Here is a 72,089-nt window from a genome sequence, read left to right as displayed (position 1 = left end):
CACACTAGAAAGAAATTCTTGCTTTAATGTTGCAGCTCTGGGGGTTAGAAAGGACTCTAATAGTTTTTTTTTGAAATATGGACAAAAAGGCGTCCTACAATGAATAAAGCTGAAGTGCAGACCTGCCTTAGTATACGGTAGAGTAAGGGATTTAAAGGCTTAGGGAGAAAGGAATGCTAGAGTGGATTATCACTTAAGACTTGCTCATTTACCCTAGGAGAGTCCATAGGACATACCTTTCACAATTGCTGTGGGAAATAAATTTGAGTGTAGGCTCAGCATCCTTGAAGAACTCTGTGATCATTCTTCTCTGTATATCAGAAAATACAAGGGGAAACTGCTGCCCCTGAACTGTAAAACCTAAATGCAATTGGATATTTGGATCCCTAGTTTGCATGGGCCAAGTGGCAGCACTTAATCACCAAAGGTAAAGTGGGCATAGTTGCTGTAATAGACAGCAAATTCAAAACAGGAATCAGAGTAGTCTGAACCTCAGAGACCTGTGGCATTGGATAGCTGATCATGGTATTCCTAGAAATATAATAGATAGAAAGACTACTAAATTCTTCTGGATCTAAGCAGAAGGGTTCTGGGTCACATGAACAAAACTCTATTTCGAATCATAAAAAGGGATTCATAACAGCAACGCAAAAAATTCTGACTTGAGCTAGATTACAGACTAGAACCACTTGAATGAAGAAGAGGCTGGATCCCCTAAAGAAAAGATGCCAGTACACTGCCAAAAATTTATACCATTAATCTTTGTCCCAGCCATCCCCAAAGGTATCTGCAGGACAGCCTATTATCAGGGTGGTGGTGCGCATTAGTCAGTGTTCCCCAGAGAAGCAGAACTGATAGGATAGACACACACACACACACACACACACACACACACACACACACACGCGCGTATGCACACACACACACACACACACACAGGTACTTTAAAATGTTTGCAGAAAAATTCATATGGAAAACAAAAGACCCTCAAATAGCCAAAGCAATCCTGAGCAAAAAAATAAATAAGTAAATAAAGCTGGAGGCATAACACTTCATGACTTCAAATTATACTACAAAGCTATAGCAACGAATAAAAATATAAAAACAGACTCACAAACCAATGGAACAGAGCACAGAACACAAAAATCATCCTACATACTATCCCCCAACTGATCTTTGACAAAGGCACCAAGAACACACATCGGGGAAAAGACTGTCTCTTCAGTAAATGGTGCTGGGAAACTGGACATCCACACGTAGAAGAATGAAACTAGACCTGTATTTCTTGCCATATACCAAAAGCAACTCAAAATAGATTAAAGAGTTAAGTATAAGACCTGAAACTATAAAACTCCTAAAACAAAACATAGAGGAAACACTTTAGGAAGTAGGACTGGGCAAAGACTTTATGAATACAATCCCAAAAGTATAGTCAACAAAAAGAAAAATAAACAAATTGGATTATATTAAACTAAAAAGCTTCTGCACAGCAAAAGAAACAATTGACAGAGTGAAAAGATAACCTATTGAATGGGATTAAATATTTGCAAAAATTCATCTGATGAAGGGTTAGTATCCTGAATATACAAGGAACTCAAATAACTTAACAGTAAGAAACCAAATAACCTGATTAAAAAATGGGCAAAGGAGCTGAATAGGCATTTCACAAAGGTAGACATACAAATCGCCAACAGACACATGAAAAAATACTCAGCATCACTCAGCATCAGAGAAATGCAGATCAAAACCACATTGAGATATCATTTCACCCCAGATAGACTGGCTATTATCAAAAAGACAGAGAGTAACAAATGCTGGTAAGGATGCGGAGAAAGGGAAACCATCCTGCACTGCTGTTGGGACTGCAAATTAGTGCAGCCATTTTGGAAAATGGTATAAAGTTTCCTCAAACAACTACAGATAGAACTGCCATATGATTCAGCAATCCCACTGCTGGATATATACCCATGGGAATAGAAATCATCATGTCGAAGGGACACCTGCACTCCCATGTTTATCACAGCTCTATTTATACTATCCAAGAGTTGGAACCAACCTAAATGTCCATCTTTGGATGACTACATAAGGAAAATGCGGTGTATTTACACAATGGAATACTTCTCTGCCATTTAAAAAATGAAATCCTGCCATTCACAGCAACATGGATGAACTTAGAGAAAATTATGTTAAGTGAAATAAGCCAGGCACAGAAAGAAAAATACTGCATGTCCTCACTCATAAGTGGGAACTAAAAAAGAAAGAAAGAGAGAAAGGAAGGAAGGGAGGGAGGGAGGGGGGAAGGAAGGAAGGAAGGAAGGAAGGAAAGAAAGAAAGAAAGAAAGAAAGAAAGAAAGAAAGAAAGAAAGAAAGAAAGAAAGAAAGAAAGAAAGAAAGAAAGAAAGAAAGAAAGAAAGAAAGAAAGAAAGAAGGAGAAAGAGAAAGAGAAGGAAAGAAGGAAAGAAACAACAATCACAGTAATATGTTGAACTTTCAAAAAAAGAGAACAGAACTGAAATTACCAGAGGTGGGAAAGGGGGAGGGGGGACAGGGTAAGAGAGGAATTGATAATGGGCCACAAAAATCAATTACATTGTATAATGTTGAATATACTAATTACCCTGATTTGAACATCACGTATTGCACACAGGTATTGATATTCAATGGTGTACTCCACAGATATGTACAATCAACTATGTTCCAATAAAAATAATTTTAAAAGATAATGCAAATCTTTCCATGAACTTTTTGAAGACCTCTCATATATATACACACACACATACACACACATACAGACAGAGAGAGAAAGAGAGAGACAGATTTATTTTAAGGAATTGGCTCATACAATTCTGAACGCTGGCAAACCCCAAATCTGCAGGGAAGGCCAGGAGGATGGAAACCCAGGAAAAGTTGATTTTGCAGGTCAAGTTCAAAGACAGTCTAGTCTGGGGGCAAATTTTCCAATTCCTAGGAGGATGTCAGTCTTTTATCTTTTAAGGCTTTCAGCTGGTTAGATAAGGCGCACTCCCATTATAGAGGATAAACTCCGCGGGTTCGGATCCTATATAGGAATGGCCGGTGCACTCACTGGCTGAGTGCCGGTCACGAAAAACACACACACACACAAAAAAAATTGAGGATAAACTGCTTTACTCGTAGTCAATAGATTTAAATGTTAATCAAACTGAAAAATACAGCAACATATGTATTAGTGTTTTACCAAATACCTGGGTACCATGGCGTAGCCAAACTGACACACAAAATTAAACATCACAAGTCCACCCATTGTCAACTTGGCACCCATGCAAATCTGCTAAAACCATATTTAATTTCCAAATAAAGACAATAGCAAGTTCATACATATATCTAGTATGATAAAATTGTCCCGTATAGAATCAAAAACACTAACTCTTGCCCCAGAAGATGATACAAAGTCCTTAGGAGATGTTCATTCTCCTTGATATTGTGTACTTAAAATGCTGTGATGTAAAGTCAACAATACTTACATACAAAGTGATTATAAAGACAATATATTTATATTCTATGATAAGAGAATATGGGAAGAAAACAAAGATATATATATTCACATTCATAACATAATAAGGAAGAAATACTCATGACAATTACAGTCATCACTTCTGTAACTGGTCATGTGGTCATAGTGGGTATACAGCTACCTTCTTCCACTACCTGTTACATATTCCCTTTGTACTCAGCAGGCACTTTAAATGGTCGTGTTTCCTTACCTGAATGGGTGACACAAAACATCATGACTGAAGGACCTGGGCCACTAGTAGTACTGCTTGAATTGGGTCGTTGTAGTTTTCTATTGACTTTAATGACAGGGCATGGTAATACTCAGAGACACTCCAAGGTATCCTCTGAATTACAGACATACTCTCCTTTACCTTCATTGTGAAGTAGCAGTCCAATTTACTCTTGGTAATCAGAATCAATCACACCAGACAGCACAGCAACTTTCTTCTTTGCCTGTTGATTCATAGGCATGAGGAGCCCAAAGTTGCCAAATGTTAACCTTAACTTTTAGTTGTATAGAATCACTGTTGTGTCTCCTGGTGGAATCATTCCTGCTTTCGGAACTAATACCTCTAGGCCTGCAGAGCACAACGTCACAGGGATAGGAAGCACAAATTGGGCTAGTAGGTCACTAGTGGTAATATTGGTACCACGCATATTTCCATCCCTTGATTACTGTCCTATGCATCATAGTTATGGGAGAAACAACAACTCATACTGGAAGCTGATACGGGGCACAAACAGCCTCTGGGAGAACCTTGCCCCCACCCTACAAGATATTGCCACCTCGCAGGCATTATAACTGAGTCTTCAAAAGGCCATTTGCCATCCCATCAAGCCAGCTGCTTCAGAAGATAAGCAACATGGTAAAATCATTGAATTTCATAAGCATGGCTCCATTGCCACACTTCATTTGCTATAAGGTGAGTTTGTTAATTAGAAGCAATGCTCTGTTGAATACCATTATGGTGGATGAGACATTCTGTAATCCATAGACGGTAGTTTTAGCAGGAGTACTGCATGCAAGAAAGGCAAATCTGTATCCAGAGTAAGTGTCTATTTCAGTAAGAACAAAATGCTGCCCCTACCATGATGGAAGCAGTCTAATATAATCAACCTGCAACTGGCTGATCACCATGGGGAAGGGTGTCATATCAGGGATTTAATGATGGTCTCTGTTGTTGGCAGAGTTGACACTTACTAGTGGCTGGAGCCAGGTTGGATTGGTGAGGGAAATTCTATATTGCAGAGTCCATGCATAAACTCTATAAATGCCCTTTGTTAACGAGCCTACTGATAAATGATGTGGGCGGATGGATAAAAAGGTTAACTGGATTCTACAAAATTGGTCATCCTATCTATTTGATTGTTAAAGTCCTCTTCTGTTGAGAACTTCCGGTAGTGAGCATTTACATAGGACACAAATACCATCATGTTTTTCACCCATTTAGAGAGAAGTCTATTCACATACCTCTTACTCAGACCTTCTTGTCACCAATTTTCCAATCATGTTACTTCCATATCTCTGACCGTCTAGCCAATCCTTTTATAAACTGATGTATGGCTTCATATCTGCCCATCTCTCCTTAAAACAAAATGAACGACTAGATGCACTTATCCAACTTCTACCCACTGAGAGAATTTCCATTCACCATTGTCTTTCAGGGATATCCCAGAACAGGGCTATAGTGCTGCAGCTGTCTGCTTCTGGGTAGAGCCCGAATATCACACAGAGCCATCTTTAATAGAAGCCAGAATTTCCTCTGTCATCTGACTGTAGGAAATGCCCTATGAGGCCATAGGTGCAGGCTGAAAAAAGAAGGTAGTGATGCAGGAGCAGGACCATGAGCATTTGGGCTACTTGTTCATGGAACTTACATCTATTTTAGGATCTGCTCTAGCTGGATCTCATATATACCACTTCCATTTCATAACAGAGGGCTGCTGTACATGCTCAAATTTATGGCTTGGTGGATGTCTTAGTCTGTTTTGTGCTGCTATAAAAATTACCTTCAGCTGGGCAATTTATAATAAACAGAAATTTGTTTCTCACAGTTCTGAAAGCTGGGAAGTCCAAAATCTAGCATCTTGCAAGGGTCTTCTTGCTGTGTCATACCATGGAGAAAGGCAGAAGGGCAAGAGAGACCAAGAAGAGAGAAAGGGGCTAATTTTGCCCTTTCCTAATGGCACAAATTCCAGCCATGAGGGTGGAGCCCTCATAGCCTAATCACCTCTTAATGGTGCCACCTCTTAATACTGTTACAATGGCAATTACATTTTAACATGAGTTTTGGAAGGAGAAAAACATTCAAATAATAGCAGTTGGTCAGACAAAATCTAGTTCATGATGGGCAGCTCAGGTTGCATAGTAACTTGGTGGTTCATGGTCAACATTCAGTCCTTCTGTAAAGCCCAGTAGCAAGTCAAAAGCTATTTCTCTAAAAGAGAGTACTTATCCACAGAGGAGGGCAGGGCTTTAATCTGAAACCATAATGAGCTGAGCTGTGATTTATCTAAAGGGGACTGCCAAATCCCCCAAAACTTCTGGATTTGCCACTGACATTTCCAGACCATTGGATCTGCTGGATCATAAGGCCCAAGTGGCAAAGCAGCTTGCACAGCACCTTGACCTATTGAATAGCCTTCTTTTGTCCTCAGCTTCACTCAAATTAGCAGCTTTCTTGGGTAACATGGTAAAGGGGCCAAAGCAGTACATCAAAATGAGAAATAAGCTGCCTCCAAAATCCAAAGAGGCCCACTAGGCATTCTACCTCTTTTTGGTTATAGGAGGAGCCAGATACAACAATTCATCTTTTATCTTTGAAGGAATATCTCAACATACTTCCCACCACTGACCCTGTAGAAATTTCACTGAAGTAGAAGGCCACAGAATTTTTGTCAGATTACTCTCCACCCTCTGACACACAAATGTCTTAGCAATAAGTCCAGAGTAGTTGCTACTTCTTGTTCACTAGGTACAATCAGCATAGTGTTATCAATGTGATGGATCAGTATGATGTCTTATGGGGGGAAAGGCAAAAATGATCACCATGAACTAAATTCTGACATAGGGCTGAAGAGTTGATATACACCTGACACAGATCAGTGAAGGTGTATTTCTGGCCTTGCCAACTGAAAGCAAACTGCTACTGGTAGTCTTTACTAATAGGTATGATGAAAAAAAAACATTTTCTACCTCAATAATTGCATACCAGGTGCCAGAGAATGCACTAATTTGCTAAAGCAATGCATGTATGTCTCATACAGTAGCCACAAATGGAGTCACCACCTGGTTAAGTTTATGATATCCACCGTCATTCTCTAAGATTCATTTCTCTTCTGCTCAGGCTAAATAGACAATTTGAATAGAAATGTAGTGGGAATCACCACCCCTGAATCTTTTAAATCGTTGATTGTGGCATTAATCTCTGCAGTCCCTCTAGGAATATGGCACTGCTTTTGATTTATTAATTACCTAAGGTAGAAGTAGTTTTCTGGCTTCCACTTGGCCTTTCCCACCATAATAGCTCTCACTCCACAGTAATAGAACCAGTGCATGGATTCTGCCAGTTTCTGAGGATCTCTCTTCCAATTATTCATTCCAGAACTGGGGTGATAATCATAGGATGACTTTAGGGACCTCCTGGATGCATTGTGAGATGAACTGAGCTAAATCTCCATTGATCACCTGACCTCCATAAGCCTCTCTGGAAAACTATAGTGATGTTTTAAGTCTTGTGCAGTGTCAGTTCAGAGCTAATATCCAGTAATTCCTGAAAGGATGAATATTTCTATTTCACATTCACCCTGGTAAAAGGCTACAGTTCCCTTTGGGCAAGGCTGGGTGGGAGAGTGATTGATAATACAAATTTTTGGCAAAGTAGCAGGGTCCTTCCTAAAGGTTACCTGGCTTCCCTTTCATTCAGGGAGTTCTGGGTATGCAAACTGGCTCAGGTCTGGGAATTTATTTAAGGGCTGTAAGTCTCTGATTTTATAATTCAAGTTGTGCTTTTGTTCACTTGACCTAGAACTCTTCTGCCTATACAGGTCCAATAAGAAATTGGTAGGCTTCCTATCTATATCCCTTCTGGAAATATCATGATTAACTAGCCTATGTTCTAAGTCTCTGTGAGTCAGACTATTCTGATTTCTGCTTTGACTTTGCTACGAAGGTAACCACACCCACCTGACCTTTGGTGATTGGTGCTTCCTCTCGGCCTCTGCAACCCAGGGATCGGATTACCCCAAATACACTTAAGTTTCTCAATTCAGTGGCAGAAGTTCCCCTGTGATTTCTGACCTATAGAGAAGAGCAATCACAAGGAAGATCTTCAGGGATGCTGGAGCTCCCCTTAGAAATTTGATTTCTTATAGTAGTGGTGAAAAGCATGTCCTCTGGATCCTGCCTGTGTGTGTGAGCAGATCTTAAATGAAAAAGCCATTCTGATATTCCTTTCTTCCTAAGTCATTGAATCCCTTCCTGTATAGTATGCCAAAACAAGTCTGCATTTCAGCTTAATTTAGTGTGGCCACCTATTTGTCTACGTTGCTCCCAATCAACCAAACAAACTATAAAAGTCCTTTGTAACCCCCAACCTGCTACATTAAATCCAGAATCTCTGTTTAGTGGTCCCTGAGGAGTCTGGTTTCTGGTCAAGAAATCTATTTATGATTTTCCATGCCTAACCATAGACAATTACAAAGGCTTTGTGTGGCAGATCTCACAGGGCAAGCTGCCCTCCCCACATTAGACTTGGGGCATACCTGATCAATTCCAGTCTCTGAAGGGAGTTGCAGTCAACGTCTCAGGCCTCTTGGCAGGTCATGCTCTTCTTATATTTATATCCCTAGCCTTGCACCTTTTTCCTTGGGTGTCTTTATCAGAGGCCTTGGCAGAGCTGCTCTTCAGCTAATGCTGTGGAGACTTTCTTATCAGGTAGAGGAGGGAAAACATTAAAGATATTTTTCTCCACTTTGACTCAGTACCCAGTACTTTTCCACCGCCAGCCCTCCCCCTTTTCCCTCCTCCCTGTTGGCATTTTTTTCCAGGACTCCCTCAGCAGTGAGATGACCTCCACATCTGTGTTGATCCACCTGACCTTCAACCAGTGCACTGTTCAGTGAAAGTTGTCAGAATTAAAATGGAGTCATGTGTATCAAATTCTAACAATAATAGTAATAATAGTAACAGTAATAGTAATAGTAATAATAAATCCAGGAGGCTTAGAAGGGAGGGCACTTATGCATGCATTCCTATGATAAGAATCATTACAAAGACTCATACGCACATATGCCTATAACAAAAACTTTTGCCACGGCCTCTTCTAACTGTAACTTGCTACATTTGTCACATTTGCCTGACACTGTCTCCACTACTGAACTGGCATAAATACCTTTGATAAGCCCCTGTAACCAATGTTCTCTTTGTTTCAAAATAAATTCCGTGTATTTTCCTTTTTTGCCTTTAAAACGCTTTGTCTTCCTTTACCTCCCTGAATATGCATATTTGGCTATGCCATGCATATTCTCATTGCAAAGTTCTATTCTCAGATAAACTCGACTCGATATATATGGCCTTAGTTTTTTTTGTTTGTTTGTTTGGTTTTTTTTAGGTCAACATTTTCATGGGGGAAAACAAAACAGGGGTCAGTGTTTTCTGTGGTTTTAGACTCTTGTTTATACCATGACAGTAATTGATTAAAATCTTAAACTTTCATTTTTGGCTTGCTATTTTAATTGCCTAGTTAGACACATGGAAGCTCAGCTCTCTCTTTCTACCTACTTAGCTGAGCTTCTGACAAACTGGCACCATGAACAAGATAGACAATTAAGCACAAAGCCATTCTAGAAGAGCTAAAAGTCTGAAAATCCCACAGGGTACTTTTGGGAGGTACTAACAGAGTCCACGGGACTTTATAAAGGGGTGCTAGCTGATTGTTTGCAAGAGTCTCAGAGCCCTGCAGGAATCTTCATCAATGGGTCTTGAAAGTGCTAGCAGATCCCATGGGGTTCTTTTCCAGCCACTTTAATGGGTCTGGAGGAGTGCTAACAGAAGCTATGGGTCATTCTTGGAGGATGCTGGTAGATTGTTCATATAATCTTTTCAGATCTGAAGAGAACTTTCGTCTTTCTTTTAGCCCCCTTCTCTCCATCTGAATTTGCCCAGTGGGTCAGATTAGAGATCCAACAGAAAGGTTCAGGAAAAGACAGAGAAGTAGTTCCCTAGCCAATGCTCATGGTTCTCCAACAATGAGACCAGAGACTATTGGTGGGTGACATTGATAAACACCTTGGTGCAGCAAGTTGTTGGAACTTAAAAAATGTAGAACTCCTTTGGTTTGTTTTGTCCAGAGGTCCAGAAAAGACCTGAGAGACTTTAGTTAGACCAACTCTGAAGGTAATCTTGCTAAAGCTAGTGAAGGAGAGTGGTACAGTATGGGACACATTTCTACAAACCTCCTTCTTCAGAGTTCCCTGACAGGACCTCCTGCCAGGATAACTAAACACAAGCAGCAGCAGCAGCAGTAGCCACAGCCTTCTGAGAATGTCTCCTCTAGGAAAGCCTGGACTCCACTGAAACTGGTCTGTCCTGTGAAGCCCCTGGGGAGCCTCAACCAAAAATGTCTATTCCCGCTGGCTGCTCCACAAGGCTCTTCACTCCCTCTCCAGCCCCAGAAAACTTGTGAGCAAATCCTGACAGGTGGCCCTTGTGACAGACAAGTGTTCTTTTCCCTCTGCTCCTCCCTGTGAGCCCGAGGATGGATCAAAGGGCCCTATAGGCTTTTGGACAAACCTCTCAACTTTTTGGAAACAACTGGGAGTTAATTTGATGCTCCTCAGTCCACAGCAGAGACTTTAGGTCCTATGCCAAAGTTAGAATTCCATGAAAATATATAAGAAAATTTGACTTCTTGAGCCTTTTAAGATTCTGACGCAAAGGTGATTGAAATCTCTGCAATATCCAACACGGAGATAAAAAGAAAAACAAAAACAAAAAATGTTCTCTGCTTTTGAGTCAGAGGCCACCACCACCTGGACCTTTGCTCAAGCCTAACTACGGGTTGGTCACTTCAGGTCCCTACAAACCTCCATAATTATGGTCCGCATTACAAAATTTATGATTGAGACTGATGTATTGTTTATGTATATGTTTATTAGCCTTTGCCCCCGATCCCTGATGGGAAGTGATGCAGTTATGGCCATTATAAAGACCAAAAACCTACCCAACTCGTGGATTATAGCTAATAGGGTGGCAATTTGACCAGGCCACTTGAGAGCTTTGGGCTGACATAAAATACCCTGCTGTAGGAATAAGACATTTGAATAAAAATCAGTTCTGCTTCTAATAAGCCTTTTTGTTACCCAAGTGGATGCTCACCAGAGAGGCTTCTATGCTGACAAGAAAGAAGATAACTGATAAGCAGACTGCATTTGACAGCTACCCATGAGGAACAAACTATCTTCCATCCCAGAGCAAACGGATGTGCAACCAATCATCTCTTGGATCCACGAAAAGAATTCAGATACCATCCTAAACCGGGCCCACACATATGAACTTCCACTAGGTTCAGAATTCGCTGAAATAGCATGAAAAGTTATTCTGCCTGCCAGACCCCGACCAAAGCTAAAAACATTGCTAAAGGATAGATTCCTGACCCAACAGGATATTCTTGGCGGGTAGATCACACTGGGCCTTTCATCCACACAGAAGGTTTGGCTGGATCCTGACTGCAGCTGATACATTCTTGGGTTTGGCCTAGCCAGCCCCATGCATTTCACTGGACCAAGCCACACTATCCAAGCCCTACAAGACAATATTTATTTCCTGTTGAAGTTTCCTGAGCACACTGCTTCTGCTAACAGCCCTGGAATTGTGATGTAAGCTACATATCAGTGGGTCCCATCATGGGGCATACTGTACAGCTCCATATCACCACCAAGTAGCAGGGATGGTTGAGCATCTTAATGGACAATTAAAGGACAGGTGTAAGCTGCTGATGAGAGGTGAAAGAATAACCTCTAGCCTGGATTACAAATCTCAAGAGATCATCCTGGGGTTCCAATGCAGCAATTCCAGAAAAGGGCACTTTGCATTTGCACGGTGTGTTTGACCAGACTGTCTGCTCCTTTCTTTCAACTGTATACACTTCTTTTATAGTTACTGACACCTTGGTCTCTATGGAGAATCCTGCAAGGGCTTTCCATCTCATTTGACCCCTTTCCAAAGCAAAGACTCAAATAAAAGGGAGATTAAGATGAATACTAGACAACAAGGGGAGGGAGATTATATAAGCCCATTGTGAAATCTTTTGAAATTTCAGGATTTTGCTCAAATTTTTTTGCAACTGGCCAGTACAGGGATCTGAACCCTTGACTTTGGTGTTACAACATCACGCTCTAACCAATTGAGCTCACAGCCAGCCCCCTAACTAATTCTTACACATAATTTGTATTTCTGGTTAAGTTACATAAAAATGTTTTTCTGTAAATATGCTGTTGTCCCTCTTGCATACAATCTTTCTGAACAAGATGTCTATAGGTAAAAATAATGAGTGGTTTAAAAATATAAAATTTTAATTACTATATGGGACACACTGATAAAAACAACAAAGTAAAACCCTGACACCTGGGGAAGCATGGGAGAGGTGGGAGGACACTAATAATATTTCATTTTAGTGATTATTTTAGAATCTTATATGAATTTTATATAACCTTTATGAAATTGCTTTATATCTGCTCCTGCAACCTTCTCCTTCTTCTAAACAAACAAACACAAACAAACAAACAGCTCCCTGTGGTGCCTCTCCACACTGCTATGAGTACTTTGGGTTCATGCACCTGACAGTGCTAACTATAAGACAGCAGAAGATGGCCTTGGCTCCTGCAATTTTCACGTGAAACTCCTCCACATGTTCACAATCAGGAAGCCAATAGACTGCTGTCATGGCTGAATAAAATTGTTTAAAACTGACTGCCTCAGGTGGTCCCTCTGAAACCAACAACAAAACTATTCAGGCTGGACTGGGAACCCCAGAGAAGGAGGCCCATGAGGAAAAGCCACATTGGGATCCCTGTTAACCTGGCTGCCTGATTAACATGTGTCCAGTTTGAAGTAACCAAATATTGCAAACATTTGTTTCCAAAGGCACCACATGTACCCTATGTGGTTGTACTTCTTATATATATACCCTGACTACCATGATATTGCCTCAGCCCTGGCAGACAGTCAAGTGAGCTTCCATTTACTGGCCAAAGTTGTGCTGTGCCTAAATTGATGCCTCAGGCCAGGTAACAGAAAGATTCATACAGAAACTGAAGGAAAAACATCCTGTTTCTCCAGAGTTGACCCTAATGGGCTATGAGACATCTTTTCCTGGTTTAGTAACTACTGGAACTCATGGTTATTTTCAAATCTCCAGGCAGACCTGATCATCCTGCTCGCAGTACTCTTGATCATGGCCTTGTTTCCCTCTTGCCTCAGATTAATTACCTGATTATTGTCACATCACTTCAAAGTCTGACCTGTTCAGATCCATAATGGAGTAGCCTGTGCTTTTTTCTTAGATACTAAAAAATCAAGGGTTGAGCTGAAGATTCTTGCTCTTAAGTGTGATTTTTCAGGCCTCATAGGTAATTACAAAGGCTTTACCCGATGGGCCTCACAGGGCAAGCTGCCTTCCCCACACCAGACTTGGGGCACAGCCAGTACATCGCAGTCTCTGAAGAGAGTTGTGGTCAATGTCTCAGGTCCCCTTGGCTGGCCATGTTCTTCACATATTTACATTCCAAGCCCTGGCACCTTTATTCCTAGGTCTCTTTATCTGAGGCTTTGGGCTTCAGGTATCTCTGTGGAGGTCTCCGTATGAAGGGAGGAAGAGGAAATCCTTATGACACATTTTCCCACTCTGAGTCAGTACTCATTACATTTCTACTCCTATGCTCCCCTCTCTTCTCCCTCCCTCTGCCCCAGAGTCCAAAAAATACCAGGGCCTTTTGTTCAGGTCTCCCTCAATAGTGAGACAAACTCTGCATCTACACTGAACTTCTTGACCCTCAACAAGCATGCCGTTCTGTGGGGTAAGTTGGAAGAGGGGAGTCAGTGTTTCCTCTGGTCTTAGACTTCTGCTTATACAATTGCAATAAGTGATCAAACACTTAAATCTGCCATTTTTGGCTTGTGGCTTAAATCAATTATCCAGACACCTGACAACTCAGTTCTTTCTCTCTCTACCAGCTCAGCTGAGCTCCTGAAAGTCCTAAATCAATAAATTCATCCTGAATCAACTCTATGTTCTTTCCACCATTATCTCACACTTTAATATCCATTCATACACTTTTTACTCTGATTTTTACTTGTGTAAATTGGAAAAATCATGTAATTCTTTTGGAGTATGGTATACTTCCTCACATTTAGGGTCCTGATGGGTTTTGAGTCTAGTTACAGATATAGAAGCAAAGAGTTGCCATTACAGTTTCCTCAAGCAAAGAAGGGTTACTCTCCTTGGGTAGGGATTGAAGAGGCTGCTTTTCTTAGCAAAAAAAAAAAAAAAAAAAGACTCATCAGAATGTAGGGTCTCAATGTCCCCAGCTTCATCACGGTCTTCCCACACATCCCAATTCCAACTTTCAGGATGCCATTCCTTGCCAATCAGTGCTCTCACTTTAACAGTAGAATTCTGTGAGGCTGAAGGTTCAATTTTCATTGTAATTTAGCCACTCAAAAAAGATGGGATTCTTGGTATGGTTTTCAGCAATCTCAGCTCTGTGGCTATAAAAGATAAGAATCTTTTTCAGGACAGACATAGAGGATTTCAAGTCATTCATGCTGTGCTTGGTTATTGAACTGGGGATTAAAATCCCTGAGCTCAACTTTTTTCACCTCACTTTGTCCAGCTTAATTAGAAGCAAACCACCAAAGTCATTATCTTAGACTGCTTTCTGTTGCTAAAATCGAATCACACGAACTGGGTATTTTTTAAAAAATAAAGGTTTATTTAGCTTACAGTTCTGGAGACTGGGAAGACCAAGAGCATGACACCAGCATCTTGTTGGCTTCTGATAGGGCCTTGTGCTGCCTCATAAATGGAAGAGGGCATCACAAGGTGAGAGGTGAGCATGAGAGAGAGCCAAACTGGCTTTTATAACAGACTCACTCTTGTGATGACTAACCCACTTGCTTGATAACCTATTAATATATTAATTTATTCATGAGGGCAGACCACTGATGACTCAATCACCTCTTAAAGGCCCTCCCTCTTAAAAATGTTATACTGGGGATTAAGTTTCAACATGAGTGTTAGAGGGGACAAACATTCAAACCATGTCAGTCATTATGCTTGTTAGCTGGTCAGAAATGTTCAAAGTTATCATATACTTAGTCACTGAGAATCTTGCTTTTCATAAGTATTTGATCAGGCATATCCAATGGTGATATTTTCCATGTGTCCATTGCTACATCACACCATGGACTACTAGTGTTCCCTTTACTCTTAGAAATAATTTGTGCCTTTAACTGTAATTACATTTAGATTTAGAACCAATTATCATAAATAATTGATAGTAGAACAAATTTTTAAAAATCCAGAACTATTATGGAAAACTCATCCTACAGATTCTGTTCCTCCAGAATCTCTCTCAGTACGAAAAATCTGTATTAGTCAGGGTAATCCAGAGATACAAAACCAATAGAATGTGTGTGTGTGTGTGTGTGTGTGTGTGTGTGTGTGTGTGTGTGTGAGGGGGAGAAATTGATTTATTTTAAGGAATTGGCTCATGTGATTTTGGAGGCCGATAAGTTCAAAACTGCAGGGTAGGCTGGCCAGCTGGAGAGCCAGGGATGAGCTAATGTTGCAGTAGGAATACAAAAAGAATTCAGGCAGAATTCTCACTTCCTTGGGGGATGTCACTCTTTTTTGTCGTAAGGACTTCAACTGGCTGGATAAGATCCATGCACATTACGAAGGGTTATCTATTTAATCAAAGTCTACTGTTTTAAATGTTAATCTCATCTAAAACATACCTTCACAGCAATATATAGAATGTTGTTTGCCCAAATATCTGGATACTGTTGCCTAGCCAAGTTGACACACAAAATTAAACATACTGTGTATTAATTTGTTGTAGCTGCCATTACAAAGTGACACAGAATAGGTCATTTAAGCAACATAAATGGATTTCTTCACCGTTTTAGAACTTAGTTCAAGGTCAATATGTCAGATGGTGGCAGGGTTTTTTTTTTTTTTTTTTTTTTCTGAGAGCTCTCTTCTATGTTTGGAGATGGCTGTTTTAACTCTCTGTTTCACATGGTGTTTCCTCTGTGTCTGTCTGTGTCCTAAACTCCTCTTATAAAAACACCAATCATTTTGAATTAGGGCTCACCCTAATAAAATTATTTAACCTCAACCACCTCTTTAAAGACCTTATCTTTATATACAGTCACATTCTGATGTACTAGGGGTTAGCACTTCAATGTATAGATCTGGGGTGAGCACAATTCAGTCCACTGGGGAAAGGAAGTAGTCAGACCGTTCAGGAATTCCTAGACACAGGATCTGGACTGACACTAATTCCAGGAGACTCAAAACATCACTGTGGTCCAGCAGCTAGTGTAAGGGCTTATGGAAGTCGGGTGATCAATGGAGTTTTAGCTAAGGTACATTTCACAATGGGACAGCTGGGTCCCTAAACCCAACCCGTGATAATTTCCTCTGATCCCATGTTCCAGATTGCATAATTGGAATAGGCACACTCAGCAACTAGCAGAGTCCCCATATTGATTCCCTGACATGTGGAGTGAGGTCTATTATGGAGGAAACAGCTAAGTGGAAGCCGCTAGAACTGCTTCTACCTGAAAAATAGTAATTCAAGAGTAATAATGCATTCCTGGAGAGATTACAGACAAACACCACCATCAAGCACTTGAAGGTTGAAAAGGTGGTGAGTTCCACCACGCTGCCATTTAACACACCTATTTGGCTCTGCTGAAAACAGATGGATCTTGGAAAACGACAGTGAATTATCATAAGCCTAACTAGGTGTTAACTCAAATTGCAGCTAACTTTACCACAGATTTTATTACTTGAGCAAATTAACACAATGTCTGGTACCTGGTTTGCAGCTATTGAAAAGGAAAATGCTTTTTTCTTTACACCTACTAGTAAAATTACCAGAAGCAGTTTGTTTTTATTTGGCAAGCCTTGAGACATACCTTTTCACACCTACCTCAGGAATATATCAACTCTTCAGTCCTACCTCATAATTTAGTCCACAGCTATTATTTTTGCATTTCTCATCCATATGATACCATGCTGGTTCACTACATTGATGACATTATGTTAATGGATCTTGTGAGAAAGAAGTAGAAACTACTCTAGACTTATTGGTAAGACATTTGTGTTGGAGGGTCAGAACTGAATCCAACAAAAATTCCAGGGCCTACTACTCCAGTGAAATTTCTAGGGATCTAATGGTGTGGGACATGTTAAGATACCTCTTTTAAGGTGAAGGATAAGTTGTTGTACCTCATTGCTGATACAATATTAAAAAAAAAAAAAAAGGCACAATACCTAGTAAGCATCTTTGGATATTGGAGGCATCACAATCCTCACTTGCCTGTACTACTTTGGCCTATTTATCATATAACCCAAAAAGCTGCTAGTTTTGAGTGGGGCCCAGACCAAGTTAGGGCTGTACAACAGGAACAGGCTAACTTGCAAACTGCTCTGTCACTTGGAACATATGTTTTGGCAGATCCAATGATGCTTGAAGTATCAGTAGCACATAAGGAAACTTTAGTTTGGCTTTTAACAGTCCTTTATATGTGAATCATAGTGAGGGCCCTTAGGATTTTGGAGTAAAACCCTGCCGTTCTCTGGGGATAACCAGTCTCCTTTTAAGCAACAGCTTTTGACTTGCTACCAAGCCTTGAAAGGGACTGAAAGCCTATTTATGAGATACCAATTACCACGCAATCTGAGATGCCCATCATGAACTTGGTGTTGTCTAACACACCAACCTCTGAAGTTGGATATACACAGAAGCTCTCCATCATCCAAAGGACATGTTATAAATGATATCAGGCTGGAGAAGGCCCTCAAGGCATATATCAGTTACATGTTGAAGTTAGAAGTTGCCCAAATGCCTTCATCCCTACACTTGATATACTACCTTCTCTCTCCCAGCCTGCACCTATGTTCTAATGTGGAATTTTACATAATCAGTTGATTGAGGAAGAGAAAAGTTGGACCTAGTTTACAGATGGTTCTGTGCAATATTCAGGCACAAATGGAAGTGGACAGCTGCAACACGACAGCCCCTTTCTGGGACATCCCTGAATGACCGTATTGAAATAAATTCTGCCAGTAGGTACAATTTCAAGCAGTGCTCCTGGTTGTTCATTTTGCTTGGGAGCAGAAATGGCCAGATATGAGATTATATACCAATCCATGGGGTGTAGCCAATGAGTTGGATGGATGGTCATGGATTTGAAAGGAACATGTTTGCAAAATTGGTCAAGCAAACATGAAAAAGAAGTACATGGATAGATAGACTTCTCTGAATGAATGAAAAACATGAAAATATTTGTTTCATGTGAATGCTTACCTAAGTGTGACCTCAGCAGAGGAAGATTTTAATAATCAAATAGACAATATGATCCATTCTGTGGATACGAGTCAGTCTCTTTTCCTAACTTCTCCTGTTGCTGCCCAATGAGGTAATTAAAAAGTTGCCATAGTGACAGTTATAGAGGTTATACATAGGCTCAGCAACATAGACTTCCACTTGCCAAAGCAAAACTGGCTATAGACACTACTGAGTGTCAAATCTGGCAGCAATAGAAACCAACACAGAGCCCCTGATATAACACCATTCTCCGTGGTGATCTTTCAGCTATCTGGTGGCAGGTTGAATATCTTTGACTGCTTCTTTCATGAGAGAGGCAGCATTTCTTTTCTCACTGGAATGGATACTTACTCTGAATACAGATTTGCCTTCCCTGCACACAGTGCTTCTGCTAGAACTGTCACCTGCAGCCTTACAGAATGTTTTACCAAACATCATGATATTCCACACAGCATTGCCTCTGATCAAATATCTCACATCACAGAAAGTGAAGTGTTATAACGGTTCCATGCTTATTGTAATTCACTGGACTTACCATGTTCCCTACATCCTATAGCAATTGGCTTGGTAGAATGGTGGAATGACCCTTTGAAGACTCAGTTACAGCATCAGCTAAGTGTCAACACCTTACATGGTTGGGGCAAGATACTCCAAAAGGCTGTATTTGCCCTGAATCAGCACCCAGTTTATGTTGCTGCTTTCCCTTAGCCATAATTCATAGGCCATATATCACAAGGTGGAAATAGAAGTGGTACCACTCACTATTATCCTTAGTGACCCACCAGCCAAATTTTTGCTTCCTGTATCCATGATCTTATGCTGTTGCTGGCCTAGAGGTCTTAGTTCCAAAGGGAGTCATGATTACACCAATAGACAAAACAATAATTACATTGAACTGGAAATTAAAGCTGACACCCAGACACTTCAGGCTCCTCATGACTCTGAATCAACAGGCAAAGAAGGGAGTTACTCCACTGATTGGGGTGTTTGATCCTGATTACCAAGGGAAAATTGGACTTCCACTCCACAATGGAGGTAAAGAACAGTATGTCTGTAATTCAGAGGAAGCCTTACAGTGTTTCTTACTATTACCATGCCTTATCATTAAAGTCAGTGGAAAACTATAACAACCTGATTCAGGCAGGACTACTAATGGCCCAGATTCTTCAGGCATAAAGTTTTGGGTGACCCATTTAGGTAAAGAATCACAACTACTTAAGGTGCTTGATAACAATAAATGGGATATGAAATGGGTAGTAAAATAAGGTGGTTTTAAATACCAGCTATGACCACACCACCCATTAAAGAAATGATGACTGTAATTTTCATGAGTATTTCTTTCTTATTTTGTTATAAATACATTTGTGTGTATGTATTTTGTTCTTCTCTGTCTTATCCCCTTATGATACATCATAAAATGTATCAACTTTACATCATAGTCTTTAACTATTGTTAACTTTAGAGCATAATGTTTTTGTTACAGGATATCAAGGAAAAACATAAACATCACCCAAGAACTTTACATCATCTTCTGGGGAAATGGTTAGTGTGTGTGTTTTTGGTTGTATATAGGATAGTTATATCTTGTTAGACAGATTCATAACCTTGTTATTGTCTTTATTTGGAAACTAACTATGGTTTTACTAGATGTATATGGGTGCCAGCTGAAAAGGGGTGGACTTATGATGGTTAATTTTATGTGCCAACTTGGCTAGGTCACAAAACCCAGGTATTTGTTCAAACACCAGTCTGGATGTTGGTGTGAAGGTATTTTTTAGTTGTGATTAACATTTGAATCAGTTGACTTTGAGCAAACAAACTACCCTCCATAATGTGGGTGAGTCTCCTGCAATCCGTTGAAGACCTTAAGTGAAAAAAGTCTGATATCCACCTAGGAAGTGGGAAATTTACCTCCAGACTGCTTGTGAACTTGAGCTCCAATATCAACTATTTCTTGTGTCTCTATCCTCCTGATCTCCCCCGCAGATTTTGAATTTGTCAGTCTCCACATTACCTAAATCTCTTTGTCTCTCTCTCTCTCTGTCTTCTGGTTATCTAGATAGATATATAGACATCATATTGGTTTTGTTTCTCTACAGAACCCTGACCAATGCAGTTTGAAATTCCAGAGAGAAGGAGGCAAAGAAACTGAGAAATCTGTATTTTTTTGCAAGATCTTTCTCTATGAAATACACTGGACTGTCACCAAAATTTGGATATAGGCCTAAGAAGTGTTTATTGAAGTTTATACCTGCAGGAGGGGAACAACAACCTGAAAGAAAGGACAAGAAACTAATAGTGGAATATTCTCCCTTGTCTGTACCACAGAACAAAAGGTGGAGGAACAGGCAAAACAACAGCAACAACAACTGTTACCCTTAGGTCATTTGTAAAAATGAATTACATCTGGGGGAAGGGAAAAGAAAGAAAAAATCCTTCTCCTTGGAGACAGGAAGTTTATGCCCTTAGCTATAACTACAGATGGGGCCACACCCCAAGACCAATGTTGCAAACCTAAGACTGAGACTTATCAAGACTAACAACTAACTCACCCTCTACCAATTCCCACTTTCAAGCTAACAAATTTCAAATAGTGAGTAATGGAAGAATAATGTTGTGAGAAGGACAGAAGAGCAAAGTGAGCATGCAAAGAGATCCTCTGCTCAACTCCCATGCTAAACACAAAATATCTCTAAAGGAACTTGAAGTCTTTGGTATACCGAGGGATTACCATGGCAACAGAAAATCTCAAACTTAACCTTGCTTCTAACCAGATTAACTAAAACTCCATACTGAAGGCATAATAGAAGGAAAGGTAGGTCCAATTCTAGGCATAAAAACTATAGTCATGCACCAGATAAGAACATTTTGGTCAACAACAGACCATATATACAACATTGGTTAGAGCAATAGGCTATAATATATGGCCTAAGTGTGTAGTAGGCTATACCAAGTTTGCATAAGTACACTATGATTTTGACATAATGATAAAATTGCCTAATGATGTATTTCTTAGAATGTATCCCCATCATTAAGTGATGCATGACTTTATTTACCTGTGTTTACTGTATTATACAAGATTTAATCTCTCGACAAAAATTATGAGACACAAAAATAGATGACAGAAAACACACTCAGAAGATTCAAAGAAATTATCAGAATCAGACTCATATAAAGGAAATGTTAGAACACTCTAATAGGACATTTCAAATAATTACGATTAATATGTTAAAAGTTCTAATAAAATAGGTTGATAACACGCAAGATGAGATGGTTAACTTCAGCTGAGAGAAAAGAAGGTATAAGAAAGAATCATTTGTAAATACTAGAAATAAAATACACAGTAACAGAAACAAAATATGTCTTTGACATGTTCCTCAGTAAACATAACACAATCAAGAACATAATCAGTAAATTTAAAAACATCAATAAAAATTACCACAACTGATTCACAAAGGGAAAAAAAAAGAGTGAACAACTAAACAGAACTGTGAAAAGCTGTAAGAAAGTATCAAACATTCTAACTTACATGTAATTGTAACATCAGGAGAAGGGAAAGAGAATGAGGTAGAAGAAATAATTGAAAAAATAATGGCAAAAATTTTCCAAAATTATTTCAGACATCAAACAGATAAAAGAATCTCAGAGAATACCAGAAAAGATAAATACAAAACTCTCCCTCTCTCTTTCTCTGTCTCACTTATACACATGCACAAACAGACACGCACACATCATATTCAAACTTCTGAAAATAAAAGACAGAAAAACTCTTAAAGATATCCAGAGAAAAAAGAAACACTTTTACAAGCTAGATGGCAATTGATCTTGTACTGATCAGTATTTAAAGTGGTAAAAGAAAGGGAAAACTATCAAGCAATAATTCTATACCTATTGAAAATATCTTTCAAAAATAAAGGTAAAATAATAATTTTGCAAACTAAAAACAAAGCAAAAGAAAAACAAAAGCAAAAAAGCTGAGTACATTCAATGCAGTAAAGCCACTTTGCATGAAATGTTAAAGGAAGTTCTTCAGGCACAAGCAATAGAATCTCAAATTGAACTTGAATCTACACAAAGAAATAAAGAAAACTTCAAATAGAATAACTAAAAGTAAAACTTAATTCATTTTGGTCTTATTTCTAATTGCTCTGAAAGATAAATGTTTGAGGTAAAAACAGTAGCAATACCTTGTGTTGTTTATATGTAAGAAGAAAAGTTATGACAGCAATAGCACAAATTATGGGAATGAGTAACTTAAGTTACTAATAATATACATGACATGGTAGAATATTACTTGAAAGTAAGATCTGATTAATTAAAAATGTATTTTGTAGACTGAATGGTAACCACTAAAATAATATTTAAAAGATGTATAAAAAATAAGTCAATAGAGGAACTACAATGACATCACAAAAATGCTCATTAACACAAGAGAAGGTTAGAAAATAAAGAAAAGGATAAAAAGAACAGATAAAACAACTGTAAAACAGCACAATGTTAGATTTTAATACAACCATGGCAATAATCACTTTAAATTTGAATGGTCTAACCATACCAGTTATGAAAGTTTATCAGATTAGGGGAAAAACAAACAAACAAACAAAAACAACAAGACCCAACAATATGCTGGCTAAAAGAAGCCCATTTTAAATAGAAATGATGGAGAGATTAAAGTTAAAAAAAATAAAACAGAACAATATACCATTCAAACACTAACCTAAAGAAAGGTGGAGTAGCTATATTAATATGAGGAATAGTATTAAGGCTAAAGAGCACCTCAAAGAATGATAATTAATTAAACGGAAATTGAACCTTAATGTTTATGCACGTAACATAAAAGCTTCAAAATATATGAGACAAAAATAGATGGAACTTAAAGAAGAAATAGACAAATCCACAATAATATTTGGAGACTTCTACACACTTCTCTCAACAACTGATAGAACATGTAGACAGAAATCAATATGTATGTAAAAGACCTGAACAACATTATCAAAAAAATGGACCTAACTGGCATTTATAAAACACTACCCAACAAGATCAGAACACAATTTATTTTCAAGTGAGCATGGAACATGTACCAAGAAAAATAATATTTTAGTGATAAAAGAAATCTCTAGCTGGCCCCTGGCTCAGTTTGGAGAGTGTGGTGCTGATAACACCAAAGCCACGGGTTCGGATCCCTATATAGGGATGGCTGGTTAGCTCACTTGGGGGAGCATGGTGCTGACATCACCAAGTCAAGGGTTAAGATCCCCTTGCCAGTCATCTTAAAAGAAAAAAAGAAATCTCTATACATTTAAAAGAATAAAAAACCATAAAAGTAGACTCTCACATTGAAGTGGAATCTAACTAGATTTCAATAAGATATTTGTAAAATCCCCAAGTACTTGGAAATTTAAAAAGCATACTTCTACATATACCATTGGAGGTATAAAAGGGAATGTTAAAAAAAAAGATTTTGTATTGAATGAAAACAAAATGAAATGAAAAAAAAGTCACAGGATGCTTAGAGGAAAATTTATAGTGTTCAGTGACTATATTTTTAAAAGGAAGCCTCAAATCCATAACAATCTAAACTACAAAAAGAAGAGCAAATTAAACCCAGAGTACAGAGAAAGAAGAAAATAAGAGCAGGAATCACTGAAATTGAAAACATATAAAGAGTAGAGAAAATCAATGAAACCCTAAGCTGCTTCTTTGAAACACATACCCAATTAAGACTTATTATAAAATGACGTTAACTAACACAGTGTGGTTTTGGTGAAAGTGCAGATACACACATTAATGCTACAGAATAAAGAGCTTAAAAATAGACACACACACAGAGTCAGCTAATTTTTGACAATGTAACACGACAATTCAAATGACAAAGAATAGTCTTTTAAACAAATGGTGTTGAAACGTTGAAAGACTATATTCAAAAAGAAGAACCTTGCCCTATACCTCACAAGTTATACAAAAAAAAAAAGGAGATCAGAGACCTAAATGCAAAATATAAAGCTATTAACTTTCTAGAAGAAGAAATAGAAAAAAAATCTCTGAGACTTTGCATTAGGCTTTGTGTTTTATATACAAACATCAAAAGCATGATCTATAAAGTAAAATAAGCTATAAATTGGTCTTCATTGAAATTTTTATAGTACCATTGCTCTGTGAAATACACTATTCACAAATGAAATAGAAACCACAAGCTGGGGAAAAAAATATTTGCAAATCACATTTGACTTATGTAAAGAATAACTAAAGAACACACAAATCAAAAGTGAAAAGACAAAGAAAAAAGACAATAGTGAAATACAAGAGACAATTCTAAAAAGAGCAAGAGAAAAATGTCAAGTCACTTATAAGGAAATTCTCATCAAACTAACAGGAGACTTCTCAGCAGAAACCCTACCAGCCAAAAGAGAATGGGATGATTATATTTAAAGTACTAAAAGAAAAAAACTGCAATCCAAGAATGCAAATCCAATGAGGCTATCCTTCAGACATGAAAGATAAATAATGTTTTTCCCTGATAAACAAAAACTATGGGAATTCATTGCCACATGACCAGCCCTACAAGTAACCCTCAAGAAATCCAAAATAATAATAATAATGACAATAATGACCACCATGAATACATGAGGAAGAACAAACCCCACTGGTAGAAGACATAGGCAAAGAGAAAGAGAAAAAAATCTATACAGTACTCCCTTAAAAAAACAACAAACTCTGAAGTCAAACAACAACAGGGAATGAAAGAACAAAAGATGTTTTAAAACAACCACACAAAATTTGCAATTAAATGACAAGAATTAGACAATGTCTTTCAATACCAATGTTAATGGATTGAACTCCCCACTCAAGACATTGAGTGTCTGGATGGATTAGAAACCTAGACTGAACTATATGCTGCCTACAGGAAACCCATCTCACCTGTAAAGACTCACACAGACTAATAGTAAAGGATGGAAAAAGATAAACCACACAAATGGAAACAAAAAAAAAACATGAGCAGGAGTAGCTATTCTCTCTCTCTCTCCTTTTTTTTTACTTCTCAATATACATTGTAGTTGATTTTCATGCCCCTTTACCCATTCATCTCCATCCCCTCCTCTTCTCCCCACATTATATCTGTTCACTTGACTTAAATAGTTCAAGGAATTTTTGTGGTTATCCTGTCTTCTTACCCACTCACCCTTGATTAGTTTGTGTATTTATTTATGTATTTATTTTTAGCTCCCACAAATAAGTGAGAATATGTGCTATTTCTCTTTCTGTGCCTGACTTGTTTCTCTTAATATAATTTTCTCTAAGTCCACCCATGTTGTTGTGGATGGTAGTATTTCATTCTTTTTTAGGAGTAGCTATTCTTATATCAGATAAAATAGACTTTAAACCAAATCTATAAAAAGAGACAAAGAAGGTCTTTATATAATGAAAAAAGGGATCTATGCAGCAGGAAGACATAGCAATAATAAATATATATGCTCCCAACATTGATGCACCCAGATATATAAAGCAAACATTATTACACCAAAAGTGAGAGATAGATATCAATACAGTAATAGTTGGGGACCTGAATATTGCCCTCTCAACACTGGACGATCATTTAGGCAAAAAATCAACAGAGAAACACAGGATTTAAACTACTTTTTAGACCAATTGGAAGTTGTGGAGATATATATATATATATATATAAAACATTTCACTCAACAATTAGAGAACAAACATTCTTCTCATCAGCACATGGAACACTCTCCAAACAGACGACCTATTAGGTCACAAATCAAGAATCAATAAATTTAAAAAAATTGAAATCCTTTCATGCATCTTTCCAGACCACAATGGATTAAAACTAGAAATCAATAACAAATAAAACTTTGGAAACCATACAAATACATGGAAATTAAATAACATGTTCCTGAATGACATATGGGTTAAAGAAGAAATCAAACTGGAATTCAGAAAACTTCTCGAAACTAATGATAATAATGACATATCAGACCAAAACCTATGGGATATTGCAAAAGCAGTACTAAGAGGAAAGTGCATTTCAATAAATGCTCACATCAAAATAATATAAGAACTTCAAATAAACAACCTACATTACACCTCAACAAACTAGAAAAACAAGAACAATCCAATCCTTAACTTAGTAGATTGGAATAAATAGTTAAAATCAGAGGATAACTAAATGAAGTAGAGAACAAAAATATGATACAAAAGATTAATGAAACAAAAAGTTGTTTTTCTGAGATCAACAAAATAGACAAACCATTAACCAGACTAACTTAAAAATGGAGAAGACCCAAATAACAAAAATCAGAAACAAAAAAGGAGATATCAGAACTGATACCTTAGAAATACAAAGAATCGTTAGAGATTACATTAAAAATTATGCAACAACAAATTTGAAAACCTGCAGGAAGTGGATAAATTTCTGGACACATACAAACTACCAAGACAGAACCAAAAAGACATAGAAAACTGATGATGAATAACGAGCAACAAGATTGAAGCAATAATCAGAAATCTTCCAGCAAAGAAAAGCCCAGGACTGGATGGCTTCACTGCTGAACTCTATCAAACCTTTAAAGAGGAATTAATACCAATTCTTTCCAAACTATTCCAAAAAATTGAAGCAGAGGCAATTCTTCCAAACTCATTCTATGTGGCCAACATAACTCTGATACCAAAACCAGATAGAGACAAGAAAAAAAGAAAATTACAGGCCAATATCCTTGATAAACTTGGTTGCAAAAATCCTCAACAAAACACTAGCAAACAGAATACAGCAACACATCAAAAAGATTACATATCATGATCAAGTGGGATCACCCCAGGAATGCAAGTATTGCTAAACATACACAAATCAATAAATGTGATATACCATGTTAACAAAATCAAGAATAATAGCCATATGATTATCTCAATGTATGCAGAAAAAGCATTTGATAAAATTCAACATTCCTTCATGATAAAGTCTCTCAACAATTTAGGTATAGAAGGAAGGTATCTCAACAAAATAAACACTGAACATGACAGACCCACTGCCATTATCATCCTGAATGGATGTAAGCTAAAAGCTTTTTCTATATGAACAGGAACAGGACAAGAATGTCCACTCTTACCACTCCTATTTAAAATAGTATTGGAAGTACTTAACAGAGCAATTAGACAAGAGAAAGAAATAAAGGGCATCCAAATAGGAAAACACAAAGTCATATTGTTTCTGTTGGCAGATGACATGATTCTATATATAGAAAAACCACGAGACTTTACCAAAAAAAAATAACCCTCTTAGAGCTGTTAAATGAATTTAGTAAGGTTACAGGGTTCAAAATTAATATATAAAAATCAGTACCATTTTTATACTCCAACAACAAAGTAGAAGAAAAAGAAATCAAGAAAGAATCCCATTTACAATAGTCACCAAAAAAACAAAATACCTAGTAATCAATTCAATTTAACCAAGGAGGTGAAAGATCTCTACAAGTAGAACTACAAATCACTACTAAAAGAAATTAAAGAGGACACAAAAATATGTAAAGACATTCCATGCACTTTGATTGGAAGAATTAACATTGTGAAAATGTCCATTTTACCCAAATCTATTTACACATTCATTATAATCCCCATCAAAATACCAATGACATTCTTCACAGAAATAGATAAAGCAATCCTAATATTCATGTAGAACCACAAAAGACCATGAATAGCCAAAGCAATTCTGAGCAAATAAATAAATAAATAAATAAAGCTGGAGACATCACATTACCTGTCTTCAAATTATATACAAAGCCATTATAATCCAAACAGAATGGTACTGGCATAAAAACAGACACTTGGATCAATGAAACAGAATAGAGAACCCAGAAATCAACTCACATACTTAATAGCTAACTGATCTTTGACAAGGGCACTTATTAGTCCATTTTTGTTTTCTATAAGAGAATACCTGAAACTGGGTGATTTAGAAAGAAAAATAACACTTATTGCTTACAGTTTCCGAGGCTGGGAAGTCCAAAGTCAATCTGGTGGTGGTGACAATGACCCAGGTGTCTCACATCATAGGATGGTGAAAACAGAGAGAGCAAGAGAGAACTCTCTTCTTCTTTTAAAACCCTCAGAATAATTCCCCCAAACACCAGTTTGAATCCATTCATTACTGCATGGTCCTACAATATAATCATCTCTTCAAGGCTCCACCTTTGAATTATCATAATAGGATTCACTACCCTCTTAACAGTCACAGATGAGGCCACATTTCTAATACATAAAACTTACGGGACACAACTCAAGTTTCAGTGAGTTTTGCAGGGACATAATTCAATCCACTACATGCACCAATAATATATAATGGGGAAAGGAGAGCCTCTTCAATAAATAGTGCTGCGAAAAGTGGATATCCGTATTTAGAAGAATGAAACTTTATCCGTACCTCTAACCATACACTGAAATCAACTCAAAATGGATTAAAGACTTAAATATAACACTTGAAACTTTAAAACTAGAAGAAAACATAGGAGAAATGCTCCATGATGTAGTGCTGGGCAAAGACTTTGTGAATAAGACCCTACAAGCACAGACAACAAAAGAAAAAGTAAACAAATGGGTTTATATCAAACTAAAAAGCTTCTGCACAGTAAAGGAAACAATCAACAGAGTGAAAAGACAACCTACAGAATGGGAGAAAATATTTGCAAAATATTTGCAATCTACGCATCCTACAAGGGATTAATATCCAGAATATACAAAGAACTCAAATAACTTTACAGTAAAAAACAAATAATCCAATTATAAAATGGGAAAACGAGCAATTATAAAATGGCCAAAAGGTATATGAATAAAATGTTCAACATCACTAATCATCAGGGAATTGCAAATCAGAACCACTTTGAGATATCACCTCACCCCATTTATACTGGCTATCATAAAAAAGAGAACAAATGCTGGTGAGTATGTAGAGAAAGGAGAACCCTTCTGCAGTTTTGGTGGGACTGTAAATTAGTACAGCCATTATGGCAAACAGTATGGAGGTTTCTCAAACAACTAAAGATAGAACTGCCATATGATCCAGCAATCCCACTACTGGGGATATATCCAGAGGATTGGAAAACATCATGTCAAAAGGATACCTGCACTTCCGTGTTTATTGCAGGTCTTACTTACAATAGCCAGGCTATGGAAGCGGCCTAAATGCCCAGTGATGGATGACTGGATATGGAAAATGTGGTTTGTATACATGATGGAATACTACTCAGCCATATAAAAGAATGAAATTCCACCATTTGCAGCAACATAGATGAGCTTGGAGAAAATTATTCTAAGCAAAACTGTCCAGGTGCTAAGAGAAATACCTCATATTCTCATTCATAGTGGGAGCTGAATCCATAAATAAACAAGTAAACAATAAAGAGAGACAGAGAAAGAAACAACATTCATAATAATATGTTGAACTTATAGAAGGAGAAAAAGAACCATGGTTTCTATAGGTGGAAAGGCGGGGAGGGGAGAGTGGAAGGAGGAGTGTCAACGGGAAATTAGTTAACAGACACAAAGAAGGATTACATATTGTAATGATGAATAAGCTATCGATCCTGATCTGACTATCACACATTGTACACAACTATTGAAAGTCAAATTTGTACCTCACATATATATAATAAATTATCTTTAAAAAATGAAAATTAACTACCCCCTATTTTTTAAACTTTATTTTTAATTGGCAAATACAAATTGTATACATTTATTCCTTATAAAGTATTGTTTTGAAATTTGTACACATTGTGGAATGGCTAAATTCCAAACTAATCAACATATGCATTACCTCATATACTTAACAATTTTTTTGTGAGGAGAACATTTAAAATCTACTCTCTGAGCAATTTTCAATAATACAATATATTGTTATTTATCATAGTCACCATGTTGTACAATAGAGTTCTTGAACTTAATTATCTTACCTGAAATTGTGTGTCCTTTAACCAACATCTCTCCAACAACCTGATAGTGGTCAAGTATTTTACAGAATGCTCCTAAGTTTAGGTTTTTCTGATGTTTTCTCATGATTGGATTGTGGTTACTTTTTGTGATGAATACCACAGTGATTACTACTTTTCTTGGTGCATTATATCAGGGGTATATGATATGAATATGCATTACTGGTGATGTTAACCTTGATCATGTAGCTGAGGTGGTATCTGTCAGGATTCTTCCCTGTAAATTTGCCACTTTTTTTTGTTGTTACTGGATATTTGGGGGGAGATACTTTGACAGTATGCAAATATCTTGTTTCTGTTTAGACTTTTGCTCATTGATTTTAACATTCATCAGTAAATTTTGCCTGAGACAAATATTAGTGTAATGTTTTGATTGTAATTTTCTATTTTACTCATTCTTTCTAATTTATTAATTGGAGTTCTTTTGTAAGAAAAACTTGACACTTTTCCTTCATTTATTTACTGTTATATATTTGTATCAGCATCAGTAAGAACTCATGCTTAGTTATTCTTTGGTTATAACACAATACCACCATTATTTATCTTGTTGTTCAGTGTGTTCCAGCTCAGGCCATGGGAGATCTTTCAGGTTGTCTTCTGTGCCTCTTTGATATACCCCACTTTTTTGAGCACTTCTGAGTTCCTGGAACAACAAGATATTCCAGGCTTCTACTTTTCCTGTTACAGCCCTAGGCTCAATCATTTCTCCAAAATGTTCTCATGTCTTTTATTGGGGAATGATATTTTGAAACCAAGATATAGGTGCTGGTGTGCTCATTGTTACTGGGGTGTTATTGGTCCTAGGCCCTCTCAGTGAAAACAGCTAGGAAGTGTACACATCTGTAATCACCAGGACACACACATACATATTTACTTCTCTAATTCAATCTATCATCTATCAATCTATATCATCTATCTGTTATCTGTATTAAAAGCCTTGAGTTCATACTGATTCTTCCAATTCTATTTCAATTTATTCTAGCTTTCCTCCTTTCTTTCTTTGTTACTTCTTTCTCTGAAATTGAAAAAACATTTTTGTTATCTACTATATATTGACTTTTGTGTTCAACTTTAGTATACAAATAAAGTAGTTTCAGAATCCCTGACCCATGACAAAATGAGAAGCAAATTTTTCCACTGGAGTATAGTGTTTTTATTCTTCTTATATTAGACTTAAGGTGTCCATTCAAAGCACTATTTTTGAAAGTTAATTAGTTCAGCTTGATTCTTTCTGTATGCCCTTAAGTGTGATCATGTGAGTCATTTGTAAGACAATTGGATTCATTTATCACAGCTTACTTTCCATCTTGCCCTTCCACATTGTTTGATTTTTAAAAATTTATGTGTAATGAAATTCACTAATTGTCATGTATAGTTTTGTGGGTTTTGAAAATAGAGTCACATGTTCAACAACAAAGTTCCTTATAGAACACTGTCATCATCCCAAAAGTTCCCTTATGCTACCCGTTTACAGAGACTTCTTCCCATATGCCCAAACACTGGCAACAACTGGTCTGTTTTTCTCCCTATAGTTCTGCCTTCTCCAGAATGTCATGCAAATGAAATTATATACAATATGAAGATTTTGAGTTTGGCTTCTCTAAATTACCAAAACACATTTAATGTTTATCCATTCTGGTGCATAAATCAATAGCTCATTTATTTTTATTGCTTGGTAGTATTCTGTCATATGGATGTACCACTGCTTTTTATTCCATTCCAGCGGTTAAAGGACATCTGGGTTGCTTCCATTTTTTTGGCAATTATGAAGAAAGTTGCTATAAATATTTGCATGCAGGTTATTGTGTAAACATAAGTTTTCAATTCAATTAAGAAGATACATAAGGGTGGAATTACTGAGGTATGGTAAAGTGTATGTTTAGCTTTATAAGGAATTTGCAAACCCTTTTCCACAGTGGCTCTGCTGTTTTGCATTCTCACCAGCATTGTACAATAGTTGCAGTTGTTCCAAATCCTCAAAAGCACTTAGCATTAATAGAGCTTTGTTTGGTTGGTTGGTTGGTTTTTTTTTTTTTTTTTTTTTTTTTTTTTTGGTTTGGCATTTTGTTTGGTTTGGTTTTAAGGTATTTTTATAGGTATATGGTGATATTCACCGTGGCTTTGCTTTGAATTTTCCTAATGATTAATAATGTTGAATAGCCTATCATATTTGTATTTACCATTCAAATATCCTTTTTGGTAAATTATATTTTCAGATCTTGTGCCCATTAAAAGGGGAAGAAAAATGGGTGAACACAAAATAAATTAATTAATTGAAACAAATACCTGACCAGTATTCTTCAAAAGTTTCAAGGTTATGAAATATAATAGAAGAAAAGACTGAGAAACTGTCATAGATAAGAGACTATTTTTTTTTCATTTTTTAATTTTATTTATTTATTTTTAAATTTTATTTTGTCGATATACAATGTGGTTGATTATTGTGGCCCATTACCGAAACCTCCCTCCCTCCTCCCTCTCCCCCCTCCCACCCAACATGTTCTGTTTGCTTGTCATATCAACTTCAAGGAATTGTAGTTGTTATGTCTTCTCCCCCCCCCCAGGTTATAGATAAGAAACTAAAGAGACATAACAAGTAAATGAAATGTGGGCTTCTGAAGCATCAGTGAAAAAACTGATGAAATCCTTGTAGTCTGTAGTTTAGTTAATAGTGTTGTGCCTATGCTAATTTTCTTAGTTTTGATAAATATTCTATGGTTATGTAAGATATTAAATAAGGAGAAGTTAGGGGAAGTATATATAAAACTCTGTACCATTTTCAACACTTAGTAAATCTATAATTATTCCAAGTTTATCAAAGTTTACATGTAAAATATTTAATAATATACTTCAAAACAATATATAAATTATCTAACTAAAATTATCCCCCAAATGAAAAATATGCAAAAAAAGCATAGTGCTAAGTGAAACAGTAAGACATCTAATGAGATATATAACAGAACATTGCTTATGTAAATTAAGATATATCTGCAGAAAGCAATGAACATTTTGCAGAAACACAAACAGAAATGCATATTAAATAGGTGAGAATAGTTGATGGCATAGAGTGAGAAAAGGGAATATGAATAGAGATACAAATTAATGAACAAACAAGAGAAAGAAAGGTCTTTGAAAGGGTGATAATGATGATGTGCCCTGAGCTGAAGAAAAAGATGAACTCAACTCTGTGCACCAAAGATCCTAAAAGAAAGAAAGAAAAAAAAAAAAAACCTTATAAGAAGCATCGAGAAATGCATTAACTGACCCACACCACCGAGGTGATCCCAGCAGTAGCAGTGGCAGAACCGCACAGCTAGAGACAGCCCCACCCCCCACCTTGGACCCAGGAGGGAGAACAAGCCTGCGGGGTCTGACCCGCCAAGGTGTGCCCAGCAGAACTTCACACAGTCTGGAACAGGAAGCAAGATGGTTTAGTGTAACCACCACCACACCTACTGTCAAGCAAAGACAATTCACCTCCACAGTAGCAAGCAGAGACACTCAACAGCCAATCTCAGTACAATAGAAGAAGCAAACCTTCTACCAAATGACCGAGTATCAGCAAAAATTACTAGAAGTGCAAACAATCAAGAAAAAATGATAACACCAAAAGAATACAGTAATGCTCTGAAGTCAGACTGCATGGAACAGGGAATCTTTGAAATGTCTGCAAAAGAATTTTGAGCAAAGACCTTAAGAAAACTTGAAGAAATAAAGGAAGACTTAATTAAAGAATACAAAGAAATAAGAAAAAATATCCAGAATATGAAGGAGGAAATCTACAAAGGGATCAATACCTTTAAAAAAATGTAGCAGAACTTCTGAAAATGAAAGATTCATGCAATGAAATAAAAAAACACAACCGAGAGGTTGAGCAGCAGGGTAGAACAAGCAGAAGGAAGTATTTCAGAGCTTGAAGATGGTCTTTACGAAATAACTCAGGTAGACAAAAAAAAAAAGAAAAGCAAATTAAAAATAATGAAGAAAACATGAGAGAGATTGCAGACAACCTCAAGCCCTCTAACATCTGAATTGTGGCTATTCCTGAAGGGGAGGAGAAGGGAAAAGGTATTGAAAATCTACTCAAGGAAACAGTGAAAGAACACTTCCTAGGTGTAAGGCAGGATACAGAACCTCAGATCTAGGTAAATCAAAATTCCCCAAACAGATTCAACCCAAAAAGATCCTCCCCAAGACATATAATAGTTAAACTTGCAAAGAGCAAAGACAAAGAGATAATTCTACAAGCAGCAAGAGAAAAATCATCAGGTTACTTATAGGGGAACCCCCATCAAACTAACAGCAGACTTCTCAACTGAAACCTTACAGGCCAGAAGAAAGTAGAATGATATATTCAAAATACTAAAAGAAAAAAAAATTGCCAGCCAAGAATTCTTACCCAGAAAGGCTCTTCTTCAGAAATGAGGAAGAAATAGTGTATTTAACAGACAAAGTTGTGGGAGTTCACCACCACACGACCAGCCCTGAAAGAAATTCTCAAGGGAGTCCTTCATGTGGAATCTGAATAATGGTGACCACTATCACAAATACACAAAAAATATCAAAACCCACAATTAAAACAAAAATGCCAGCAAGAAACAGAAAGAAGTTAAATCACTCCACCTTAAATTCCCAACTAACATTGAAGAAGAGAAAGAAAAGGGGAAATAATGATCAAAAGATGTATAAACCAACTAAACAATAAGCAATTAAATGGCAGGAATTAAGCAACACTTGTCAATAACTACTCTAAAGGTGGATGGACTAACCCCCCATTCAAAAGACCCAGATTGACTGACTGGATTAAAAAGCTAGACCAAAGTATATGCCATCCTCAAGAGACCCCCTCACCTGTAGAGATACATATAAAGTAAAAGTGAAGGGATGAAAAAAGATATACCAAGCAAATGGAAACCAAAAATAGGCAAGAGTAGTTATTCCCATATCAGACAAAATAGACTTTAAACCAAAAACATAAAAAAAGACAAAGAAGACCACTGTATAACAATAAAGGGATCTATCCAGCTAGAAGACATAACAATCACAAACAGGTGTGCACCCAATACCAGAGCACCCAGATATATAAAGCAAACACTCTTATACCTAAAGAAAGAAATAGGACCTAATACATTAATAATGGGTGATCTGAACGTCCCTCTCTCAGTATGGGACAGATCTTCCAGGCAACAAGCACACAGGATTTTATCTACACCCTGGACCAACTGGACTTGGCAGATATATACAGAACATTTCACCCAACAGCTAAATAATACACTTTCTTCTCATCAGCTTGTGGTATATTCTTCTGGATAAACCACATATTAGGTCACTAATCTAGTTTCAGCAAATTTTTTAAAAATTGAAATCATTCCAATTATCTTTTCAGACTACAATGCACTAAAATGGGAAATAAAAAATAAGCAAAATGCTGGAAGCTATACAAGTATATATAAACTAAATAATAGGCTCCTGAGTGACCTATGGGCCCAAGAAGAAATTAAACAGGAAATCAAAAAATTTCTAGAAACTAATGAAAATAAAGATACATCATACCAAAACCTGTGGGATACTGCAAAAGCAGTACTAAGAGGCAAATTTATTGCAGTAAATGCTTATATCAAAAGAATGGAAAGAGGCCGGCCTGTGGCTCACTCGGTAGAGTGCAGTGCTGAAAAGAATGGAAAGACTTCAAATAAATGACCTTACACTATGGCTCAAAGAACTTGAACAACAACTATCCAAACCCAAATGTAGCAAACAGAAAGAAATAATTTCAGAGCAGAACAAAATGAAATAGAGATCCTCCCCCCCAAAATAGAAAAGATCAATAAAACAAAAAATTTGTTTTTCGAGAAGATAAATAAAATAGACAAACCATTAGCTAGGTTAACAAAAAAAAGAAGAAAGAAGACTTAAATAACAAAAATCAGAAATGAAAAGGGATACATTACAACTGATACCACAGAAATATAAAGAATCATTATACACTATTATAAACAAGTGTATGACAACAATTTTGAAAATCTGGAAGATATGGATAAGTTTCTAGACACATATAAACTACCAAGACTGAACCAAGAAAAAATAGATAATCTTAATAGACCAATAACAAGCAAGGAGATTGAAGTAGTAATTAGCAGTCTTCCAACAAAAAAAGTCTGGGTATGGATGGCTTCACAGCTGAATCCTATCAAACTTTTAAAGAGGAGTTAGTACCAATTCTCCTCAAAATATTCCAAACAATTGAAACAGATGCTACTCTCCCAAACTCACTCTATGAGGCCAACAGAACTCTGATACCAAAACCTGATAAAGACACAACAAAAAAAGAAAATTATAGGCAATATCCTTGATGAACCTAGATGCTAAAATCCTCAACAAAATATTAGCAATCAGAACACAGCAACACATTAAAAAAATTATACATTATGATCAAATAGTATTCATCCCAGTCATGCAAGGATGGTTTAACATATGAAAGTCAATAAATGTGATACATCACATCAACAAACTCAAGGACAAAGACGATATGATTATTACAATGGATGCTGAAAAAGCATTTGACAAATTTCAACATCCCTTCATGATAATGACTCTCAAGAAATTAGGTATAGAAGGAAAGTATCTCAACACAATAAAAGCCATTTATGACAAGCCCACCACCAGTATCATTCTGAATGGGGGAAAATTGAAGGCCTTTCCCTTAAGGACAGGAAAAAGACAAGGATGCCCCCTGTCACCACTTCTATTTAACATAGTACTAGAGGTACTAGCCAGAGCAACCAGGCAAGAGAAAGAAATAAAGGGAATCCAGATTGGAAAAGATGAAGTCAAATTTTCTCTATTTGTAGATGACATGATACTATATATAGAAAAAACTAAAGACTGTATCAAAAAATTCCTAGAGCTGGTTAATAACTTCACTAGTATTACAGGATACAAAATAAATGTCCCCAAATCAGTAGCATTTATAGACTCAAATAATGAATTAACAGAAAGAGAAATAAAGTAAGCCCATTTATAATTGTCATGAAAAAATAAGATACCTAGGGATCAATTTAACTAAGGAGGTGAAAGAACTCTACAATGAGAACTACAAGCCACTTCTGAAAGAAATTAAAGAAGACACAAAAAGATGGAAAGATATTCCATGCTCTTGGATTGAAAGAATTAACATTGTGAAAATGTCTATACTACCCAAAGCAATCTACGGATTCAATACAATCCTCAGCAAAATACCAATGACATTCTTCACAGAAATGGAAAAAACAGTCTTACCTTTCGTATGGAAAAACAAAAGACCTCAAATACCCAAAGCAATCCTGAGCAAAATAATAATAATAATAATAATAATAATAATAATAATAATAATAATAATAATAATAATAATAATAAACCTGGAGGCATAACACTACCTGACTTCATATTATACTACAAAGCTATTGTTACCAAAACAGCATGGTACTGGTATAAAAACAGATATTCAGACCAGTGGAGTAGAATTGAGAACCCAGAAACCACTCCTCAGTATTATAGCCATCTGATATTGGACAAATGCAACAAAAAGTCTACATTGGGAATAGATTGCATCTTCAACAAGTGGTGCTAGGAAAACTGGATATCCATATGCAGAAGAATGAAACTAGATTTGCATTTCTCACCATACACTAAAATCAACTCAAAATGGATTAAATACTTAAGTATAAGACCTGAAACTGTAAAATTACTAAGGGAAAATATAGGTGAAACACTTCAGCAATTAGGTCTGGGCACAGACTTTATGAACATAAGCCTGAAAGCAGAAGCAGCAAAAGAAAATATAAACAAATGGGACTATATCAAACTAAAAATTTTCTGCACAGCAAAGGAAACAATCAACAGAATGAAAATCTCCACCTATAGAGTGGGAGAAAATTTTTGCTAACTATACATCCAGCAAGGGATTAATATCCAGAATATACACAGAACTCTAGCAATTATACAGTAAAAAGACAAATGACCAAATTTTTAAAAAATGTGCAAAGGAGCTGAATAGACATTTTTCAAAGGAAGATATACAAATGGCCAACAGATACATGAAAAAATGCTCAACTTCACTAGTTATCAGGGAAATGCAAATTAAAACCACATTGAGATTCCACCTCATTCCAGTTAGACTGGCTACAATCAAAAAGACGGTGAATAACAAATGCTGGTGAGGGTGTGGAGAGAAGGAAACACACCTGCATTGTTTGTGGAACTGTAAATTAGTAGAACCACTATGAAAAACAGTATGGAGGTTTCTCAAACAACTGCATATAGATATTCCATACGATCCAGCAATCCCTCTTCTGGGCATATACCCAGAGGAATGGAAATCATCATGTCCAAGAAATTCCTGCACTCCCATGTTCATCACAGCTCTGTTTACAATAGCCAAGATATGGAACCAACCTAAATGTCCATCAATAGATGATTGGATAAAGAAACTGTGATATATATACACCATGGTATACTACTCTGCCATAAAAAAGAATGATGAAATACTCCCATTTGCAACACCATGGATGAACCTGGAGAAACATGTTTAGTGAAATAAGCAAAGCACGAGGGATAAATACCGCATGTGCCCACTCATATGTGGGAGCTAAGAGAGAAAGGAAGGACGCAAAGAAAGAGCACAGCAGTGCGGTGGTGTCACAGAGGGAGGGAACATTTTTAGGGCTAAAAAGCAGAGTAGGGGGAGAGGGGGAACGTGAGGGATGTTGGGGAGTAATTGTGTGGGGACACGGGTACAAAAGTAATTTCTGGTAATGGGTATGCCCCCAGTATAAATCTGGCCCTCACATCATGGGCACGAGGGGTGACAATTAGCTTTGTATCTCATGAAAATTCTTAATAAATAAATAAAAATAGAAATGCATTACCCTATCACTCCGATTTATTCATGTATTTTCCTGAAGTAGAAACCATAGAATGCTCGGACTCCTACATTATTTGATAACTTATTAGTAAAATAACAGTAATAATTTCCTTTGTTTTACAATGCCATTCTTTGTAATGTTCAGCATTTTTTTGGACACTTTGCGAGCAAGAATATATTTCATACTCTTGTTTTCACTTATAAGTAGATTTTAGCTGCTCTTGCCACACACAAAGAATGGGTAACTCTGTGAGATGATGGATATGTTAATCTGCTTCACTACAGTGACCATTTTACTATCAATAGGTATCTCATAACGTTTTTATATACTTTAAACATATACAGTAAGATTATTTAAAAAATTAAGATGAAAAAACCAAAATTTGAGTTCACATAAAGTGGCAGAGGTTGGCTAGGTGATGTCAACATTTCTGGAATTTTAGTCATGTTTCCTCTTTTTCCCTTTTCAGTTCTTCTCATCTTTTAACTCTCAACTCAACTGTAATATCCTCAAAAAAATCTTCCTATAATCATATCAAAATAAGACCCCAGTCATTCTGTTTCAGTATCTTGTTTGATTTCAGCACTTGTCACAATTTGTGTTCATTTTGTTTTCTTGCTACTTTTTGTCCATCTCGTCTATCAGACAAAGAGCTATATACAAGCAAGTATTATGCATGTATTGCTTATTGCAATATCTGAACTGCACAGCAGGGTCTTGCACAGAATAATCTCTCAATAGATATTTGATGAAAAAATAGATTTTTACATTTTGAATATCCTGCCTTTAAGTTTCATTTCTGTGGTTTAAGCAATGTTGATTTTGGAGAATACAGACCAAACAGCTGTTATGATTCCTTCTGGCACCTGTCTTTATATTCTATTTAAAATCATAAACTTCTCTGAATCATTAATATAGTGTCTCTTAAAGCAGATGATTGAAGGAAGAAATACTGGATAATTGCATTCAACAGTTGCATACATAATTCTTAAATTGTTTTTTCTTTTTGTTTTTTGGGTAGTTTTTTTTTGCAGCAACACAAATCAGGGACAAAGTGTAGAAAATATAGAATAAGTATAGTAATATATTATTTAAAATGCTTACATCGTTTATTTATGATACATTGTTAAAATGTATTTATATTATTGTATAGAAGATAAAAATAATGCTTTATTAAAATACTGCGCTTGAGAAAAGATGATGTGGTAGGCAGAATTCTAAGAATAACCTCCAATGATCCTTACCTTTGTATAATCTCCTTTTGAGTGTGGGTAGAGCCAGTGAAAAAACTGTCACTTCCATGATTGCGTTATTTATATGGCAAAACATAGATTATCCAGTAGGCTTAGTCTAATCATATGAACCCTTTAAAATAAGAGTTTTCTTCAACTGATGATCGGAAGAGGAAGTCAGAGAGATCCAAAATGTGAGAAGGAATTGATACACCGTCACTACTTTTGAAGATGGAGGGGGCCACATGAAAAAAACTATAAGTGACCTGAAGGAGAAAAGTGCAGTCCCCAGCTGACAGCTGACAAGGGAACAGAGACCTCAATCCTCTAATTACAAGAAACTGAATCCCACCAACAGCCTGAATGACCTGGGAAGTGAGTTCTTCCCGTGCGCCTTCAGCTAAGAGCTCAGTCTGGCTGACATCTTAATTTTGGCCTTGTGAGATACTAAGCAGAGAACCCAAGTCCATCCTGCCTGAATTTCTGACCTAAAGGACTGTGAGATAATAAATGAGTGTTGTTTTAAGCCATTAAGTTTGTAGTAATCTGTTACACAGCTATAGGATACAAATAACATAATATTCTGATTATCGTAGTATGTTTAGCAAATGAGAAATGACCTTTCACTTATAGTTACAGAATATATACCATGGTTCAAATCAGGAGTTCATAAATGATTACATGACCCAGACTAACTAGCTATGAACTGACATGATAAAGAAATATTTTTTTTAGCATTTTGTTAGCAATTTTAGTATAAATAAAGCAGAAATTGTTGACTTTCATATCGCAAACATGAAATTGCTAATTTATCAAATATGTTTTGGACATTAATCAATAACTTTGCTGCTATTGATATGAATTGGTCATTAGCCATAAAGTGCATATCACAAAATGTATACATTAATTTTGACTAAGGACAATAAAAGGCACTCATAGAACTGAGAAGAGATCATAACTATTATCCAACATCTATTCTAAGGAATGCCTTAGATGGGATGAGTGGGGATTGTTTAAGACACGGAAAAGAAACCTACAGGTGTCTTTGTGTTTGTCCTTGAACATTGGGAAATAGAAGGAAAATCTGTAATAGTAATGGCATAAATAAGAAGAATAATGAAACAGAAAATTTGTTGATTTGCCAATGTTGTGCTTTTTTTCCTAATATTTGTGAGGCAGTTACATAATATCATTAATAGTAAGGGATGCAATGTGCTTTATTTCAAATGTTTCATATTTATTCTCAGTTGTAAACATTGACCACTTTGAAAGTAACAGATGCTGTCATTCATCTTCTCGCTAATTCATTAGTACTAGACAGATGTCCCTAAGTTGCCCAGAGGTCTCAGGGTCTTTTAATGCGAGGGAGTAGCAGTTGCTTGAAATGAGATACTAGTAAATTTTGTTCTTGATATGAAGTATTTTCTTAAATTCTTATCAAAAAATTTAAAAAGTCACAATTTTGAAAAGACAAAAATGCAAACTGAAAAAGTGATGATGAGAAAGGGAAGACAAGAGAGGAAAGGAGAATGGGAGGTGACTGCTAATGGTGCCAGGTTTCTTTTTGAGGGTGATGAAAGCATTCCGGAATTAGATAGTGGTGATGGTTGCACAACTCTGTGAATGAACTAAAAAACACTGAGTTGTACACTTTAAAATGGTGAATTATACCTCTGTAAAAAAATAAAAACTAGATTTTAGATTCCTATTTGTAATATGTGAACAAGATTTTTGAAAATACATCTAGCTCAGAATTACCATGGATAATTTAGCAATGAGGATGCCAAAGATGATTGTATCTTTTTTTCTATATGAAATAGCTCACTTTTCTCATTAGTAAGCTGTTACATTTTATCACAAAGCAAGAAATACCAGAAGAGATTATATAGTCAAAGAAATGTGAATTTATGCTTGCTCAGCCTTACAATTATTTTCACTCAATTGTTGTTCATCAAGTTTTAGTTTTAGTTTTAACAAGACAAGAGTAAAACCAACACTGACCTCATATCCGTATATCTTTGCATATGCTAGTAGGACATGATAGGTCAATAAGTTTACTAAAAGCATGCTTTACCCTTTAGTTGATTATTATCAGAGACATCACAATGAAAATATAAAGGTCTAACATATATCCGTCTCTATAGAGAGGAGTTTATTAAATAGTATATGCTGAATTCATAGCTGGATTTCACCATTGGGTCAAAGAAACAATAGTCTATCAAAAATAGTTTATTTTTAATTTTCATTCTGTAAATTTATTCTAATTCACTTTCACAAAAATGAGCCTTGACAACCTTCCTTACTCCATGGGATGCTGCCTGATTTGGCTCACCTCTGACTGATACATAAGTGGTCCAAACCTAGTGGCTCTGATTTTGTCACCTATTGTCTTGCAGGCAGCTAACTTCAGAAATAGTGCTTGTCCTAAAATCAATCCGTCTTCACTTTTGTCTGATACAGATTTATCTCAAGTTGCCTAAGAGAAGCTTATTGTTGTATTGGTGATTGAAAAGGACACACCCTTTGCTTCAGTTAGGTATGTTTCTCCACCATATTCATATTAGGTGTCGACTGCTGTGTAACAAATTACCCCACACCTTGGTGACTTAAGATAGCAAATATTTATTGTCTCTCACTTTCTGTGGGTCAGGAATTCCTGGATTCAGTTTAGCTGAGTGTTGCTGTCTTGAAGTCTCTTACATGGTTGCAGTCAAGGTGTTTGGTGCTATAGTCTCATCCGAAGGCTTAGCTGGGGGAGGATCAGCTTCCAAGCCCATTCATGTGGTTGATGCCAGGATTCACTCCCTTGTTGGTGGTTGGACTCAGGGCATTAGTTTGTTGCTATCTGTTGGCCAGAGTCCTCCCTCATTTACTTGTCATATGGGCCTCTTCATAAGGCAGGATACACCATGGCAGCTTGCTTCATTATAGCAAGCAAGATAGAAGAGCCAGAGAGAATGTGAACAAAACAGAAGCAGCAGTGTTTTTTCAGCCTAATCTCAGAAATGAAATCCCACCACGTTTTCCATATTTTATTTATTACAAGCAAGTCAATAGGTCGAGCCCACAGTCAAGGTGAGGAATTGTGCAAGGGCATGAATTCCTGGTGGAAGGACAACTTAGAAGTAGTCTATCATACTATCTCAATTATCCTATATGCCCTATGTGCATTCTAGCTGTTTGCTTTTGCTCATGCTTTTTTCCCAACTCGTAAAAATACTTAACCCCTCCTCTCTCTCTCCAAATTCTGCCCCTTCTTCCCAATCTCAGCCAAGTACCACCTCCTCCAGAAATATTTTCCAACTACTACACGTTGAGCTCAATTCTCTGAACTCCAATTAAACTTACTATCAGTACCACTTATTCTTTTATTGTTCTGTGTATATTTGTTTTATTTTCTCAGTTAGCTTGGAAATTGCTTAAAAGCAAGGGTCATGTTGTCTCTTTTCTTGCATATGCAACGTCACCTAGCACACATTTTTATGCAAAATGTGAATTCAATTAATACATGTTTGGTAGTAAGGTGAGGAAGAGTAATACATATATACACATTAGGATTTCCGGGGTCTGCTGGGATTACCGTGTGGTCTTCTTTTCAGAGAGTTGAAAGGAAAGGTCTCACCATGAATTTACCAGTTTGAGCATGTGAAATTAGGTTGTTGTCTACATACCTGCTGATTTGTACCTGTCCCTCTGTAAAGCTACAGCAATCGTATTGCTAAGTGTATGGCTAGGTATTTCATAACTAAAGCCAAAACATTTCATTATTTTAGTTACACTGAGTTTTCCATTTGTACATTCAGGGCTAGGGCTCACACCCTTCAAACCCATTGTACAGACTGGGTCACCAGACCCCTCACATGCCAGGCTGTGTCACCAGACCTCTCGCATGCAGGTCCACACTAGATAATTGGGAAAGATCCCGGGAGCCAGTGGCAGTCAACAGGAGCTCAGTCCTCAGCAGTAGGATCAGAAGCAGAAGCGGTGGTGGCCTCTCAGTGCCACACTGGCAGCAACAGTCTCCAGCAGCAGTAACAGCCTCCCTGCCCTCCCCCTGCAGAGGGCATCCTGGGAGCGGTGGGCCCTGTGGATCAGAGCCACTTGTCCTTTATACTTAAGTTCATAACCCAGGACACCTGGATGTACATGTGCAATTACATTAGACAATAACCAAGGAACACCTGGATGCACATGCATATTTACATCAAATAGCTCAGCAAGATTCTGAATACCTGAGGGGCCCTGACCATTTTCCTTCACTTTCCCTACATCCTCCAATTTATGTGGGGAAAACCTCCACAAAAGTGTTAGTCTAGGGAAAAAAAATAATCAAGACAAAAAGAATCTGGTTATTAGTAGTGGGGAAGTACTCAAGGGATGGAGAGTAACATTTGTTGAATACCAACTACTCTAGGATTTTATATTTAATCACACATTATTTAATCATCACAACAATGCTGTTAGATGTTATTTCAAAGATAAGAAAACAGAGAATCTGAGAGGAAGTTTAATAACATGGTCTGAAAGCTAGTAAAGTGATAGATATGGAAATTAAATCCATTTCTAATTATCAAAAAAAATGCTGCCTTTTCTATTATACCATGTAGGTTCCTAAGAATTAGAAAAGTATTTTAATATTCTTAATATTAAAAGTATTTGGGGTAGAATGATTTTAGTAATAATGATGCCACCTCACCTTTGTATAGTGCCTAGAACATTCTTTTAAGCTGAATGAAACACCTTGCATAGTATAGTGCTTATGCTCACAGACTCTAGACCTCGAGTATTTAAGGTTGAATTCTGACACTATCACTTATGTGCTGTGTGACTTTTGCAAATTGTTTGATCCCTCTGTGCTTCAATTTTCTCCCCTGTAAAATACAAATAATAATATTATCCCCCAATAATGTTGTTGTGAAGATTAAATATTTATAAAGCACTTGGACCGTTTTGTGAAATAATGAGCATTAAACGAATCTTACATAAAAATTTAATTCAGTATATTATGAGAGGTAGTGTAGGATATGATTGCTAACTCTCGACTCAGATTGCTTGTGTCCATAATCTGACTGTGCCACTAACTAGCTGTATGAGTTTTGCCAAGCTATTTAGCCTCTCTGTGATTTAAGTTTCACATCTGTAAAAGTGAGATAACAGTAGATATCTGTAAAGCTACACAACTGTGCCAGTTGTCAGGTTGAGGCAATAGCTATGCTAATTGTATGGCTAGGCATTTCATAACTAAAGCCAAAACATTTCATTATTTTCGTTATACTAAGTTTCCATCTGTATTGTCAGGGCTTAGGGTTAGGGCCCACAGACCCTTCAAACCCATTGTACAGACTGGGTCACCAGACCCCTCCTCACATGTCAGGCTGGGTCACCAAACCCCTCACACACAGGTCCACTAGGTAATTGAGAAACATCCTGGGAGCCACTGGAAGACAACACAAGCTTGGGCGCCGCCGCCACCGCCTCTCAGGGCATCCCGGGAACACTGGCAGCAACAGCTTCCAGCGGCAGCAGCATCCCTGTGGTTCCCCCAAGGGCATGCCGGGGGCAGGGGGCACTGTGAATCAGAGCCACTTTTCCTTTATACTTAAATCTGTAACCCAGGACACCTGGGTGCTCACGCACATCTACATCAGACAATAGCCAAGGAACACCTGGGCACACATGCATATTTATGTCAAATGCTTGGCAAGATTCTAAACATCTGAGGAGCCTTGACCATTTTCCTATATTTTCCCTATAATCCACTGTGGTAGGTTAGAAATCTTGATTCTCATCTGATTTTAGAATAGGGCTTTTAGGTAAATACATATAGGGCAAAAGCGCTCAGATAGGAGACTAAAGTTTACAGATAGAGGGTAAAAGCCCATTTAATCAATTCTAATTAAATAATGTTGATTCTCATTTGATTTTAGAATAGGTTTTTTTTAGGTAAATACGTATTGGGGCAAAAGCCCTCGGAGTAGGAGGCAACGGCCTATAGCCGGAGGGCAAAAGCCCATCTAATCAACTCTAATCACTGCTTAGGTATGGTATTGTATACTTTAATGATTTTAGAGCTCACAGGTGGTTGTCATACCAATACTGTTAAGAGATTTTAAGAATTGCTGAAGGAAAATATGTAAAAAAATATATTTGCTAGGGGCAAGCTGTCTGTTGGGAGAAACTAGAGATAATTGTACTTAGATTTTATCATAAGAATGTAACTTTTGCTTAAGGAGAGCTTATACTTTAGATTATGAGACAGTTTGACCAACTTAGCTTTTCATTAATTGTACTTTGGAATGTCACATTGTTAATTTTACTGGTGTTACCAGTTCCCATTGCTTAAGCTAGATTTTAGATAACTTTTGTAAAACTGCCCGTGGCCTTGTGTCTTTTGTAATGATTTAATCAACTGAATTTTCTTGTGAAACTTCCTTGCCTTTACAATAAAAAAGAGAAGGTAACTTCGAATGAGGGCTGTTTCCATTTTCTGTGGGATACAGATCCTCTGGGCTTCTCAACGCATTGATGTTGCTTTGAGTAATCCTTTTGCATCTCCGTTCCACAGAGAGAAGTGTAACAATCCACCCCTTCAGGGTCCCTCACCATACAATCTACTCCTTGAGAGTTTTCTGCGATGTTTCCTTTGTGAGGATAAATGACCCTTGCATTCACATAACCTATTGCATTCACATAATCTATTCCATCCCAATGGTCCCAAAAGTCTTCAGCTTGTTGCAGCACCAACTCAAAAGTCCAAAGTCTCATCTGAGACTAATGGCAAAACTCCTTTCAGCTGTGAACCTGTAAAAGACTCAAAAACAAATTTATCTACTTTCAAGATACAGTGGGACAAACATTGGGTACACATTTCCATTCCAAAAGGAAGGAACAGAAAGGAAAAACAGGCCCCAAACAAATCCAAAACCCAAACAGGGCAAACATTAAGCACACCGGGGCACCTGGACCCCCAAAGCATTGGGCAGCCTCACTGCTACAGCTCTGCCAGGTGCAGCCCATTGAGCTGCCCTGATGCCTGAGGCTTTTCCAGGCCGTTGCTGCACATTGCCAGCAGCCCCACAGATCTGGGCTCCTGGCAGCAGTCCCACCATCCCGGCATCACTAGACATTTCCTCAATGGGGGTTCTCTGTGAGGGCTCTGACCCCACTTTTCTGCTCCACATTTCTCCATAGATGACCTCTGCAGCAGCTCCACCCCTGCAGCAGGTCTCTGCCTGAGTCCCCCAGCTTTTTCATACATCTTCTGCAATCTGGGTGGAGGGTGCCACACCTCCTCTGCTCTCAAATTCTGCTGGCCTGCAAACAACACAATGCGAATGCCACCAAGGTTTCCAGCTTGTGCTCTCCAGATCTGGTGCACGAATTACACTTGGGGCCACCCAAGGCAGGGCTGCTCCATCCAGAGCAGCTGGGATGCAGGGAGTCATTTCCTGATGGCAGCGGTGCCCCAGGTCTGTCCTCAAGAGAAACTCAGTTCTCCTAGGCCTCTGGTCCTATGATTGGAGGGGCACTCCTCCAAACTTCTGAAAGCCCTCAGGGCCTTTCTTCCATTGTCTGGGCTATTAGCATCTAGCTGCCCCATCCCCAGCTCTTGAACTTCTTGAATCAGCTCAGCTTACACTGGATTTACTCACAGTCTTGGGCAGTTTTCCAGCGTTTGCCCACACAGTTCGAACATCTGAGTTCATCCTGTCCACCAAGGAGTGGCTGCCCTGCCCGCTGTGCATATCTGTGGCTATCCTATAACGACTAACATGGAGACAGGTGCATAGTAACAGAGGCTAACTTTTCCACCTTTTCAGCAGGTGAAAACATACTTTAAATTCTGCAGGGGCACCCATCCTCGGGTCATCTGCCCATCTGCATGTGGCACTCTTTTCTGAGGTTTATATGGCACCCATTGAGCCATCGGGTTTAAGTGGCATCCTCCAAGCCTTCTCACGTTTAAGTGGCACCTGGCGAGCCATTTGCCTTTGGACAAACGTGACATGCATCTACTAGATCTTCCCCAGAGCACATCACACTATCCACTCCCATAGCTGCAGCAGCCGAGGGCTCTCCTTGTTTCTGCTGCTTTACTGTTTCCCCAAGCCCACCAAATCAACCTGGGTATATGGGACATAGGTAGTGAATTGGGTCACCTGTGGGTTGCCTACCAGTCCACCCAGTCCCATAGGCTGCCCGTGCTTCACTTTTATGAGCAACATGTCATTCCAGGAGATGCACCGTCTCCCTCAGCTCACCATCAGGTTCATCATTGTCACAGTGTCGGAAGCTGGAGTGACTTACTGCTGTACTTCAGCCTCCAGGGCATGTACTTGCATTTCCAACCTGTCTGCTTTCTGCTGCAAATCTTGAAACTGTGCCACTTCATGGGGTTTCCAGTCCATGTTGGCTTGCAGTACAGTGAGCAACAGCCAGACCCTATTCAACAGGAAAGTAGCCACGGAGCATCACATACTCAAGGGTAGCCATATTTCCTCCCCCTCCCGAGGGGCTAATGGCTCCTTTACCTGCTTGGCATCCTACCCATGACACCAATTGCTGGGCTCTTTTATCTGCCCGGAATCCTGCTATGACTGTGCCACTTGTATAGTTAAAGCAATTGTCGAACTCCTGCCATTGTAGCCAATTGTATTGTTAAAGCAATTCATAACTAAAGCCAAATCATTTCATTATTTTAGTTATACTGTTTCCATTTGTATTGTCAGGGCTAGGGCTCAGACCCTTCAAACCCACTGTACAGACTGGGTCACAGACCCCTCATATACAGGTCCACGCTAGGTAATTTGGAAAGATCCTGGGAGCCATTGGCAGATGACATGTGCTCAGTCCTCAGCAGTAGCAGCTTATAGCAGCAGTAGCAGCAGTGGCAGTGGCCTCTTGAGGCATCCCAGGGGCACTGGCAGCAACAGCTTGCAGCAACAGCCTCCAGTAGTAGTGGCCTCCCCGTGAGCCCCCTGGAGACATCCCCATGGGAGGGGGAGGCACCTGCACCATGTATCAGAGCCACTCATCCTTTATCCTAAAGTCCATAACCCAGGACACCTGAATGCAAATGCACAATTACATTAGACAATAACCAAGGAACACCTGAGCACATATGTTCTCTTCTCTTCTGTCTGTTTCATCCCCGTATAATGCCACTCCCTTCCAACTCTCTCCTATTTTGCTCCCTATCCTGCATTCTGTCTTTTTTCCTCTTTCTCCTTCTCTTTCCCAACTCCCTTTCACCATTAGAGTAGGACCTTCACCTCCTCCCCTCCAGATATGCAAAAGCCTTGGAGATAGGAGAAAGTCATTTAAAGGCAATCTCTGAAGGTTTCCTCATAGGCATGTCTGGAGAATAATCCAATGCTGTCAACAAGAGTACAGTTAACCTGTCTCTTAACTTTAGGGATTGATTAGCAACCACTTTTAGGAAATGTTCAGGGTTTAGCATTAACACTAATACTAACACAGTAAATCTTCACCATTTTGTTAATGGACTTAAGTCTGATTATCATATGCTACTCAGAAGCATAAAGCAGGCTGACAGATTATACCCATCCATGGGTTGCAACATATAGCCCAGCATTTTGAGGATAGCATAACAAGAAAAGAGAAAACTATATAATGCAAAATTACGGCACTGCAAGTTAAATAGCTTGATAGAAACAAAACAGGTGAACAAGGGTTCTTGAAGATATTGCAAAGAAAAAGGCTACTTAGCCCACAACTGTCTTTCTTTGGGAAGGAAACAAACCACGTAACAGTTTCCTCAATCAAAAACAAAATGACTCCTCCCTGAGGAAGACTTTCTTTAGTGTCTCTAGTTGCCTTTGGATAAGCAAGGGAAAAATAAATATGTTAGTAAATGGCCGTCCAACATTGTTTTTAGTAGACACCAGAACCAAATTCTCCACCAGTAATGCCACCCAATTTCCCATCACTTTTCCTCAGAGCAACAAAAAGTCTTAGCAGTGAGACTTAACAAACACACTTTTTTAGTCTCATCTCTCTCTTCCCTTCTGACTTTGTCTATTTCCCTGTGACCCCCAACTTCTCAACATGCCTTTCTCCTCCACCTTTCTACCCCCAGTAACTTATTAGGTGGGACCTTTTGGCTCAATGGAGAGCCACTATTAGGTGAGCATCCAAAAGATGTTTTTATAATCTCCCAGACTCTGATGATCTAATATACCATATTACAGTGGCTCCTCTTTATTAGTTTGGACTCTTGTGTCTCTAATTCTTTTCCTCCTTAGAATTACCTAATTTTTTGTTTACTTTTCTTAGAACCCAGTGTCTTCTGGGCTTCCTCATCTTGCTTTGCCAATGTCTGAAAGAGTGGGAAAAATAAATATACTTTACCGAGTCAATATAGGCCTCACACTACCTCTACTTATGGAACCCTAAAAACTGAAACACTAGAGGGACTATCCCTTTGATTCCCCACTTCCCACAGGGGTGGATGATACAAAACTAGTGTACCACCAACATTATTTTAAAAATCTCACTGGCAGGCTCCAGTCTTATATATGTCCCTAGGACCAAGCTCTTTCCTTCTTTCCCCATGAACATCAGAGGGCCCTCTTGCCAGTGTACTCAACTCACTGTTTGGCCCTCTCACCCAGAGACTCCTCTTGCTTTGCCAATGCCTTTAAGAGTAACAAACATTTCAATTACTAGCAATAACTTGCTCCTGTGTGGAATGTTTTGACACCTGATACCATTAAATGGAAGGAAACAGTAGCTCCAGCAAGTGGCCAAGTCAATCAAACCATAACACATCCATAGGTGTCATACCCTTAATCCAGCTGCCTACATTATTCCCTCCTCCAGAGGAGGGAATTACTTAATATTAACCCAAGAATGTTCTCTGTTTCACACTGATCTCCTTTACAAGACTCAGACTTAAAATTCTTTGTAGACAGTTCATATCTTAAGAGTGAACAAAGGGAGTACCAGTCAAGATGGCAGAATAGATGGTTCCCAGCATCACTCTCTCTCACAAACCAACCAATTTACAACTATAAAAATGTAACATCAGCCTAGCTGGGGCTTCCAGAGCTCAGAGGAAGAGGAGGAGAGACCTACAGAGTTCATGAAGGCGGTAGAAACCATGATGAGAAAAAGAAAAAACTGCTCCGAGTGTTTCATACCACGGCCGCTTTAAGGCTCGAGCTGCTGAGCGCATGGAGCAGGAGCCGGCAGAAGCTGCAGCTGTGCCCTTCAGATGGAGTTACTTGGAGGTGGCAGGGGAGAAGAGGGCCTTGGCAGCCCCTAGGACAGCAAGACCACTAATAGGGTTCCCGTGGACCCACGCAGGAGCGAGGAGCCAGAACAGCTGAAAAAGGGGAGCCATTCAGAGGCCGGTGAGTCAACGCAAGGGACCAGCTCAGGGCCCAGCCCATGGGAAATGTTTGGAGCATGGGTGGTGGGGGAAACAGGCCCATCTGGAGAACACTGGGACACAGCAAGGATAACCAATCCACCCCAATCAGCACAGGACCACTCAGAAGAGACTGGTCAGGAATGCAGAATTGCACGGGGTGCAGTTTCATGAAAAAACTCAGGCCCAGATTAGAGTTTCTACACAATACAGATCCACCAGGTCTCTGGAGAGCAAGAAGTACCTGTAAGGTCAGCCATTAAACCCTGAGCTGCACAAAAAGCCTTCCCTAGGGAAACAACAGCAAAGCAGCAATTTAACTCAACCACACAGCTCAAGTACTGGTTCCCACAGGAAGTTCCTCCATTTTAGAAGTAAGCAAAGGACAAAAATTAGTTCCAGCCCAGGCATACCACTAGCACCTGGGGGCCTGCCTGGGAACTGGACCCAGGCTTGGAGCCAGGGACTGGACACCCCTCCCACATCCAGCCACACCGTGCTAGCACCTCAGGGCCCACCCAGGGACCCGGGGCATGGATAAGGGGACCGGACTGCCCTTCCACACCCAGACACACCATGCCAGCACTCTCGGGACCACCTGGGGATCCAGGGCATGGAGAAGGGGACTGGACCACTCTCCCACAACCAGGCACACCATGCTAGTGCTCCAGGGCCCACCCAAGGATCAGAGGCATGCAGAAGGGGACCAGACACACCCCATAATCAGGCATACCTTTAGTGTCAAGGAGCATGCCAAAAACATCACCTCCAAGTGGGTGGCCCACCACAGCCACCACAAGAACTATGGCTGCTGTGAAAGCAGCTAGACACCACGACCACCATGCAGTAGGTCCCCCAACCACTGGAGTGCATTGACACAAGGAGAGTCACCAGCAGAGATAAAGAAGAGGATGTCTCTCTCCACAAAGCTCCATTTCAGGAGAAGCATCTGCTCTATGATAATATTGGGGGACCTGATCACATATCTCAGCATTGGACAGATCATCTAGGCTACAAATCAACAGAGTAACCACTATTCTTTCAGAAGGAGAGAAGAAATCTAAGGTAATTACGGGGCAGGGAGGGTGTGGGGGATGGGGAGAGATTGGACAAGGGGAATGAAGAATAATTATAATTTGTAACAATATATATGGTAGTAATATTGATTTGATCAACATATCTTAATGCTGAACCCGCAAAATATGTATAATCAATTTTGATTCCAATAAATAAACAAAAAATTTTTTTAAAAAAGAGTGAATGAAAATATTTTTAAGCTGGATATGCTGTTCCCACCTCCCCAAAAATGTATTGATTCTAATCCCTTTCCTGAAATTGTATTGCTAGGGCAATACAATTGTATTGCTAGAGCAATTCATAACTAAAGCCAAAATGTTTCATTATTTTAGTTACACTAAGTTTCCTATTTGTATTGTCAAGCCTCGGGTTTAGGGCCATTGTATTGGTGGGCGACTATACCAAGTGTATTGTCAGGTTAAGGCTAGGGCCCAGACCCTTCAAGTCCATTGCACAGACTGTGTCACCAGACTCCTCACATGCCAGGCTGGTTCACCAGATCTCTCACATGCCAAGCTGGGTCACCAGACCCCTCACATGCCAGGCTGGGTCACCAGGATTCTCACATGAGGTTCATGCTAAGTGATTGAGAAAGATCCTGGAAGCCATTGGCAGATGACACGAGCTCAGTCCTCAGCAGTAACAGCAGCAGCAGCTTACAGCAAGCAGCAGTAGCAGCAGAAACGGCAGTGGTGGTGGCCTCTCGGGGCATCCTGGGGGCACTGGCAGCAACAGCCTCCAGCAGCAGTAGTGGCCTCCCCATTTCCCCCTCCCCAGGGGCACCCCAGGGGCAGAGGACTCCGTGGATCAGAGACACTCATCCTTTATACTTAAGTCCATAACCCAGGACACCTGGGTGTACATGTGCAATTACATTAGTGAATAGCTAAGGAACAACTGGGTGCATGTGCATATTTACATCAAATGCTCGGCAAGATTCTGAACATCTGAGGGGTCCTGACCATTTTCCTATATTTTCCCTATAGAAGTCAAATCAGTAAAACTTGCTAAACTTATCTTGACTAGGGTCTGTGAGCTATCAAAGGATAAAAGGGCTAATACACACAGACAGCAAATATGCTTTTGGTGTGTTTCATGATGCTATGGAAACAATGTTGTTTCCTAACTAGTGCTGATGCTCTCATTAAGCCTGGAGAGCAAATTGAGTTTTATTTAATGCCTTGCTTCTTCATAAAGAATTGGCTGTAAATAACATTGAAGCTCATGAAGGAAAAGGAAGTGGTTCCTCGTGTCTCAGCTAAATAGCCATTTTCCTAAGAAAACTGGAATAAGTGACTTCAGATAGCAAAAAGATTCTGCCCAAACAGTTGTACAAGACTCCTGTCTCAGATTTAGTATCTCTCTTTTCATCCTAACCTTGAATTTGTGCATGTCTAGTTATCTCCAAGCGCTGATCACAGAAGTGCTTCTTATCCTCACTCTATTATTTCTACTTTATCCTTATTTGTTCCATTCCTGCCTCTTTTCCTTTATCCCTGCCTCAATTTCAAAATCATTGGCATCTTTTGGCTGGCATGCTTGTGAGAGTAACATCAGCTATGATTGCTGTTCCTGCATACTTTTTCCACCAGCTCCACTGCCCATTTACCCGTTCCTTACCCAAGACGATCTCTCCACCATTATCACTGCCATTCAGCATACGTTCCACCCAAGCTGGGTCTTTGACAAATCTGAGGTTGACACACCATACCCAGTATTCTCCCAATAAGGGAGAACCTGTTTTTCTTGAAAGAAGTCATTTGTTTCCAATCTTAAATCTATAACTGCAATTAAATTTGCCAGGTTATTGGCCCAGCTGAAAGAAGTAAATACAGTTGGGTCAGTCCCAACACCAGCTGTACTCAGGCAAGCTACAATAATACAACTATGAATTTTTCCCCCACACCCTGATAGTGACTCGTATTTTATTTGTGGGCCCAGTGCTTATTTGTTTGGTTTGCTCTGTCAGCCAGTTGGACATGTTCTCATCTGGTGGGCTAGGGCTCTGCCTGCTCTCATGTTCTGCCAGCCTGCAAACAACACAACGTGAACATCACCAAGATTTCTGGCTTGTGCTCTCCAGAGCTGCTGCACGAATCACACTTGGGGCTGCTTGAAGCAGAGCTGCTCCAGCCAGAGCAGCCAGAATGCATCGAGCAGGTTCCCGAGGGCAGTGGCACCTCAGATCTGCCCTCAAGAAAAACCCAGTTTTCCTAGGCCTCCAGGTCTGTGACGGGAGGGGTGCTATCCCAAACTTCTGAAATGCTTTCAGGGCCTTTCTCCCATTGTCTTGGCTATTAGCATCTAGCTGCCCCATCTCCATCTCCTGAATTACTTGCACCAGCTCAGCATAAGTTTGCCATTTACTCAGTCTCCGGCAGTTCTCCAGCATTTGTCCACACAGTTCAAACAGCTGCATTCATCCATTTCATCAAGGGGTGGGTGGTTACCTGGCCCTTGTTCATATCTGTGGCTATTCTGTAACCGCTGCCACAGAGACAGGTGTGTGGTAATTGAGGTTAACTTTTCCACCTTTCATCAGCGAAAATATACTTGAAATTCTCCAAGGGTGCCCCACCCTTGGGACACCCCAGGAGGCCACTAGGGCAACTGCTGCTAGCTACCTGAGCTTGCATCTGAATAAAGCCTATTAATTTTTACCCACAGCTCCCAGGATCTTTTTCCTATTACCTAGTTCATGGACCTGCACGTGAGGGGTCTGTACAACGGGTTTGAAGGGTCTCAGCCCTAGCCCGACATCACCTGTTTTTTAAAAAAATAACTATTCAATGACACTTGCTAAAGCATGGTGTCAGGCTAGGGCTGAGACCCTTCAACGTGTTGTACAGACTGGGTCACAGACCCCTCACATACAATTCATGAGCTAGGTAATTGGGAAAGATCCCGGGAGTCATTGGCAGAGTTGACAAAGTCATTCCAATGTGAGCTCAGTCCTCAGCTTCCTCAGTGACAGCAGCAGCTTACAGCAGCCTCCAACCTCAGCGGCAGTGACCTCCCATGGCATCCCAGGGGCCCTGGAAGCAACAGCTTGTAGCAACAGCCTCCAGCAGCAGTAGCGGCTGCCCCCTGGGGGCAGGGGGCGCTGTGGATTAGAGCCAGTCATCCTTTATACTTAAGTCCAATAACTCAGGACACCTGGGTGCAAGTCACACAACCAATGAACACCTGGGCACACGTGAGGAATTATATCAGACAATAACCTTAGGCGCCCAGGTCCCACTCACCCAGTGAGGGTTGCTGGGAGGCAAGAAAGTAAACCTCCAGGCAGGGAAAAGCAGGTCTTCAGTGGTCTTTTCTTTTCCTGACTTGCCTTACTTTTTCTTTTCCCTCCTATCCTCTTTAACCATTTTTCCTTTCCTCCCCCTCCTCCTTCCTTCTCCCCTTTCTTTTACATGTGTGTGTGTGTTTGTGTGTGTGCATGTGCGTTTTCTTTTTAAGACTTGGTGAATGTGGAGGGAGGGAGGGGTGATGTTAAGAAAAAAATCACAGTCATGTGGACTTACTGCTCTAATAGCTTGGGGATACCTCGGTTTTGGGTTTTTGGTGAGTTTTTGTTTTTTTTAATTAATTTAAAATTGGTGTGTTCAACTGTAATCAAATGGAATGCAGAGTTCACTGTTTCCTATGATAGTGCCAGATTTCTTTAGGCATATTACTGCTTACATTTTGTATTAAAATTTTCTTTTTCAATAAATGACATTAGCTTACACCTTATGTTTTCTTGCATGTCTAAGGTAGGATATTTCAGGGCTAATCAAATTTTCAATAATTAAAATATCAGTGGGAAAGTGTCACATTTAGAACAAGTTAAAGAAGCACCCTATCACTGGTCTGTCTTGAATTGACTGATGGAAATTTGCAGATGTACTATTACATTTTTACATATAGAAATTAGTAGGAGAGAATTAGGGGGCATTAAGGAGAATGGAGATGAGTTCTCCAAACTATTTACTGACCATCCTGTTTGGGTAAGACCTATACCATACATGTCAGTGGGAATGGATCTTGGGCCCAAGTTTAGGACATCAGCAATGATCCATAATTCCCAAATAATTTCTTAAATCCTAAAATAAAGAATTTTGTTCTCTTATAGATGCTTCCAAAAATAACTTTCATGTGACAAAATAGAGATTTTTTCACTATATAGCTCTTCCTGTTTTGTATTTTGTCCTATTCTAAAAGCTTTATGTAAAAGAATATTTGCAAATAGTCATTGGTTTAACAGGGTAAAGCAATAAAATAACAATAGTTAACATTAATTGAGTGGCTTGATTGTGTTAATTCATTTAATCCATAGAACACCTTTATGAAGTAGATACTTTCAATGCCATTTTACACATAAAGAAACTGAGATACAGGAATAGTGAATAACTTGACCAGGATTGTGAGCTATAAGTGTCAAAACTAGGATGTGAACCCAGGCAGTCTGGCTGTAGCACTTATACTTTGTTACTACCTCACATTGCCTTCCCATAATAAGGAAAAGTTTTGCTTTTCTCTGTCTGGCATTCTAGATTATTTTAGAATATTCTAGATCATTCTAGATATCCAATTAGTTAAACCTCTGTTGGACTTGAAAGAATACCACCTTAGCTACTGAAAGAAACCTAAGGTTCTGAGATAATTTGGTGTTCATGAACTACTAATATACTCGGCACTGTCTAAAACTTTGGAATTGTCTTGAAATATGTCTCTTATATATGGCTGAGTAGATTATTCACAGTTACATTCTAGGGCATTTGTTATGATCAGATGGTTTTTGATCAAATGTATAGCTGTTAAGCTTTGAAAGAGTTTTTGGAACTCTCAAATCCAGTAATTCCATGTGGCAAGATGCTATACTTTCTGCATTTAAATCAAATATTACATATATTTTGCATATCTTAATATTTGATTTAGCCCTAATGTATTTTTAAAGTTATTATTTTCCCAAAATAAACTTAAGATTTAAAAAACATCTATTTCATAATATTCCACAATCAGCTCTCATTCTTGGCTATTTTCTATGCCAATATAACACCCTAGTTTATAGTTTATACTGTCATTATCCATGAAGCTATATTATCATAAGGATTAGAATGCAATGAAAAATAAACTTTGACCTAGAAGTATTGTTTTAATTTTCATTAAGAGTTGTACATGACAACACCAAGGTCAAGGGTTCAGATCCCTGCACTGGCCAGTCACATACACACATATGAACAAAAAGTTGTACAAACACCTGCTGTGAATAATAGTAGTGTAGTGGCCTACTAACACTTTGCAGAGAGATGTAAGCTAGTGCCCTCCATATGTTGTCACCCATATTGCTAAACATTGCCTAAGGATTAGGAATCTAGGAATCAAAAACACATTGCAAATTTTAATGTGCTGAGGATCATTAACTTCATTGTGTCAATTTGTTAAAGTGCCAAGTAATGATTTTACAAATAATTAGACTTTAACAGGTAGAAATGAATTTATGTTCTTCTTATTTTCATGATGCTTGTAATGATAGATGTAGTATCACACACGCTGTTGTTTTTAGGTACACAACATCTCTTAATGCCCTAAAGAAAATGAAATATTACATGTCAGTAACTGATCAGTGACTGTATGAAACACATTTGTGGTGTTTCTTCTTTAAGCTACTTTTAATTACAGCTCATTCATCATGGCTTAGAAAGATGGAATATTTTCAGGCCATTCTTTCTGGAAAATGGGCAGTGAACCTTTAAAGTCAAAAGGACAAGGTTTCAGGTTAGATAAATTGTTTTTATAATGGTTGAGATTTATATACACTTTGGTTGATTCCTCCTCCTCTATTCGAAATATATTCCTTAAAGACATATTTGGAAAATATTTTTTAATGCTATCGGGTTTTTGACCTATGATAATGCACATAAAATATAGCCTGATGCAAAATACCTCTTATTTGGATTTTTTTGTTGTTGTTTTGTATTTATAATTTCTTCCTATGCTTTTGCCATAATATTTTACATATCACAAACAAATCACTATAAAAGGATGGAAAAAAGTAGCACCATAGGCCTGATGCATGATGAGTTCCAAAGTGAGGGAAAAATGAGTATAAGCTCAAATCTTCATACTGAGAAGGACCAGTTAATAGCTTTAATTTTAAAAAAATGCTAAAATACATTTATACATTTTTTGTACACAAACCATAGCCTTTACATTAATTGACCTAAAATGGTCAGAACTTGTCCAACAATTTCCAGCTTCCCTAATTTCTATCTTCACTTCCAACCAGAGAAAGACAAATATGTTTCTCAAACCAATCACATAGGATATTCCACTTCTAGCTAGCCTGCCCCCCCTCCAGCTTCCCCATGCCCACATATAATCAGAGCAATAATGAAGCCTCTCCCTGTTTTCACCGGGAAGCTTTCTCAATTTTCTGTCTGTCTTTGAGTGAGCTGAGAAGTGCAAGTGATGGTAGTGTAGGGGTCAAAGGACATTCACTCCTAAATGTTCATTAACAAAAATCATGGACAAATTTATGTTAAAGGGGCCACTCAGCTCTTGGGTGAGGTTCTCCAAAATTTGATACTGGGCATACAGGCCCAGCTGCCTGCCCCTTTCCAAAACAAATAATTCAAAAGTCAAATGTTGGTGAAAATGGAAGTCAGCCTTTTTTTTAGGAATACTGGTGACCTGAAGAGAGATGTTAGGCTAACACTTCTCTCTGGTAAACCTGAAGGAGAATGTCCAGACTAAAGCCATCTCAAAGACACAGATTTACTGAGGGTTTTTTTTTGTTTGTTTGTTTGTTTTGTTTTGTTTTAAAGAAGGAGCTGAGGGAATAGAACATGTGAAAGTGAAAAGCAGGGGAGAGGGGCACATGAGCAGCGAGGGCTTCATGCAAGTTCTCAGCTTCAAAGTCTTGCCAAGATTTTATCTGGTTTCTCTTTCATGTTTCCTGTTATCTCAGGGTCTGGGTAGTATGGGCAAGTCTGCAGCTTCAGGCTGGAAGGAAAACAACTTTATATTCATGTATATAAGGTCATTTTGCCCTATGACCAAGGCTCAAAATATAAAATAGCCATGGAAACAGAGGACACTCAAGGAAATTCATAACTAAAAATCCCCAAAATTGTGTTTTTAAAATTTGCTTCAGCCCATGCCGTTTTAGGTCCCAACATAGATTCAGTACTGCCCACTCCAACATTTAGAACAATATGAAATAAAGACAACAAATTTTATCATTTAATGTGCTGGGAGAAGGGAAAGCATGGAAGAATCACAAGAGAGTCATGCCCCAAATGTCCCAAATTCTAATGGGGATAGAAAGCTTATTTATCAGTGTTCATGAGAAAGAGAAAGTGGGGGGAGGTAGAATCCTCAGAATAATGGCCTGAGAAAATGTTTCCTTGAAGTTCTGGGGGAAGATGTCACTGATGAAAGAAGAAAGTCAGAAGTTAGAGTTAAGCAGAGACAGCATGTATGCAAATGAAAATATTCAGTAATTCTCACATCTGCCCTCAGAAAGAACAGATAGTAATGAAAGGACGGTGCCTCAGAGGAAGTCTGGCTGTTTGCATTTATAGATGTAAATTTCTTTTCACAAAGAAATAGTCTTCTATGAGTGGATATGGAAAATGTGGTACATCTACACAATGGAATACTACTCAGCTATAAAAACGAATGAAATACTGCCATTTGCAACAACATGGATGGACCTTGAGAGAATTATATTAAGTGAAACTACTTAGGCACAGAAAGAGAAATACCACATGTTCTCACTTATTGGTGGGAGCTAAAAATTAATATATAAATTCACACACACACACACACAAAAACCGGGGGGGGGGGGGAAGAAGATATAACAACCACAATTATTTGAAGTTGATACGACAAGCAAACAGAAAGGACATTGTTGGGGGGGAGGGGGGGAGGGAGAAGGGAGGGAGGTTTTGGTGATGGGGAGCAATAATCAGCTACAATGTATATCGACAAAATAAAATTTAAAAAAAAAAAAAGAAAGAAATAGTCTTCTAGGTGATCTTGTATAGGGTAAATGCTGAACACAGCCCTAGTCCCCCTTCCCCGTGCATATCAGAGTTCCCCTCCCCCCCTGGGAGGATACCCCTGGCTAAGGTAGTTATCCAAAGAAAGGCATGTCTCCTTTAAGTCAAATAGAGAGCTGGAGGGAGCAGGGACACTAAGTAAAGGAACAAGAACTCTGGTGCCAGGAAAGTAGTGAGTAGATTAACTTATCTACTCAGCCAGATCTCCTGAAGTTTCTGAGTTATGTGAGTTGGGTGAGGGTCTACACATAAACCTGAAAATGATTTACAACCCTACACTAATCTGTTTACTATATAACTGTCATGTGTAACCCATGGTTGCATGAATTTTCTCACTGACCAGACACCGTCCATGACTCCTGTAAGTCTAATAAACCAATGTCTCTACACCTTGGGCAACCAGGTGAGTTCTTTGGAATGGGCAAATACTACATGAGTCCCCTCTCAGATTTGGGGCTCCCACATTACAATTGGCATAGGTGGCAGGCTATTACAGAGAAACTCCCCATTGAAGCAGTTATGGGAGAGAAGGAGGGGATGAGGGAAATACCTGGATGGGCCACTGGTGCAATGTGGTCTGACATCCCCAGCTTGCTGGGGACTTCTTCATGAGTACAGGGATGGCCTGAAAATGCTGGCAGGACAGCTGGAGGTGTTGAAGGCAGTGAAGGAAGAGGGGGTATTCAAACAAAAAAAGAATAGAAGGCCATTGCTGCCATGATAGCATGGCTTCTCTTCTGTGGGATCAGGCTAGTTACTGAAAAGGAAATAAAGTTGTGGATCCAAGGACAAAGGTTAAAGGAAGAATTAAGTTTAGATAGACAGACTCATTAACTACAGCTGACAATAAGGATATGATAGCATGTCAGACCAAGCCACTGATTAGCTGCATGATTTGGCAGGTTGTTTTTGATAGGTTTGGTGAGATGGAGAAGAGAGAGAGACCCAAGCCAGGCACCATTTCAGCCAGGAAGCTTTATTACACGAATGTGGATGGGAGAATGAATCAGATCAGCTCCCACCCCCATATAGACTAAAAAGGTTTTATAAGGTTTGAAAAAGAGGAAGGGTATTGAGTGGTCATTTTTTGCATAAGAATCTGTTTTGCACAAATTGGTTTTTCTTGAAAAGCAAGGGAGTAAGTGGTGGAAAGTTGATTAACATGAGATAGTGAGGGGAAAGAGGGTGGAACACTGATTAACATGGATGTACTGATGCTGGCCATGAGGCCTAATATTCCTCCCTTCTGTGTTTAGTGAAAAAAAGAAAGGATGTGAGTTATTGTTATTAGGGAGACCTCCAGAATGGGTATATGGATGAAGGTACATCTTCTATAATTTCTTCATGCTTACAAAAGGGGCAATGAGGGTCTAATGATCAGGCGGTTTTCCTTGTCACAGTCCTTGAGGCTGGAGGAGATGATAATGGTTGTCTCTTATCATCAGAATTTCAGTTACCCACTCATGAGTCATTGTCTGGATGGTCATGCGGAGGAACCAGGAGAATTGTTGTAGAAGTATAGGTCCTGTGAATAGCAGAAGGAAGATTATTACAAAGGGAATTAGGATGGTGAGCAAGATGGGTAATAGCCATGAGCCCTTATGTTAGAAAAACTCAAGATTAAAAATTATTTTTTGCTTATGCAGCATCTCTGTGGCTAACTGTACTTATCTACCAGGGCCCCCAGCAGTCTGCCCAGTTAATAATCAGCTGCCTGCTCAAGTCACATGAATTCAGAGAAACTGAAACTTAAGGAGCCGACTAACCTGCCTATGAAAAGAATTGTAAGATTCAGGGCAGGGCACCAGAATTGCAGAACATGAGTTCACCTGGGTCCTGTTAGTGTAATAAACCTTCTGACTCTCCAACCCCCCGAGAGTCTGGAGTTTCCTTGCCACATCTGTTCCATAACATTTTTTGGTGCATAGGCCAGGAAATGAACAGACCAGCCCCTTGAGCTGCCGGCCCAGGCAGGACTGCCTGGAGGATCAGCAGGGCCACGGGGAATGAGGAGGCACTACCCAGCCAGCTTGTCAGGACCTCAGAAAACTGGACCTTGCTAATCCAGAAGGCTGCCTGTCTGGCCAGACTCTATGGAGAAAAGGACCAGCCAGACCTTTGCAGCCTTCAGGACAGATAGGCCCCTACAATCCTTTAGTTCAGTTCAGGCCAGCCTCCAGGCTGAAGGGGAACTTGATCACCTCCCAAAAGGGTCCCTCTGAGGGTCCATCTGGAGACGTCCATGTGGGTAAAGGACTTCATACTGAGGTCCATCTGTGTAGGACCTTGTAATAAGGTCCATCTGGTTTGGGATCTTGTTGTGAGATCCCTCTCTGTTCTTTGACATCCACCTGGGTAACTTAGGTCAGGATTGGGGGAGGGAAAGTTATCTTAACTTCTGTGTGAATGTGTGAGTGAATGCGAAATATTTATGTCACCAAGTGATAAATTCAGTACCCGAGTGGGTCCTAACCTGTGGTTTCATGGCCACGTTGTATGGCATAATGGTGATTTCAGTCTGGAAATGGATTGAACCAGGCCCAGGGATTATATGGGTACACCTTAGCCAAGACAGGCCCAAGAGTCCCCATGAGGGGCATGGCCAGGAGGACACCTGTGTGGTCTTCCTCCTCCTCCAGGAGAAGGGGGGCTCCCTACATTTGTTTGTCTCACTTCTCCACTGCAGGGAGGGGTCCAGGAGGGGAGACCTCATGTAAATAAAGCCTTTGTCCATGTCTGGGCACCTACGGTGACCTCAAGGGAGAGGCAGAAATTTCTTTTCAGACATAGGGGAGGTATATTTGACTGCTGGGGAGTGACGCATACTCTCACACTGTTTGTTTCCAGAGACCCAATGGTCATTCTGTCATAAGAATCCCCTCCCCATGTATGGGTACAGTTACCAAGAAAGGGATCCAGATTGTGTCCTAGTACACCTCTTCTGTCACTGCCCGCATTTCCCTCACTATCTCTACTGCCCTGAAGAGTGGTTAGCCAGTTTTCAAAGGTAGGTTTTGGTCTGCAGACCGTTGAAGTACTTGAACACCCTGATGGCTCATCCAACCTTCCAGGGGACAAAGAATCCAAGCTTCCACTTCCCTTTTACCTGGTAACCCTGCAGTCCACCAAGCCAACTAGGGGCTGTTCCAACCTTGCAGCCCCTAGCAGCCAGAAAACTTCTCACACCAGTTTATGAGAAGGAAGTTTGGGAGCTCCAAGCTTTCTTTGGATGGCAACACCAACACTACTTGGGATATAAGCATCTGAAGCAGGAGAGAGAGGCTAAAGTTAAACATGGGAACAAGCAATTCTAAACCTACTGTCCTTGAACGTATGTTAAAAAATTTTCAAAAGGGGTACTCTGGGGAATATGGAGTCAAATTGACCCCTGGAAAGCTCTGGACCCTATGTGAGGTAGAATGGCCTGGTTTTGGTGTGGGATGGCTCTCAGAAGGGATGCTAAGTCTCCAAAAGGTCCAGACAGTTTATGAGGTCATTGCTGGGGAACCAGGGCACCCAGACCAGTTTCCATACATAGATTCCTGGTTGCCTATAGCTAGGACTCTGCCACTGTGGGTCTGATTCTGCATTCATAAGGAAAAGAGTAAGCTCTTTGTTGCATGAACAGCAAAAAAGCCAGAACAAAAACAGGAAAAAATGAAGAAGCTTATATATCAGGGAGACCCAGAAGAACTCATGCCACTGCTGTATCCTGTCCCCTCAGGGATATTTGGCCCTAGACAACCTTTGCCAGATAGCCCCCTGGCTTTGGTCCCATTGGCCCCACTGGCATCACCATTGGAGAGTCCAGGGAATCCTGAACCATTGGAGAGGTGACTCTGCTCAGCCCAACATGTTACATCTCTTCAGATGCCCTGTAGAAGACCTGAGACACACAACAAATCAATCCAGATGGCAGTGTGCAGCCAGGGTGTCCCCTCTTCTATTACCAACCCTTCACAACCACAGATCTTTTGAATTGGAAGCATCATACTCAATCATATTTGGAAAACCCCTAGGATCTCATCAGCATTCTGGAGTTGATTTTCCTCACTCACCAGCCTACCTGAGAGGACTGCCATTGGCTACTTCTCATTCTCTTTAGTACAGAAGAAAGGCAATGAATTCTGACCAGAGCCAGGCAATGGTAGCAGCAGCAGGCACCCACAGCTGTGATGGACTCTGAGGCCTGGGTGAGAGGCACACCAGATGCCCCTCTGGATTGGGACTTCAATGAAGAAGAGGGGAGAAACTAGCTCTGCCAATATAGGGAAGCTCTTCTCCAAGGGCTGAGAGCAGGGGCCAGAAAGCCTACTAATATGTCTAAAACAACCATCAGAACCCAGAAGTCAGATGAGCTACCCACAGAGTTCTATAAGAGGTTATGTGAGGCCTTCCAAATCTACATGCTATGTGACCCTGAAGTGGCTGAGAATCAATGAATGGTCAAAGCAGCCTTTGTAGCCCAGTCCTGTGCCAACATCTGCTGCAAGCTTCAAAAGCTGGAAGGCTTTGCTGGAATGAATGAAACACACCTCCTAGAGGTCACCAACAAAGTGTTTGTCAACTGAGACTGAGAGGCCCAGAAGGATGCAGATAAATGCCTGGGACAAAAGGCAGCACTTCTGGTAGTGGCACTTAACCCAGACTGGAGCTCTGCACTGAAGGAAAAGAGGAACCACCACCAAGAAGGATGGGTGCTTTTACAGTCTGATCAGTGTGCTTTCTGCAGTCAGTTGGGCCATTGGAAGAATGAGTGCCCCAAAGGGGGGGAGAAATTGCAATCAATGACATACAGTAAGTCACACTCTGGAAGAAAGAAGTGTGAGCCTGAAACAGCAAGTCAAGAGTTCCAGAATGTCATCAGCCTTGCGGGGATAGACACAGATTAGGAAAGACTGGGCTCCTTGTTCCTGGGTGCCCAGGAGTCCATGGTTGAGATGGTCATAGGGGGCTGACCTATGACTTTTATGGTGGACACTGGGGTGGAGCATTCTATAGTCAACAGCCCAGTGGCCCCATTCTCATGTTGAAAGTCTACCATTGTTCACGCTGCAGGAGCACAAGCAGACCAGCGATTCTGCAAGGCTCAAACCTGCCACCTCAGGAGTCACAGGGTGACCCATGAATTCCTATATTTGCCCAACTGTTTGGTACCCCTACTAGGAAGAGATTTGCTGAGAAAACTAGGGGCGCAAATAACCTTCACACCCAGAGAAGCAGCTCGTTTGACTCTGTATAATCAGGAGACTCTAATGATGGCTATAATAGTGCCTAGAGAAGAGGAATGGCACCTATACACCAAGGATGAAGAAGACTCAAACCCAGGACCACTGGAGCTCTTAAGAGACTGCTTCTTTAGAGACTTTCCATCTGTCTGGGCAGAATTGGGATTCCCAGGTGTGGCAAAGAAACCTGCCCTGGTAATAATAGAGCTGAAGCCAGGGGCCACTCTAGTCAGGGTGAAGAAATACCCAGTCCCATGGGAAGCTCAACTGGAAATGAAGGAACACATCCACCAGTTTCAAGAAACAGGAATCTTGGTGGAATGTCAATCGCCTGGGAACACACCACTCCTGCCAGTCAAGAAGCTCAATGGAAAGGGGTACCATCCTATCCAGGATCTGCAAGCAATGAATAAGGCAGCTCCACCCCACGGTGCCCAATCCTTACATGCTCTTGAGTCTGTTCCCTGTATGGACTAGATGGTTCTCCTGTCTCAATCTCAAGGATGCCTTCATCTGCCTCTGACTGGTGCCCAAAAGTTGGCTGCTATTTGCCTTTGAATGGGAAAATCCCCAAACAGGAAAGAAAACTCAACAAACATGAACTAGGCTGCCACAAGGTTTCAAAAACTTACCAACACTCTTTGGGGAGGCACTAGCTTCAGACCTAGCTGTCTTTCTGGGGGGTGGGTTGAATTGCACCCTGTTTCAATATGTGGATGACATCTTCCTAGCCAGGCCCACACAGGAAAACTGCTGGAAAGGAACAAGAGCCCTACTAAGTCTGCTTTCTAACTTAGGATACAAGGTGTCATGGGAAAAGGCACAGATATGCCAACAGAGAATTAGGTATCTAGGGAACCACATCTCTGAAGAATGCCGTTCACTGGGAATAGAAAGAAAATGAGCCATTCATGCCATACCCTGACCAGACACCAAGAGAAAGGTCCAAAATTCCTTGGGGCTGCCAGATTTTGTTGAATCTAGATACCAGGATATTCAGAAAAAGCTAAGCCCCTATATGAGACAATCAGGGGAGCAGACAAGGAGCCTCTAATATGGGGCCCAGAACAAGAGCATGCATTCTCAGAAATTAAAAGTCTGCCAACCCAGGCTCCTGACCTTGGAATTCCAGATATAACTCAGGACTTCAACATCTTTGCATATGAAAGATATCATGTGGCCATGGGGGTCCTCACCCAGACTATAGGGCTCTGGCAGTGACCGGCAGCACACTTGTCCAAACAATTGGATATGTTGGCAGCTGGCTTACCACCTAGCCTGCAGGCCCTGGCAGCCACCGCCACTTTAATCCAAGAAGTAGACAAACTTATTTTGGGACAAAATCTCAATGTGTAGGTCCCACAAACAGTGACCACCCTGATGAACAGTCAGGGGTACAAATGGCTGACCAACTACAGGATGGCTCACTATCGGGAACTCCTCTGTGAAAACCCCCGGGTGCAATTTGAGACAGTGCAGACTCTGAATCCGGCCATGCTCCTGCCTGCTGAGTCTGGCTCCCTGGACCACGACTGTGAGGAACTGATAGATGAAATATACTCCAGCATGCCCAATTTGACAGACCTGCTTTTGACTGATCCAGACATGGAACTGTTCACAGATGGGAGCAGTTACACTGAGGCAGGACAATGAAGGGCCAGATATGTGGTAACAGTTCGTAAAGAGATAATAAAGGCAGAGCCCCTACTTCAGGGTTGGTCATCACAGTGGGCAGAGCTACGGGCACTCATTCATGCATTCAGACCCTCAAAAGGAAAGAGGGTCAACATTTATAGTGACTATAAATATTTCTTTGCAACCTTGCATGTCCATGGAGCCCTATACAAAGAAAGGGGCCTGCTAATGGCAGGAGGGAAAACAATCAAAAATAGAGAAGAAATTCTTCAGCTTCTTGAGGCAGTTTTCGAGCCCACCCAAGTGACCATTATACACTGCAAAGGCCATCAAAAGGGCACTGACAGGATCAGTGAAGGAAATCAACTGGCTGATCAGACAGCCGAGACAGCAGCTGCCCAAACAGGGCCTCCCCAAAGCCTGGAGGAAACTGCCAAAATCATGCTGGTACCAGAGACAGCACAGCAGATGAAGTATACAAAAGAGGAGGCTCGATGGGCAGAAAAGGAAGGTGGGATTAAGACTCCTGAAGGATGGCGGAAGCTCTCAGACCACCGACTTATGGTTCCTCAGCAGCTAGCCTACCGGCTAGTCCTAGAGTATCACAAGCTGACACACTGGGGAAAAACAGCTCTGGAAACCATGCTGAGTCACTACTACTTCATCCTAAAGTTAGCCTCTCTTTGTGCCTAAGTCAGCTCATGATGCCCGACCTGCATGCAAAACAACACCAAGCAAGGACCCCAACTGATCCCTGGAGTCCAGCCAGTTGGGACATCACCCTTTGAGGACCTGGTATTGAACTTTACTGAAATAAAGCCCAGCAGAGGCTATAAGTACTTGCTGGTGATGGTATGTGCCTTCACTGGATGGACTTAGGCATTGCCCACAACGTCTGAACAAGCCCAAGAGGTCACAAAGGCCCTTTTAAAGGAAGTGGTCCCAAGATAGTCTCCCTTTAACCACAGGGTCTGACAATGGATGGGCTTATGTTGCAGAAGTTGTCCAAGGACTGGCCAAAATGCTGGGGATAAAATGGAAGCTTCATACAGCATATAGGCCACAAAGTTCAGGGAAAGTGGAGTGCATGAACTGGACCCTAAAGACTACATTAGCTAAGCTCTGCCAGGATACAGGGCTTCCCTGCGCAGATATGCTTCCCTTAGCCTTGTTACGGGTCTGGTGCATGATGGGACCTACCGAGTATTCCCCTTTTGAGATTATATATGGAAGACCACCCCTGCTCATAGCCAAAATGCAGGGGGATCCTCGCCAGCTTGGGGAGATAGAAATGTCACAGTAGTACTTGCAGTCACTGGCTAAGACTTTTGGGCAAATAACCAAGACAGTTTTAGAATGAGCTCCCATCCCTTTAGGAAGTTGGGATTATCAGTTTCAACCCAGTGACACAGTGTGGGTAAAAGATTGGAAAACGGCTCCTTTAAAGCCAACCTGAATGGGGACACACATAATTGTATTAACCACCCCTACTGCAGTTAAGGTTGCAGGTCTGACTCCCTGGATCCACCATACATGGGTGAAACAGACAGCCTCCCTAAACAATGTCATCTTGTGGCCCATGAAGGCCAATCCCACCAACCCGCTCAAGGTTCAGTTCCAGAGACATTGCCCCACTAATCATCACTGCCCTGCTCTGGTCACACCAGAAGCTGACTGGTCCATGCACGGCTGAAGCCTAAGGATTTTGCCATTGTGGGACATGATAAGTATATGCCACTCCTTGTCTCTATCCTTTATTATACTACTTGCTTTGGTATTTGCTATAGGATTGGCAGGAGCTGCCCCAAAGGATTACAATAGTATAGACAAATTTTTCCTGGCATTCTTTTATCTCCTGTCAGTAGGATGCTTCTTAGCAATCTCATAGTGGCAATGTACCTTTTAGATTAACCCTTTCTTTGCCCCATCCACTTGCTGAGACTGCTGGATTTTGTTCTGACTGGTGATATTTTTCCCTGGTTAGTTCACCAATGTGTATCACATTACTATTTCCCTTTTCCCACAGAAACACGGACTCTAGGCTACTACAGTTCCTAACTTTGACTAGCTGGACATTTATTTTTGGAAAATCTGAGAAAGTTCTACCCAAATGCCATTGTCAACTACCCACTTATACAATGCTTGAACTGTCATCAGAATCATGCTACCAGCCACAGATGCCCCAAGCATGTGATAATGGCATTTTGGGGGAAGGATGGCCCCCTTTACAGGTCAATATAGCAAAGGAAAGACTAGGACGTGACTACCTTCCCACCCCATATTGTTGGTACAGGGCTTCCCGTGGATGTACAGCTACCTATACCAGAAATCCTTTCTTCCCAATTAGGAGGGCATGCATATGCATAGACCCCAAGGCAGGACTCAAGAGATCCTGATTAAGCCTACCACCCTGACCACCCAGATTTCCAGAACCACCCCAACTGGCTATCAGGAAATGAGATTCCTCACCCAACTCAGGGCCTCCCTTGAAAGAACCCAAGACTTATCCACAGTTGGTGAGAACCTGTTCATACTACTGGCAGAAAGCATAGCCAAAATCCTAAATATATCCAACTGTTGGATATGTAGGGGAGACCCATGAGTGAGACCTGGCCGTGAAAAGGGTCCAGTTTAGAGGTTTCTGAAATTCTTCTATGAAACAAAACCATAACCCTACAGGCACCTGCCCCCCCCCCCGTTGGATTTTGTCTTCAGAGGTTATAGGATAAAACTGCCTGAGTAGAAAGGGCCAAAGATTCACATAAAATGTTGGAGAACCCCCCTGCCAGCAGGTATACTCCTTAAATGAAGCAACCTATACCTGGTGGCCTAACACCACCACCCAGTATTTGGTCCAACTTTCAGCCAATAGAGTGGCCTGCAACCATATTTGCACTCCAAATACAAAATACCCTCAGTTACACGGTTGTACAGGAATTTGGCCCCTCCAGGGAATTTCAGAAGTCAACTGGTACTAGAAAAACTTAACTTCTACTGACCCTAATGTTTGGGGGGCACCCAAAGGACTGTTTTGGATTTGTGAGAGAAGGTCATACACCCATCTCCCGGAAAGGTGGAATGGATGTTGTACTCTAGGGATTATTCTAGCAGGATTTTCCTGCTGCCCCAGGAACGAGGCTCACAATTAGAAATCCCCCTTTATGATGACTTAAGATCTAAGTGATATATTAGTACAGCAGATTTAGGGGACATAGGTGGAAGTCAAATGTGGGGAGAGGATGAATGGCCTCCCCAACAGATAATACAATACTATGGCCCCACTACCTAGGCTTAGGGTGGTAGTTGGGTGTACAGAACCCCCATGTATATTCTTAACAGTGTCATAAGATTACAGGCAGTTTTAGATATAATTTCCAGTAGAACTGCCACAGCATTAGAACTCCTGGCCAAATAACAATCTCAAATGAGGGCAGCCATTTATCAAAATAAACTGGCATTAGACTACCTCCTAGCAGAGGAAGGAAGGGTTTGTGGGAAATTCAACTCTTCAGACTGCTGCCTTCAAATAGATGACAATCAGAAGACTAACAGACCACTCCTCCCTCAGGCCTCTCTTAGACCCCAAAGTCGGTGTTGAATAAAATGATGCTCACTCCAAAGTTTAGGGAGAGGATCAAAGCGGGGAAATGTTGGAAAAACTCAAAATTAAAAATTATTTTGTGCTTATGCAGCACCTCTGTGGTTAACTGTGCTTATTTACAAGGTCCCCAGAAGTCAGCCCAGTTAATAATCAGCTGCCTGCTCAAGTCATGTGAATTTGGAGAAACTGAAACTTAAAGAGCCCGCCTAACCTGCCTATAAAATGCCTTGTAAGATTCAGGTCAGAGTCCCAGGATTTCAGAACATCAGTTCACCTGTGTCCCGCTATTGTAATAAACTTTCTGACTCTCCAACTCCCCAAGTGTCTGGAGCTTCCTTGCCGCGTCCATTCCATAACACTCAGACCATCCACTTGGCAGAGTTTTTATGTTTGTGGCCTTTTCCTGATTGAAAAAGAACATGGTACAGACAACTTATCTTCCACTTTCAGCCACTGTGTTATGTGAGTGGGTGAGAAGTCCCTGAAGTCTCCTTGTAGGTAGCAGTCCCAAAGAAAAGACATAAGTGTATCCCCAGAGGCTAGGACTTCAGGTGTGTTTGTAAGGAGAGATAGAATTAGATCATAGATACACACTACAGCTGACATAGGCATCAGCCAGGGTCAGCTCACAGTTGGGCATACATTGGCTGGAGTAGTTAGGCCTCTGTGGTTCTGTATTCCAACTCCTCTGTGGGCTCCTCAAGTATCCTTGTCAGCCTGATAGAGGTGGGCATGAGAAGCTGCGAATGATATTTCTCCGGATATCTTGAGAATTTTGAATTGAAGTCTGGTACCTTCTTTAACCTGGAAAAATGAACCCAAGTACTTGT

The sequence above is a fragment of the Cynocephalus volans genome, chromosome X (genome assembly GCF_027409185.1).
Source record: "Cynocephalus volans isolate mCynVol1 chromosome X, mCynVol1.pri, whole genome shotgun sequence".
NCBI classification, from domain to species: domain Eukaryota; kingdom Metazoa; phylum Chordata; class Mammalia; order Dermoptera; family Cynocephalidae; genus Cynocephalus; species Cynocephalus volans.
The sequence above is the reverse complement of the archived record's forward strand: the minus strand, read 5'-3'. Positions refer to the sequence as shown.